The sequence below is a fragment of the Coccinella septempunctata genome, chromosome 9 (assembly GCF_907165205.1).
Source record: "Coccinella septempunctata chromosome 9, icCocSept1.1, whole genome shotgun sequence".
Lineage (NCBI taxonomy): Eukaryota > Metazoa > Arthropoda > Insecta > Coleoptera > Coccinellidae > Coccinella > Coccinella septempunctata.
In genome coordinates, this window is record NC_058197.1 from 6,801,955 (window position 1) to 6,874,043 (window position 72,089).

Here is a 72,089-nt window from a genome sequence, read left to right on the forward strand (position 1 = left end):
TTTCAAAAGAGCAATTTTTTCGATTATAGTTAAATGTGAGCCCTACACAATATCTGAATTCAAAAGTTATTGCCAAACATTGTTGTACTAAAAGTTCTACTGTTAATGTTATCATTTGTAATTTTGACTTGTTTCCTCTTCATTGTATGCCTTGTGACTGACAATGATTTGGGAAATAAAACAGTATTCTATTCTATTCAAAAAGAGCAACTCTTCTAGTAACAAATTTATTTCTAGAAAAAAAATCTTGCATGTAACCATTACAAAAATATAGTAAAGAGAACAGGAAATTCTAATATAAATAGGAACAGAAGTAATTTCCTGTTATGTTCAATAAACGATTACAGTACCTCAATTCCTGTAGCCTATGGCCTAAGTTACGACGAAGAAGAAGTTATAAATTTGAAAACATACTCAAAATGCATTAATATTTTGTGTAGAAACATGGTGTCAAATATGCTTCCAAAAGGTAATTTTTTTCGTTGATAGGAAACATCAACATATGTACATGTGGACATATTTCGTTGAAAATACCCAAATATTAGGTACTTAAATGTTAAATTATGTGAAAAAAACTACCCAGATTCAGATAATATCAATTCGAAAATTTGATACTTATAATTCCCGATAAAGTTCTAATCTTACCTACTTGAAAACTTATTTCGAAAAAATTATTCCAACGATGATTTTTCATTGAAATTTCGAATTTTACGGCAAAGCTAAAGAAGTTCAGAAGTTAAAAATAAAAATCATTCTTTTTATGAGGGTAAACTGATAATACAAAATGCAATGAAAACATTTTATCATAAAATTTTACGGATTTTTCTTCTTCATGTTATGTTAAAATATTGCATGAATATTTTTTTTCTTTTTCAATCTAATGAGAAAAAGCTTCATAAAATATTATTTTTCGTATTATTTGGGGGACTGGCCCTTTTTTATATTGAAATTAATGAAATACGAAAGTAAAACTATTTATTATAATAAATTCTTGAAAAATTACATAGGTGGTTGTAACATAAGATGGTAAAAACATATTATTCAAAGTACTCAAGACTCAAACATAAACATAACTAAACCAGTTCTTTTCATATGATTTTTTCATGTATGAAGCAAAAAAATCGAGTTTATGAGAAATAAAAAGCACTTGTCAATAATTCAGTAAAAAATTAAACTCGAAGTTGAACAAATAGAAAAGTGTATATCGATCGATTCAAAGTTAAATTTGTCGTGGTACACTCACTCAAGATTCATTCTTTTTGTCGCGGACATTCAACGGTTTCGTTTCAAGCAGGATTGTGTAGTTTTTTCGTATGTATCGGCACCATCTTGGGAGTGAACTTCCCGCAGTCTTTCTTCAATTTATCGTGTTTGTTCATGAAGTCCGCTATTTTTTTCCATCTTCGGTTGGTTCCTTGAGGCATAATCTTCAGAGCTTCCTCCAAATATTCAATTTTTTCTTGGTTCCATCCCTCTGTTACTTGATGGGTACCGTTGAAGGTTATATTTTGAGTCTTCCCTGTTTTTGGTCGAATAATCCAGTTTGGCGGCCCTGAAAAACGCAGTTTTACCTTCGTTTTGTATTTGCTCGTTTATTTCTCTCAATTCCTTGATGTTCATCCTTTCGCAGATCGTTTCTACGGCCGTTATGTGTTTCAAGGTCTGCTCTGGATTTTCGACGAAATAGTTGTTGGATTTGCAGATGTCCCTGAGTGTCTTACGCTCTTTCTTCAACGCATTTTTCTGCATTTCTCGTTTTTTTCGATCACCTTCAATTCGGGGCTTTCCTTCAGCCGCCGCTTTTTCCATGGCAAATTTCGCTTCTTTGACAGCTTTTTGTTCGTCCTCTATCTGTTTTTCGAGGGCAGCTTTTTTTGCTTTCTTAGCCTCTATCTTACGATCCTTCTCCTCCTGTTTGAATTGGATGATCCTGGGGTCGTTCTTGTAGGCTAAGTCGACCAAAGTCCTCAACCTCGCCATTTCTTCCCTCTTTTTCCTGGCTCTTTCGGCCTTGTTCAGCTTGTCCGCGTGTCTTTTCCCCTCGCGACCCGAACAGGCGTCTTTATTTTCCAGATTACGAAAACTCCCTCCGTGATTTAAAATCGTACCAGAAGTTATAAAAATTCTCAACTTCTTGGATGATTTATCGAGGACCGCCGATTTTGGGCACGTTCTTCCTCTCCGACCATCTACCGTTAAGCTCGAAATAATACGCGCACGTTCCATAAAAATCATTTTTTATTTCGTGGCTGCTCGGTAGGCCGTCGTCGAACTCTGGATCGACGAAGTCGTACGATTTCCTCCTCTTGGGGTCGCCCAGGGTTTCGTACGCCATCGTAATGCATGCTTTGATTTCAACGCCTTTGGCCTTGCGTTTATCCGGGTGGTGATGCAGGACCCTTTGCCGATGATAAGCAGAGCGGATGGTTTCCTCGGAGGCGTTGAATTTCAAAGTCGGGATGCCCAGGACGCGGTAGTGGTCCTGGTGTTTCCAATCCTTGGGATCCAAACTTCTGAGATACTCCAGGTCGTCTATAAATTCCACTAGGTCGTGTTTCACCTCGTGAACCTAGTGTGGTAAAAACTGTAACACATTCACTCCGGCACTATTACGTTTGAGAACGTATCGATATCTAACAGCGAGGGTTGTTGTGTTAGATTCAGCCATGATGGACCGCACTCAGAAAATTATTATTATTTTTATTATTAACCAATACAATTCGAGTGGAAGTGAATACCTATAAACTCAAATAAGCTTATATATTTATAAAAAAATTCAATTTTCATCAAGTGTACAAAATAAAAAAATTCAATGTACACTTCCCCAGAATAAAGATAAACTAGTGAATGAATATAAAAAAAATATCGAATCATTTCAAATGTGAGTAACACAAACAGGACACAAAAATTCGGCACCAACACAGCGAACATTTCTTCACCATTAAAGTTGTCCCAGTCTGTCTAATCCATTTTTAAAGCTATTGGTGGTAAAGCTATTGACCACGGAACTGGGAAGTCTATTCCAGGATGAAAACACTCTGTTGGGTAGGAACATCTGCCTTGCAATGGTCCGGAAATTCTCCTTCCTCAATTCAAAATCGTGACCTCGAAGATTATTGATATTTTTGCAGAATATGGCTTCCACCTGAGGACCAAAATCTCCATGCATACACTTGTATGTGAATATCAGGTCACCTCTAGTGCGTCTATCCGCAAATGTTGTCATGTTATTCAGACGAAGGCGGGTCTCATAATCAGGTCGGACGATTCCATATGGAATTTTGGTATTCCATCTCTGTATAGACTCGAGAGTATTTATCTCCCCAACAAGGGCAGTACACCATCCCGTGCGATGGTCATCACCTTGTCGTGGTGCAGAATCTCAAGACTCGTTTTGAGGGGAGCAATGAAAACCAAGAATGACCAACAACAACAGGAAGTAACTATGACTTTTTGGCTCCCAGAGCTCATGAATTCATGGACTCGGGGCAGACCCAAAGAGTAATGTTAGTACTTCACTGTTGTATTTCCTTATGCGTTCCCCACTATAAAAGTTTATACGTTACAGGAAACAACGAAAACGACAGAGGGGAAACAAGCCAGAGAGAAGAACAGGAATGACCAACGGGAAGCAACTATGACTCTGCTGGCCCCTCGAATCTACGGATTCGGGGTAGACCCATGTGTAATGTTAGGGCTTCCCACCAAGTCGAAATTGGGTGAGGAGTAACTATGGTTTACTTGGCCCCTGAAGTCTGCGGACTCCGGGTAGACCGAAGGAGCAATGTTAGTGCTCCACACCACAAACCCCGAACCTGAATTCCTTCCGGCTTCGGACGGTTCGCATAAGGAAGCGGCGTGGTCAACTATGGCTGCCTTGGCCCCCCTAATCTACAGATAAGGGGTAGACCCAAGTAGTTACGTTAGTACCACATGACAGAAGTAACTATGACTCTATTGGCCCCCCGAATCCACGGACTCGGGGTAGACCCAAAGAGCAACGTTAGTACTTCGGACCAAGTCGGGTGAGCAGTAACTATGACTCACTTGGCCCCCAGAGTTGCCCGCAGACTCTGGGCAGACCCAAGGAGTAACGTTAGTACTTCACACCACAATATCCCGAACCCACATTCCTTCCAATCCAAGGGCTAAAGTCTAGGCGTTGAATCCGCCGGAGACAGAGCTAGCAAGCAAAGGCTTCGGGAGATTAGCAGGAGCAATTGGCGTGGTAAACTATGGCTATCTTGGCCCCCCAGTCTGCGGACGAGGGTGTAATAAATCGGAATAAGAGAATTCGAATTAATTTGGGATAATTGAAACGAGGTATCGCTGGAACCTTCATACATTGTTGCAGCCGTGCTGCAGAGGCGATTTTTAGTTGGAAATATGACACCTTGAGGCGCTTGAGATCAGGCGGTATCAAGTCGCGGGAATTTAAATAATAACCAGCTCGATAAGAGTTGAAAGAGTTAGTGTCACTCAGTCAGAAATTCTGCAGATATTGATACAATTTACGTTTTCGGAGAGCAACCGGCGATCGCCGGCCTATGTAATTGATTCCAATATCCGGTGATAAGGACTTCAGAACGGGTGAAAACAGTCAGTCATGTAGATTAAGAAAGATTTATTAGTCTGGAGACCCTGAGAGGAAAACAGTTCTCAGAATTCGAAGTAGCCGAAATTTTCTTGTAACCGCCGAGCTTGGGAACGCTGATTTTTCAACCCAGCAAGAATGATCGTCCAATGATTTCGATTTTGGGACTTTTTGGTACCACCCATAGCGTGGGAGAGAAAGACCGGGGAAAAAGTACATCGGAAAAAGTTAGTCAGTCGGTCCGGGTAGCGTGATCAAAAATAATACCCCTTTAAGTCGGTCCGGGGACGTGATCTGAAAAATATCGAAAAATATACCCCTTCGAGTCGGTACGGAAGTTGAGGAATTATAAGTCTTTGTAGAGTCAGTCATTAAAGAAAGAGAAAAGGGACTTAGAATAATCAGGTTTTCACGAAGTAAGAGAAAAGTATAGGTAGATCACGGAATAGAATCGGAGATCGGTCGGCTCATAAATATTTGGAAAAGTTCAGTATAAAGAAAAGTCCAGTCCTTTGTTTTTGTTGGTTTTGTTGAAGTAGGAACGGAATATCGGGAATTAGGTAGTTAAAGAGAACGGGAATAATTTGGAGTTAAAGTCAGTTTTATCCGGAATCAGTAAAGTAGCATTCGAGGAGTGATCGTTTATTTTGATTCGTAGTAAGACCAGATATAAAATTGTGTTGGAATTTTGGATAGGGAAACTTAAAGCGAAAAACGTTTGCGACGGAAAAGTGCGGGAAGTTCGGTTGAGTGTAAAGAATTCGACGATTAGTGCGGGTAAAGTCTGGTGTCGAAAAGTTTTCATCGGCAGCGTCAGACAAACAGCAGTCGCAGAAAAAGGTAGAAAGTTCCAATTTTTTTTCGTCCAGAGTCTTGAAAGCTCCTCTATAATTCATTGATTACGTATTGATTAATATTGCGCGTTAAGTTGGGAAGTTGAATTTTAACCCAAGATTTTTGGTTACGAAAAATATGTTTTATTGTTTTGCGCTCATTTGCTTAGGTTTAAGAAATTGAAGATTTCTTTTTGTTGGTCGTCTTCGACCGAGTACGTATTTGTAGAGAAGTTCCAATTTTTATTTTGCCAATAGATTTATTTGTTAAAGTTTTCATGAGTTTCATTTAAACTTCTCCCCAGAAAGAAATATCAACTTCAAGACCTGTCCTTCGTGCGACGGGCCGGATCCACATTTTTTTTTCCCCTTTCGAGGGCCTTCTTATTGTGTATTTAACATCTAAAAATAATCACCCCATGACCAGTGGAAAGCCGCTCTTCCACTGATCAAGATACGGGGTGCATTATTACAAGGGGTAGACCCAAGGAGTAATGTTAGTACCACCTGCAAGAAGCAACTATGACTTACCTGGCCCCTCGAGTCCAAAGACTCGGGGCTGACCCAGGGAGTAACGATGGGGCTTCGACCATGAGTAACTACGACTTGCCTACCCCCCACCGGGAATCCGAACGCGGCTGCAAGGAGTACGCCTCACTTTTCCCCCTCGGAACCATGGGCTTGGCATAGATCCAAGAGGCACAGATTGTAGTTATGTCAGAGTGACTATGACTCACTTGGCCCTCAAGAATCCCGGATTCAGAGGAGACCCAAGGAGTAACGTTAATGTCTGGCAGACACCGCAACCTCATTGTGTAATCTCCCGAGGGACCAGGGCTAGAACGGCTCACCTAGGATGAGTTCTGCTGACCACCGAAGTGAGCCCAGCCAAGACCTTCCGAGGATCTACCCCTACATGCTGGCGTTCCGTAATCAAGGCTAGGGGGAAACACGGAACGGAGGTCGAGCCAGTCACAGGCCCTCCACGAGGGCAGACCGACTGTGAGACCGATAATTGAGGTGCGAGCTCCCCCTACATCCCCAATATCCAAGTAGGTAAGGAGTGAGCCGCTTCAATGGCACTATACCGTGAAATACCAATCGCCTTGGTGAACCGGTTTGTGCCCAAATCGACCACGCACTTTAGTCAGAATCGGCGTCCTTGGGATTCCGACTTTAGTGTAGAGGAGGGGGTTTTGGTGGGTGAGAGCCCCACACGAATCCGCAGCATTGAACCGCCCGCTGTGGAGAAGCCGGTATCGGTTTCCCCCTAACTCTAGGGCTTAAAAAAAAAGGAGGGCAGTACACCATACTGTACCAGCGTATTCCATGATAGGGCGTATGTAAGACTCATATATCAGTTTACAAACTGATCTTTCAGAGCCTCGAAAGGATCTCTAAACCAAGTAGGTAAGTTGACGGGCCTTAGCTGTAATTGAAGCAACATGGGTGGACCAGGTCAGATCGCCAATTATGTCAAGCCCAAATCACATTGACTGGTGACAGGAGAGAGACAATAATCGTCAATAACATAAGAAATACGCGGATTATTTCTGCCTATGTGCAGCACATAACATTTGTCTAGGTTTAGTGGAAGCAACCATTCCCGACACCAAGCGGACAGTTTGTCAAGATCCCGCTGGAGAGTTGTGGGGTTGAGAAGGGAAAAATTATAAATCTTGTTATCGTCCGCATACATAGAACATGTTGACAAAAACAACCAGGGAGATCAGAAGTATACAGAAGGAAGAGAATGGGACCGACAACCGATCCCTGAGGGACACCACTTCGAACATGCCACTCAGAAGATGAGTAAACATCACCAACCCTCACTCTAAAAGTTCTGTTGGTCAAAAACGCACGAATCCACTCAAGAAGAGCCCCTCTCAGCCCCAGATGGTCCAGGTTATGAAGTAGACGTTTATGTGGGACACGGTCAAATGCTCTAGGAAAATCTAGATAGATCACATCAACTGGAACGTTCTCATCCCATGCCTTAGTCCAATCGTTGAGACAACAGATTAGGTTAGTGAGGACTGAACGATGCGGTAGGAATCCGTGTTGTTGATTGGGAAAAATCTTATGAGTTGAGAAGAAATCAATCACCTGGTCACAAACTATTCTCTCCAAGACCCTAGGCAAGACCGACAGAAGACTTATAGGTCTATAATTCAGTGGAGACAGCTCATCACCCCTCTTATAAATGGGAGTTACAGAGGCGGATAACCAATCGGAGGGTAAAGTGCAGCTGGAGAGAGATTTCCTAAATATAAGAAACACCGGAAACTCCAAGACTTCAGAACAATTCCTCAACAAACGCGGCGAAAAACCGTCTCGGCCAGGGGAACTATCCACCTTCACCCCAGAAAGATATTCCATCACCAAGTGCTCGGACAGACTAACAGTATCCATATAATTACTCGCTCGAGCAGATGTAAGAGTAGGTAAGCTCCCTGAAGGCTCAGGGGTGAAAACTTCAGCAAAGGTATCGGCCAGAACGTCAGCTGTTTCACGAGGACTGCTGCAGGCGTCACCAGACGGCTTCCTCACAATCGGAAAACTGACCTTTGAGTTCATAGTGGTTCTCAAGTACTTAAAAACTGCTTTCTGTTAGATTTGGACGCTAATTTTCTCTCTAAATTAGTTTTGGCGGAATGAATACTAGAAGAAACAAAATTTGAGAAATCCCTGTGGATCCTGTAGTCAGTATCTTTTCGACTGCGTAAATATCTCTGCCAAAGGGACCTTTTGCGTCTCAGAAGTTTCATAATTTGATCGTTTATCCATGGTCTTGTCGGAATGTAAGTAGATGTGACCTGCCTGGTACCAGCAGATATGGCTTTGTTCAACTCAGCCTCGAATAACTTCCACATCTCATCAATCGTCAGATCAGGCGATAAAAGAGAGCTTCAGTTAACTGATGAGAGAGTTTCCGATATGCGTTCGTAGTCGACAATCTTCCTGACTCTTTCTTGCGGAGACTGTAATGAAGTAGGTAGTTGTATCTGGAGTTCCGTAAGTAAAACGTCATTATCCGACCTACCAAAAGGTGGGAAATGTTCATCAGATATCAAGTTTCTGTCAGACACAAAAAACAGGTCAAGCAACAAAGAAGTCTGGCCATGTCTGTGTCTAGTAGGCTCATTCACCACCTGTTGGAGACCCGTGGATGTAACAAGTTCAGCGTTGGGATGAGAGGGGGACCTGACTGACGGAAGATTTATAAGCGGCCAATTTAAGTCTGGACAGTTGCAGTCTCCTGCAATGAAGATATTAGAAGATGATTCAGATATATCCCTGAGATACCGAACCGCATCGACATCATCAGCACAAGAGCGATCCATAAATGCACCCAACCACAATCGAAAATTGGGAATTAGATATTGTTATGAAAATGTTATCGATATTTGGCCAATCTTGGTGAGACACGTCAATCCTGAATTCGTGAAACAGACTATCATGCACATACGCACACACACCACGATAACCCACTGCAGCTTCACTATCATGACGGAACAATGAGTAGTTCGATATAGAATAAGCAGAGTCTGGAACAGAAGGATGCAGCCAGCTTTCAGTAATTAAAACTAGGTATGGCTTATGTGCTCCAACAAAGGAAAGAAGCTCTAAAAATTTTGATCCAAGGGACATTATGTTTGTATACATTAAAGGCCATACATTTAGGGTTTGATGTTTTTTGAGACATATTTAGCGGGTACGGTATTCACTACTTTTGGACTTCCGCTGACATACTTGATAGTCAAATGTGTTTCGCCCGACGCTTGTCTCCTTGCCAGTTCCTCTCGCGTCATCCTCAATTCATCCGCCTGTTTCCTCGTTTCATCATCAAAAATTTTTATACCTCGATATTCCCGGTGTCCAAGAAGCAGAGATTTGTTCCTGAGTAGAGACTTGGCGACAACAGAGCTGGAGAAAGAAACCGCCATGATTGGAAATCGTACCAGAAGTTATAGAAATTCTCGACTTCTTGGATGGTTGATCCGGGACCGCCGATTTTGGGCACGTTCTTCTTCTCCGACCATCTAACGTTGAGCTCGAAACGAAAATTCGAAAAAAACGAAATTCAGGAAAAAATTATAGTCGAAGTTGAACAAATAGAAAAGGGTATATTGATTCAAAGTTAAATTTCTCGTGGTACGCTTACTCAAGATTCATCCTTTTTGTAGCGGACATTCAACGATTTCGTTTCCAATCTGTAATTTTTTCGCTTGAATCGACACCATCTTGGGGGTAAACTTCCCGCAGTCCTTCTTCAATTTATCATGTTGGTTCATGAAGTCCGCTACTTTTTTCCATCTTCGGTTGGTTCCTTGAGGCATAATCTTCAGAGCTTCCTTCAAATATTTGAGTTTTTCTTGGTTCCATCCCCCAGTCTCTTGATGGGTAGAGTTGGTGGTTATATTTTGTTTCCCGTTTTTGATTGAGATTTTTTGGTCGAATACTCCAGTTTGGCGGCTCTTAAAAACGCAGTTTTACCCTCGTTTTTGATTCGCTCGTTTATTTCTTTCAATTCCTCGATGTTCATTCTTTCGCAGATTGTTTCGACGGTCGTTATATATTTCAAGTTCTGCTTTGGATTTTCGACGAAATAGTTATTGGATTTGCAGATATCCCTGAGTGTTTTAAGCTCTTTCTTCAACGCATTTTTCTGCATTTCTCGTTTTTTGCGTTCCGCCTCAATTCTGGCCTTTCCTTCAGCCTCCGCTTTTTCCATGGCCAATTTCGCTTCTTTGGCAGCTTTTTGTTCGTCCTCTATACGTTTCTGGAGGACAGCTTCTTTGGCTTTCTTAGCCTCCAACTTACGATCCTTCTCCTTCTGTTTGAATTGGAAGATCCTGGAGTCGTTCTTGTAAGCTATGTCGACCAATGTCCGCAACCTCACCATTTCTTCTTTCTTCTTCCTGGCTCTTTCGGCCTTGTTCAGCTTATCCGCGTGTCTTTTCCCCTCACGACCCGAACAGGCGTCTTTATTTTCTAGATCCTCGTACGAAAACTCCCGCCATGTTTTGAAATCGTACCAGAAGTTATAGAAATTCTCGACTTCTTGGATGGTTGATCGGGGACCGCCGATTTTGGGCACGTTCTTCTTCTCCGACCATCTACCGCTGAGCTCTAAGTAATACGCGCACGTTCCATAAAAATCTTTTTTTATTTCGTGGCTACTCGGTAGGCCGTCGTCGAACTTCGTCGCTTCTTGGGGTCGCCGTGGGTTTCGTACGCCATCGTAATGCACGTGAAATAGTCGTCGTTCGCTTTGATTTCCGCGCCTTTGGCCTTGCTTTTATCAGGGTGGTGATGCAGGACCTTTTGCCGGTAAGCAGAGCGGATGGTTTCCTCGGAGGCGTTGAATCTCAAAGTCGGGATGCCCAGGACGCGGTAGTGGTCCTGGTGTTTCCAATCCTTGGGATCCAGTCTTCTGAGATACTCTAAGTCGTCTATAAATTCCACTTGGTCGTGTTTCACCTAGAGAAACTAGTGTGGTAAAAACTGTAACACCTTCACTCCGGCACTAATTCGTTTTGGGACGTATCGATATCTAACAGCGAGGGTTGTTCTAATCTTACCTACTTGAAAACTTATTTCGAAAAAATTATGCTAACGATGATTTTTCATTGAAATTTCGAATTTTATGGCAAAGCTAAAGAAGTACAGAAGTTGAAAATAAAAATCGTTCTTTTTATGAGGGTAAACTGATAATACAAAATGCAATGAAAATATTTTTTCATAAAATTTTACGGATTTTTCTTCTTCATGTTATGTTAAAATATTCCATGAATATTTTTTTTTCTGTTTGGATCTGATGAGAAAAATTTTCATAAAATATTATTTTTCGTATTATTTGGGGGACTGGTCCTTTTTTATATTGAAGTTAATAAAATACGAAAGTAAAACTATTTATTATAATAAATTCTTAAAAAACTACATAGGTGGTGGTAACATAAGATGGTAAAAACATATTATTCTAAGTACTCAAACAAAAACATAACTAAACCAGTTATTTTCTTTTTATATGATTTTTTCATGCATGAACCAAAAAAAAATCGAGTTCATGAGAAATAAAGAACATTGGTCCAAAATTCAGGAAAAAATTATGATCGAAGTTGAACAAATAGGAAAGGGTATATTGATTCAAAGTTAAATTTCTCGTGGTACGCTTACTCAAGATTCATCCTTTTTTTCGCTTGAATCGACACCATCTTGGGGATAAACTTCCCGCAGTCCTTCTTCAATTTATCGTGTTTGTTCATGAAGTCCGCTACTTTTTTCCATCTTCGGTTGGTTCCTTGAGGCATAATCTTCAGAGCTTCCTTCAAATATTTCATTTTTTCTTCGTTCCATCCCTCAGTCTCTTGATGGGTACCGTTGGTGCTTATATTTTGTTTCCCCGTTTTTGATTGAGGTTTTTCCGTCGAATAATCCGGTTTGGCGGCTCTAAAAAACGCAGTTTTATCTTCGTTTTTGATTTGCTCGTTTACTTCTTTCAATTCCTCGATGTTCATCGTTTCGCAGATCGTTTCTACGGCCGTTATATGTTTCAAGTTCTGCTCTGGATTTTCGACGAAATAGTTATTGGATTTGCAGGTATCCCTGAGTGTTTTACGCTCTTTCTTCAACGCATTTTTCTGCATTTCTCGTTTTTTACGTTCCGCCTCAATTCTGGCCTTTCCTTCAGCCTCCGCTTTTTCCATGGCCAATTTCGCTTCTTTAGCAGCTTTTTGTTCGTCCTCTATACGTTTCTGGAGGACAGCTTCTTTTGCTTTCTCAGCCTCCAACTTACGATCCTTCCCCTGCTGTTTGAATTGGAATATCCTGGGGTCGTTCTTGTAAGCTATGTCGACCAATGTCCGCAACCTCACCATTTCTTCTTTCTTCTTCCTGGCTCTTTCGGCCTTGTTCAGCTTATCCGCGTGTCTTTTCCCCTCACGACCCGAACAGGCGTCTTTATTTTCTTGATCCTCGTACGAACCCGCCATGATTTGAAATCGTACCAGAAGTTATAGAAATTCCCGACTTCTTCGATGGTTGATCGGGGACCACCGATTTTGGGCACGTTTTTTTTTCTCCGACCATCTACCGTTGAGCTCGGAGTAATACGCGCACGTTCCATAAAAATCTTTTTTTATTTCGTGGCTGCTCGGTAGGCCGTCGTCGAACTCTGGATCGACGGAGTCGTACGATTTCCCCCTCTTTGGGTCGCCCAGGGTTTCGTACGCCATCGTAATGCACGTGAAGTAGTCGTCGTTCGCTTTGATTTCCGGGCCTTTGGCCTTGCGTTTATCCGGGTGGTGATGCAGGACCTTTTGCCGGTAAGCAGAGCGTATGGTTTCTTCGGAGTCGTTGACGCGGTAGTAGTCCTGTTGTCTCCAATCCTTGGGATCCAGACTTCTGTTCGTGTTTCACTTCGTTAACCTCGTGTGGTAAAAACAGTAACACCTTCACTTCGGCACTATTACGTTTTAGAACATATCGATATCTAACATCTACGGTTGTTGTGTCAGATTCAGCCATGATGGACCGCACTTATATTAGAAAATATTCAGACTAGCACTGGTGTAGCTAAATAACTGAGGAACTTTTTTTTTTTTTTGGTGTAGCAGGGGGAAAATCTGCAAGACAGACGGACCACCCTCATCTCCTGAGGGGGCACAGTCTGGGGTTTCTCACTCTCCTGAGCTCGAGACCCACTAAAAACCCTACTGCTTCTTGAATTTTGGTTCCGGGCATTTGCCTATAAACCGTTCATCTCTTGGTCGGTTTTCTTCTCGCACACTATCGTGCTGGGATTTATGTGTTTATCCTCTATTGGATTAACACTTTATTGAATTTTTCAATGAGTTTCTGTTGTTATTTTAATCTCTTTTTAATTGATCTCTTGGTCTCCTTCGGTAAATTCGCATTCTCCTTTTGTCTTCCTCTGGGTCGTAGTCCACTAGTCTCCTGAGTTCTTGATTCGGATGGTTTTTCGCTGTTTCGAATAATTTCTCTGCTTTTCTGTTCATGAATTCCGTTATGGTTTCCCATTTCAGGTCCTTATAAATCTGTCTATTCCTGACAAACCAAGGTGCATCTATTGCACATCGTAGCAGCTCGTTTTCAGTGGCCTGAATTCTTTTGATATGGCTCTTTGCCGCGAAACCCCAGGCAACTGATCCATAAGTAAGTTGAGGCCTAGCAACGGCTTTGATTATCTTCAATTTCGTCTCTTTCGACAGGTGGCTTCTTCTTCCTATCAGAGGATAGAGTCTATTCCAGGTAAGTCCTTTGTCAAGCGTTATTCCTAAATATTTGGCTTCATTTTTCCAGTCGATTTCTTCGCCGTCAACATCCAGTTTTGTTGTGGGTCGCAGTCTTTTCTTCTGTAGTAATATTGCTTGGCTCTTTTGTCCATTGAGCTTGATTTTCCACTTTATGCACCAGTCATTTGTTTCGTCAATCGACTCTTGTAGCACTCGTTCTATTATTTCAGGGTTTCGGTGTCGAGTTGCTATGCCTGTGTCGTCAGCATATAACGTTAGCATGGTTCTTGGATTTTTTGGAATATCGTGGATGTATATGTTGTACAGAAGTGGCCCAAGTACTGATCCTTGGGGTACTCCAGCCTCTATATCTCTTGTTGAGGAGCATTCTCCTCCCACTTTCACGTAAAATCTTCTATTTTTGAGATAATTCCTGATCAACTTGCATATTTTGATCGAATATCCAGCAAATCTCATCTTATATATTAATCCTTCATGCCATACTCTGTCGAATGCTCTGGCGACGTCTAGTAAAACAAGACCTGTAGCTTGTTTATTTTGGAATCCCTCTGTTATGTACTCTGTGAGCCTTAATAATTGTTGTTCTGTTGAATGCTCTCTTCTGAATCCGAACTGTTCTGGTGGAATTAGTTCCAGATTTTCGGTTTCCTCATTTAGCCTCGTGGCGATAATTCTTTCTACTACTTTTCCTAAAGCCGACAGTAGACTTATCGGTCTGTAGTTTTGTGGAAACTTCTTCTCTTTGAATGGTTTATTGAATACTATGACTTCTGCTGTTTTCCATTTTTCTGGGCAGTGTTCTGTCCTCATAATTCCATTCGCGATATTTGTTAGAGCGGCTATACCTTTTCTAGGTAATTTCTTTAACATAACATTCGTTATTTTATCGCTTCCGGGAACTTTCCTCTTCTTCAAACTTCTAATTATTTCCCTGATTTCATTTGGCGATGTTGGCTTGTCTATTTCAGCAGTCGCTGGTAATTCATCCATTTCTTCATCATTTTCTTCAACCAGTTCTTCCAAATCTTCATTATCGTCGTCTATCCTGTAATTTATTCTCGATTCTCGTTCGATCGAGTCCGCCAATGCATCTGCCTTATCAGTATTGGTATAAGCCATTCCCCTTTCTCCGTGTAGGGCTGGAATTTTTGTCTTTTCTCCTCGTAGGCTTTTTTGCATTCTCCATGCAGAATGATCGATTGTATTCAGTTTTCGAACCCTTTTGTTCCATCTGCTTGTTCTTAGATCTTTCAGGGCATTTTTCAGAACTTGGCTATGTCGGTTGAGGTTCCTTCTATTTAGATCATTTTTGTTCATCCTATGTATTCTTCTGAGTCTTCGATTTTCTTGTATAAGATCTTTTACTTCTTTAGGCGTATCGCCATGCGGATGACTTGGAGCTGGTCTCTTCACTCTTCTCGTGCTTTTTTCGTAAGCTTTCAATATAATCTGTTCCAGTTTATCAACCGCAAATTCCAGATCGTCTGGAGTGTTTATTGTTGGAATTTCTGTTATTTCCGATTGTATTAAATGGCTGTATTTAGTCCAATTGGTATATTCTCTTATGTCCAGCAGTTTTTCTCTTGGTTCTTCTCCAATTGTCAATTCCACGGGATTGTGGTTTGAGGTTCCATCTTCCAAAGTTTCAATCGAGAATTCTTGAGTTTTTTTTTTTCAATATCGCGATATCTATTACATCTGGTATTCCTCTTCCAAAAGCAAGATATGTCGGTAGCTCTGGTCCAATAACTATGGCATTTTGTTTTTCGGCGAAATCCTTGAGTTTTTTTGCCATTTCTATTCTCTGTTATGCTATTCCATAATGGGGATTTACAGTTGAAATCTCCGATGGAGATTTTCGGGTTTGATCCTTCCAACATGTTGTTTATCTCTTCTTCCAATAGATTGTTTTGTGGTGGCTTATACGCCGAGGTTATTTCGACTCTTTGCCGATTTAATTCGGCAACAATCGTCACTTTTTCTGTTTTTCCTTGTGTTTCGTCGGATCTACTTTTAAAGTAGTGTTTCAGATCTGTTCTCACCATTATTGCTACTCCTCCTCCGGTGTTTGTAATTCTGTCACATCTATATGTTTCATAATTCATGAGATTCAGTCTTCTGTTCCGGTTTATTGTTGTTTCCTGTAGGGCTATAATATCAGGTTGTCTTTCTGATATTATTTGTTCTATCTCGGCTTTCCGAGTGTGGATCCCGTTTATGTTCCACGAAATTATCTTGAGGGATTTCTTCCTAATATCCGTAAGGTCCATTAATTCAGTTTACTGAATAATGCTTGGAGTTTTTTCTCCATTTCCCTCTCAATTTTCAACATTATCTTGTTGAAAATTTTTTCCGTGAAGATATCTGAATCATCGGCTGATTCAGATATCTTTTTCTTCTCCTGTTGACTGTTCACAGCTTGTTTCATTGTGAGCTTTTTCTGTCCTTCTTTTTTCTGGACGGGTTTTGGAGTCTCCCTCTTCTTTTCCTGCTCTGTAGGTTGGGTCTTCGCTACTTCCTGAATTTTTTGTTCAGAAGTTGGAATATGGAATATGGAATTCAAGGAATATGGACAACGTATTTATGTAAATGGTGACGGATAAGGAGATAAGGGTCCTTCTAAAATACCGGCTTAGGATACGGTTTTGACGACTTGGAAAATAGTTCTGGAGGGAAGATATATTGTAGCTTTGCATATTCAGCGGGAATTCAATGAGTAGGTGCTTGCATTCGCTCTCGTTTATTCGTTTAAAAATGAATGTTACGTTCTTTACACTAGGACATCTATACAACAACTAGAGTACATATGTGAAGAAAATATGTCCCTCCTTTATCTTCATATAGCCATAGCCACAGTTAACAGTAAATTGTTGAAACGTGGAACCATTTCCACTTGAGCGAGTTAAGTTTAATCAATTTCGGATTCATGAATTTTAAACTGAGTAACTAATATTGATGTATCGGTAGATCTTGTATTTCTCTATTTATCACTGGCTTAGCTTGGAATAAAGGTGCCTTTTTATGCGGGAAACCCAAATGGAGTGTAAAAATTCCATAAAAGATGAGAAGATTTATTTTCGTTCATATATTCGTCGGTAAAATTGAAATATTAAGGTGATTGTAATTATATTCCATGAGGACAAGCAAAATAAGTACTGATTGGAGAGAATAAGTACTGATTGGAGAAAACAATCATCGTAGCCTATTTTAAATACTGGGTAAATAAAAAGTAACGCGCACAAATCGCATATTCTCGCTATTTACTATCTTATAGGAAAATGATCCGATAGATACAAGTCAATTTTTTTTAATTAGCTACGCAATTTTTCCTTTTCAATTGAGGGAGGATAGTTTGTTAACAGGCTTTGTGCCCAGAAATGAGAGACCTTTTGTTGCTGATTTGGCCATTGATGCATATTCAAAAAGAGCAACTCTTCTAGTAATAAATTTATTTCTAGAAAAATAATCTTGTAACCATTACAAAAATAGAGTAAAGACAACAGGAAATTTTTATATGAATAGGAACAGAAGTAATTTCCTGTTATGTTCAATAAACGATTACAGTACCTCAATTCCTGTAGCCTATAGCCTAAGCTACCACGAAGAAGAAGTTATAAATTTGAAAACATACTCACTCAAAATGCATTAATAGTTTGTGTAGAAACGTGGTGTCAAATATGCTTCCAAAAATGTAATTTTTTTCGTTGATAGGTAAACATCAACATATGTACATGCGGACATATTTCGTTGAAACTACCCAAATATTAGGTATTTAAATGTTAAATAATGTGAAAAAACTACCCAGAGTCAGATAATATCAATTTGAAAATTTGATACTTATAATTCCCGACAAAGTTCTAATCTTACCTACTTGAAAACTTATTTCGAAGAAATTATATATTGACATTAATAAAATACGAAAGTTAAACAATTCATTTTAATAAATTCTTAAGAAACTACATAGGTGGTTGTAACATAAGATGGTAAAAACATATTATTCAAAGTACTCAAACAAAACCAATATTCATTGTAACGTGCGTTTCTCGGAGAAGCCTTAATCTCGAGCGCCAGCTATTCTTTTCAATAGGAAGAATAGCAAACCTACCAGAGTAGCTGCTAGCCGGAGACAGAGCTCGATGTTGTCTAGGGCGGTAGCGACAACGAAGAAGTCAAAATCGAATTATGTAAAAGTTTATTCACACCTTCGGAAACTAATTATATGTACAAGGGAGATATGTGTGATATAAAATATGAGTGATTCTATCAGTGAAAATACATTCGGGAAATCTTATCCGGTCACGAGCACTTTATGAAATTTATACCGGGTGTAGTGAAAAATTAACGGTTCAATAAAAATGCGCCAACCAGAACTGACGAATGCTAAGGACTTGCTATACGGTATCGGTGTGTAGTTGTATTTCTCCGGGAATGAAACACAATAAGGGCGGGTCTGTTCGAGACTTTTATTCGCTGCCCCAAGGGTTTTAGCACGCCATGACTGACAGCGAAGAAAATGTCTATTTTTAACGCAACTACGGGATTTCACTGACTACGTGCGGTATCTCTTATTCTCTGCCCCAAGGGTTATAGCACGCCATGATTGACAGAAAAGAAGAGATTTCGGATCTAACACTTATGACGCGGAACGCGGACAGGGGGGTTGACGGAACTTTCCCTTCAGTACCCCAAGGGCTAGGGCGGACCTGTTCGAGACTTTTATTCGCTGCCCCAAGGGTTGTAGCACACCATGATTGACAGCGAAGAAAATGTCTATGTTTAACGCAACTACGGGATCTCACTGACTACGTGCGGTATCTCTTATTCTCTGCCCCAAGAGTTATAGCACACCATGATTGACAGAAAAGAAGAGATTTCGGATTTAACACTTATGACGCGGAACGCGGACAGGGTAAAGAACGATAAAATACAACAGGAAACGATACAGTACAGCAGTGTCAAAGTTAAAGAAGTAACGGCGTAGGTCTAACAAAGAAACTGAACGGTACAGACGGGGACCTACCTCCTTTGTTTCAAGCACTCGAAACTCAAAGGATTTAAAAGAAAAACTAAAAAAATTAACTCTAAGCACTGATGCAAATAACACAAAATGATTATTCTTCAACGGCGAAAGAATACCGAAAATTAACTGAATTTATAACAGAAGTTAGAAACCACGTTAGAAAGCGGAATGTACTCAAGCGAAAGGAAAGCACTGAAGTAAAATTCAAAAGTGACCGTCGCGGGGGAAAATTTGCTCTTATAGGCATATCCCCTCTCACGGTAAAAATCTGAAAATTCCAGAATGCGACAAGAATGAAAAACGTCGTCAGCTCCGGTTTATCGCATATCAACAGATGAAAAACGTCGAAATCTTCAGCGGCATGTAAGAAAAACAACGTGAAATACAGATAAGCGGTTTTTTACATTTACTCTGCCTGTCGGAATGAACGTACGGAATATTCGAGAATTAAAATATTTTCAAAGACGGAAATTCAAAACGAAAAAAATGCACTAAGATGAACTCCAATTTTCCTCAGAAAACTGGGGTTCATCACACCCCCTCCATCTCGGAAGAAATTAACTTACGATGAAATAGTGAGTTTAATTTCACGACTCTATCTACCCCTAGAAATAGTGACCTTACTTTCGCGCGCGCCACTGATATACTCGTGACCAGTTTACACAACTCGATCAAGTACTTATCTTCTCTATGGTTGGAATGGTAGTTCCAATGCGCACGCAGAAACGTCAGCGTCAGTCATTTCGGCGCAGGTCTCCGCCATCTTGTCAAAGAATTTTGTTCAGCGTTCCGTGGATAAATGGTGTATAATAGTGGAAAATCTTCTTTCTCTATGTGGAAATCCATCTTTATCGCTGGTCGGAAACGTGCCATGTTTCATCCCTCCGGTGAGTACCTAATTTAACTGTGTTTGGCGGGTGTTTGAATTCCATCGTGGTTTTGTAGGTTACCCAGGATTCGTGGGAGCTGCAACAGGTGGAAGACCTCCGGTACGTGGGGCTCAATGGACTGAATGGACCGGTTCACCCCTTTCTATACGGACGTTGGGACTCTCGGAGCCGGCAGGAGACTCGCAGGTGGGTAATTTCTAACAATAAACTCTCCAATCTTCATCGTTCCTCGTGGTCCACTTTTCTTCTTGGAACGCTTTTTCTCTGCTTTCTGTTTTCAGGTAGACGGTGTTTTCTTCAGGTAAACAGTGTTAAATTGACGGTACAATAATTTCGATTCGGTTCAGGACAGAAATTGGTTAGATCTATTGGATTAATAGACGGATATACTCAGTTGTAATGTGAAACAGTATCCTTTATTGGTATTCCTTACATAAGTAACAGATTTTTCGGACAGTTTTAACAGGTTTGATTTATAATTGCATGCTGAACGGATGAAAATCTGTAGATACAGTATTTCGGTCAACGGTGGTGCCTGTACCGAATTTGAACGGAATTGTTACGGTGTAGTCGGTTATAATTATGTTTGATAATGGGCATCCTATTAACGAGATTTCTCCTTGTAGGTAGCTTCGGCTTCTTGGACAGGCACGGAGGGCTAACTCCCTACTGGTTCTACCGGCTGATTCTTGGTGACAGATTGTCCGGATGCACTAGTGGTATCACACTGTACGGCAGCCTCTCTATGACGGTGATGAGAATGACAAGGACAGTTTCTAGTCAGTGTACCTAGCAGTTATTCAGATCAACAGGTAAACGGAAAATAATGATATAATCGGTAACGGAAAAAAATAACGGATTTCCTCCTTTTAGAGGTTATTTCTATAGAACGGTTAACGGATCATGACAATAATATATATTATGCATGAAATGGTTTTAAATCTTTAATGTGTATGTTAGTGATTTTTCTACCCTCTGTATCTTTCAGGTCATAGACGACAGGTGAAACTACTTTAACGACGGTAAACGGTCCGGAAAACTTCGGAGCCAACTTGGCGGCGAAACTGTCAACGGCCGAGGATAAAGGACGGTTCCGGCGTAGAACTTTATCTCCCACATGGTATCGGATTTCTCTTCGTCGAAGATTGTAGTGGTGAGCCTGTTGCTGGAAGGCACGGTACAGTTTAGTACGGACGAACTCATAAGCCTCCTGGAGATGTTTGATCTGTTGAGTACGGTAAGTCATGTCTCTATTTTCTTCTTCTGTACGGTTGGATTCTCCGCTCATTTCCTTATTGTGGGGGTTTGTCGAATAAATCGCCCTCGGGACTTCTAGTTCCCTTCCATAATTTAAAAATGCCGGTGTAAATCCAGTAGACTCCTGTTTAGCGGTATTGATGGCAAACGTTAACTCTCCTATCTTTTCATCCCAGGTGCGTTGATCGGCTTCACAAAACTGTGCTATGGTCTTCAGGGTACGGTTAGCTCTTTCTACAGGATTGCACTGAGGAGTATACGGTGGTGTGAAACGGTGAGCGATGTTCAGCTCTCGGAGACTGTTCTTGAATAGTCTGCTGTCAAATTGTACTCCATTGTCGGATATTACTAGTTTTGGGCAACCGTATTTCAGGATGACTTGTTCGTAGAGGGCCGAATAAACAGTTTTGGCGGTAGCTTTCCGCAACGGACGACACTCTACCCACTTTGTGAACCGGTCTTGCATTACCACGATGTAGGAGTTTCCCTTTTTTGACCGTGGCAATGGTCCAACTATGTCCGTGGATACTTCCTTGAACGGCGCATCCGCCATTCGGTGTGGTTGCATCTTACCAGGGGTTTTCTGTTGCGAAACTTTGTACTTTTGGCACGATGTGCAGTTCCTCACGTATTTCGCAATGTCTCTAAACATCCCTGGCCAGTAATAATTTCTGGCTATCCGTGCAATCGTCTTAGCAATCCCCATGTGACCTGCTAGTTCTGAGTCGTGGTTTTCCTTCAGTACTTCTGTTCGCTGTTCGGTCGGTACACAGAGTTTCCAGGGTTGGCCGGTTCCATCTTCGGTGAAGTCGGATGAGTCCCAGAAATGTCGTAACAGTTTTCCATTTTCAACGGCGTAGTCAGGAAAATTTGCTGGGTCTTTTTCCACCTCCTGTAACTTTTTGTTGTACCATTTGCACTGGGTTGTTTCTATCTCGGACAAACATACGGAATCTAGGGACGGCAACGGGTTTCGGGACAGGCTGTCGGCTACTTTGTTCATCGATCCTTTACGGTACTGGACTTCGAAGTCGAATTGCTGAAGGAAGACGGCCCATCGAGCAATTCTTCCGGACGGTGACTTGATGGAGTTAAGCCATTTCAGACTCATGTGATCGGAAATTACTGTGAAATGGAATCCTTCTAGGTACGGTCGCAGTTTCTCTATGGAAAATACTATGGCGAGACATTCCTTTTCTGACACGGAGTAATTTTTCTCTGCGGGGTTTAGTGTTCGGCTCACATAGGCGATTACTCTCTCCTCTCCATCGATCACTTGTGTTAGGGCACCTCCAAGGCCCATGTCACTGGCGTCAGTTTGCAGAACGAACGGTTGGGTGAAGTCTGGACAAGCCAGTATCGGAGATTCTGTGAGTTTTTGTTTCAGAAGTTCGAAGGCCTTCTGCTGGTCTTCTCCCCATTTCCAACGGTGTTTCTTCTGCAGTAATCGAGTCAACGGAGAAACTAAATCGGAGAAGTTCTCTATGAAACGACGGTACCAGCTGGCAACTCCAAGAAATCGACGCAGTTCTCGGACGGTTTTCGGTATTGGCAAAGACACTATTGAAGAAACTTTGTCGGGATCGGTACAGATGCCATCGGAGGTGACGACGTGTCCAAGGTATTTTAGGGATTTCCGCACAAAGTCACACTTGTCGGGGTTGAGACGAAGATTGGCTTCTCTCAACCGTCGGAATACTTCTCTCAAGTTCTCCAGGTGCTCCTCAAAAGTTTCCCCCAGGACAACTATATCGTCCAGGTAAGCGAACGCTTCCGGTTCCATCTCTGGGCCAATGACGGTGTCTAGGAACCTCTGGAAGGTGGCTGGGCTTGCATGTAAACCGAACGGCATCACGGTGAATTGGAACAGACCTCTTCCGGGGACGGTAAATGCAGTAATCGGACGGCTCTCCTTTGCTAATGGTATCTGCCAGTATCCTTGTTTCAGGTCCAGTGTGGAGATGTACTTCGCTTTTCGGAGTTTGTCCAGAATCCCAGAAATGTACGGCAACGGGTATGCATCTTTCACAGACACTTGGTTAACAGCACGGAAGTCGATGCAGAAACGGTACTTTCCGTCTTTCTTCCTGACCAATACAACAGGTGAACTCCACGGTGACTTGGAGGGTTCAATCACTCCCTCAGCCAGCATACGGTCCACTTCCTGATTGAAGATCTCCTGCATTTTCGGATTTAGGGGTCGGTACCGTTGTTTGATCGGTTCGGTGCCCGGTTTCAGTTTGATCTTGTGTTCAATCAGGTCGGTTGTACCATACAGGTCTTCGAACTTCTTTAATTCCTCGGTCAGAAATGCCTCCAGTTCTTGTTTCTGAGATTCTGTCAGTTCCAACAGGTGTTCTTCGGCGGTGTGAACTTCTGCGGTGGTTTCGACGGGAGTCATCGGTTTCGAGATCAGTCGGCCTTCCAGAAAGCACTCGGCGGTACTGAGATTTACGGAAAACTTGAAAGTCGACAGAACATCCATCCCCAGAATAATGTCTACCGGTAAGCTTGGTACCAGTAAGAATTTCAAATCAGGCAGTGTGTAGTTGGAAATTTGCACGGTGGTGGTGTACAGTTTCGGCGTGACGGTGGTTTTTCCGTTCGCTATTACTGCAAAACTGTTGTGCATTGTTTGTCCTGTGATTCCTTTACTTTCACAATGATCGGATACGGCCTGACTGCAAAAACTCCTGGTCGCTCCTGTATCTATCAGTGCTCGGAAGTGTTCGCCGGCTATTTTGACCTCTATTAACGGTCGGTTATCATTACAGGTGGTCGGTGTCAGTGGAGTCAAGATTCCGGGAGATGTGGTCGACTCCGTCTCCAATCTCCCCTTCAGTTTTCCGAACACGGGCAGTCCCGTGATAGAATGTTCTCCCTCTGACATCGAGAACAGAAGATTTTCGGTGGCCTGCGACATTCTCGACGCATGTGGCCATACCCACCACATCGGAAACACTGTGTCTGGAAGGATACTCTCCTCCCTGATGATGATTGGGTCCGGTCAGCGTGGTTATTTTCGGCTCGACGACGGGGTGGCGGTGTTGAATTTCCGGATCTACCTTCGGACCTGTCTCCAGAAGTTGGACGGTGTGATTCCTGTTGCTGGCCTATTGATTCTCTGGACCTGGGTGGCCTTGGACGGCTTTCCCCCGGCGGAGAAAGTCGTGTCTGGTTGGCTGGTGTCGGCGGGATTGATTTCCTATGATCAGTTGTTTGTACCTGTTCTCCGGTATCCACAGAAAAACTCGCCTGGTATCGGTTCAGTTGGCGGGGAGTGTACGTTAGGTGAGGTTCCTCCACGAAACCTGGTTTTGAGGGTGGCCGGGTGTACTGGCTCATCTGCCATTGGACCAGTTCAAAAACTTTTCCTTTACGGAGAAGTTCATCATACGTCTTGGTCTCCTGGAAGGCCAAGGCCTGCTGTAAGGGCGGAATCAACCTCTGTCGGATGAGTCGGATCTGCTCCACCTCGGATGGTTTTGTATAGGTGAGTTTCTGGAATAAGTTCTGCATCCGGGTAACATACAGAAGCAGCTTTTCTTCAGGACCTTGTGTTCGTCTTTTTATTTCCTCCAACAGATTCTCCTCATAGTTTACAGGCAGAAACGCTTCTTTCAGTTGGTTGCTGAAATCCTCCCAGTCCTCGAAAGTACCTCTCCTGGGAATAAACCAATCCCTCGCATCCTTTCGTAGTAATTCATAAACTGATTCGAAAACTTGTTCCAGGGACACTTTACGGGATTCAGCCAGCCTCTCCACTTCCTCAAAGAATCCGGTCACACTTCCAGTGCCATCAAAGGAAATGTTCCATTTGTGTACTGGGACAGTCGGTATTGTTGATCGGGACTCCGGTTCTGATCTGGCAGGTGTTGTGATGACTGGTCGGTCAGAACTTATCCAAGGTGCAGGTAAGTGTGGAAAAGACACCCTTCGTGTAGAATTAATCCATCTACCCTGTGTCGGACGGTCAGGTGTTGTTGTCCCACAGTCCTGTGACTGTGTGAGAGGTATCGCTGGTAACTGTCGTAGTAATGCTGTACATGTCTGTCTTGTCTCATTCATGACCTGTTCTAATGTTGGATTTCTTACAGGTGTACCAGTACGTGAGACATCGACCGCTACAGGAGGATCGACACCATCTCCCAAGTCGATAAGCGATGGCTCTCGGAGCCCTGAAATCCGTTCCGGTTGGATCGGTGACACACCAGGTGAACTGGGCACCTCCACATCTAAGAGAGACCTCTGATGTCGGTTAGATGGCTGCGGCTGTTCACGATTACTCTTCTGACGTAGCTCCTCTAGTGTTTCCAACGCCTTAGCTGTAGTCGCCTTCATTTGTCCAACTAGTTGTAACTGTGTTGTGTCTGCAGTAACAATAAAGTCCAGCCTTCCTTGTATGTGTATTAATCGGGTGTAAATTCGCGAAAATTCGTTAGCCGCATTCTCATGATTGAAGTTCTGAAGGGATTCCACTAAATCGGTGAGTTTATTTTGACAAATCTCAATCTCCGAGGCGGGATTCAATGATGTTGGGGGTAATAGAGGTTCATTAGACTGAAGTACTTGTCGTAGTAGACTCCGTTTAGTCATCACAGTACCCGGTATCGATTGTCCTCTCAGTTGTAATTCGTATGTAAGTTCATCACTGAGTAACCGGTTCACATCCATGTTCGACATATTATATTTAACTAAGTCCGATTCAGAACGCACCAATACTTCACACTCGGTATGTCTTTCACAATCCGTTTAAGTTCTAAGTCCAACCCGGTGAGTTAATCGTTAGCTAACCTACTCACTTAAGTTCGAAGTGGGTATCGGTGTAACCCCAAAAAAAAATAAAGTCTAAGTCCCGGTGTATCAGAAGAAAAAAAAAAAATCTAAGTTCAAGTCCCGGCGCACTAAAATAATCTAAGTCCCGATGTATCACACTAAAAATTTTACAAGTCCGACGTTACTCGAAAAAAAATTTCAATCAGTCCCACTAAAGTCCGAAAATATTCGCGAAATACCGCACACACTCGCAAGTCGTTTCGTATAGTCCGGAAAATTTCCCGAAATTCGAATCGCACCAGAACGCACAGGTTAATTTCCAAACAGTTTTTCAAGTTCAATATTCGGAAAATAAATCGCAATAATCGAATTTCAGCTTTCAGAAAAATCAGAAATAATTGGTAAGTTTCAACAGTACAGGTCAAAAGAAAATAAAAGCAGGTAGACAAGTTATCAATAGGGTAATAGGTGATTCACTATTAAACTGATAGGTAAATCAAACCTATTAAATTTTACCAATTGTGACAATAAATTTTCAATGTTTCAAAGTCCGGAAATTCACTCACCTTCAATACGAAATTAAAACAGTTCAATTCAATAAATCAGAAATAATGAGAAATCGGAAATAATTTTCACTGATATTAAGGCGCAACAACAGTTCAGTTTTCAATAACTCAATAAAGTAATCGGCAAAAGGAATAATCACAAATTAATTAAATTATTTCCAATAGGTTTCAACAATAGGAAAATTTTCAGAATATAGTCCAATTCAATTCACAGTATAACAGTTCAATACAGAGTGGCAGGTAATAAAACACAGTTTTATTATTTTTCACAGTTCTCGGTTCAAGAAATAGTTACTCACTGTTCTTAGGTTTTACTCACTGTTTCGGGAATTCACTCACTGTCCGGTTAATGTTTCTCACCTCTGTTGTTTCCTACTGGATTTTGCACAGTCCCTGCTCGTTGCGCCATTTTTGTAACGTACGTTTCTCGGAGAAGCCTTAATCTCGAGCGCCAGCTATTCTTTTCAATAGGAAGAATAGCAAACCTACCAGAGTAGCTGCTAGCCGGAGACAGAGCTCGATGTTGTCTAGGGCGGTAGCGACAACGAAGAAGTCAAAATCGAATTATGTAAAAGTTTATTCACACCTTCGGAAACTAATTATATGTACAAGGGAGATATGTGTGATATAAAATATGAGTGATTCTATCAGTGAAAATACATTCGGGAAATCTTATCCGGTCACGAGCACTTTATGAAATTTATACCGGGTGTAGTGAAAAATTAACGGTTCAATAAAAATGCGCCAACCAGAACTGACGAATGCTAAGGACTTGCTATACGGTATCGGTGTGTAGTTGTATTTCTCCGGGAATGAAACACAATAAGGGCGGGTCTGTTCGAGACTTTTATTCGCTGCCCCAAGGGTTTTAGCACGCCATGACTGACAGCGAAGAAAATGTCTATTTTTAACGCAACTACGGGATTTCACTGACTACGTGCGGTATCTCTTATTCTCTGCCCCAAGGGTTATAGCACGCCATGATTGACAGAAAAGAAGAGATTTCGGATCTAACACTTATGACGCGGAACGCGGACAGGGGGGTTGACGGAACTTTCCCTTCAGTACCCCAAGGGCTAGGGCGGACCTGTTCGAGACTTTTATTCGCTGCCCCAAGGGTTGTAGCACACCATGATTGACAGCGAAGAAAATGTCTATGTTTAACGCAACTACGGGATCTCACTGACTACGTGCGGTATCTCTTATTCTCTGCCCCAAGGGTTATAGCACACCATGATTGACAGAAAAGAAGAGATTTCGGATTTAACACTTATGACGCGGAACGCGGACAGGGTAAAGAACGATAAAATACAACAGGAAACGATACAGTACAGCAGTGTCAAAGTTAAAGAAGTAACGGCGTAGGTCTAACAAAGAAACTGAACGGTACAGACGGGGACCTACCTCCTTTGTTTCAAGCACTCGAAACTCAAAAGATTTAAAAGAAAAACTAAAAAAATTAACTCTAAGCACTGATGCAAATAACACAAAATGATTATTCTTCAACGGCGAAAGAATACCGAAAATTAACTGAATTTATAACAGAAGTTAGAAACCACGTTAGAAAGCGAAATGTACTCAAGCGAAAGGAAAGCACTGAAGTAAAATTCAAAAGTGACCGTCGCGGGGGAAAATTTGCTCTTATAGGCATATCCCCTCTCACGGTAAAAATCTGAAAATTCCAGAATGCGACAAGAATGAAAAACGTCGTCAGCTCCGGTTTATCGCATATCAACAGATGAAAAACGTCGAAATCTTCAGCGGCATGTAAGAAAAACAACGTGAAATACAGATAAGCGGTTTTTTACATTTACTCTGCCTGTCGGAATGAACGTACGGAATATTCGAGAATTAAAATATTTTCAAAGACGGAAATTCAAAACGAAAAAAATGCACTAAGATGAACTCCAATTTTCCTCAGAAAACTGGGGTTCATCACATCATGTGTGACAGCTGTGAAGTCAGGTCGTGGATTGGTTGCTGTGCAAACTTTGTGTTGTGCTTCAGATCGATACTTGAAATTTGGACACTGTGTGCACAGATAAGTCAAGACAGTATTGAACAGCAATTTGAATTTTGAAATTTTCTCAATTTGTGTTTTACACTTCTAATTATTGCAGTTCGATGTTATAATTCTACCTACATTTCGTGCACATATGCATATCTAATATCTGATACGGATGCTTATCATATCACATTACAAGAAGTTGAACTGATAAGATAGAAAGGGAATTCCCTCTGTTTTTACCCTTTGTTTACATTTTTTCCGCGGCCTACCTGTGTTTGTGTTTAAAAAGTCTCTTACATCGGCCCGTAGGAGTGAAGCGAGTTTTTCTTGTCTGATATAATATCCTTCTGTTACACTGGGTAGTAAGATAACGATTGGCAACAAAAGCGTTGTATTGTTTTCCTTCTTTTGTTTTCCCTAGATTGAAGTAATGTTTAATTCTAATGATTTAACAGCGGTCCTCAGGGAGGAAATTTCAAAACAGACCGCACTCGTGAGGGAAGATTTAGATACGGTGAGAAAAGAGATCCGAGAGGTGGGGGAGGATACCAGACGTTATATTGCCTCTTTGGATGGTCGTTTGTTGAAATTGGAGGAGGAAATAGTTGATATTAAAAGAATAATAATAAAGAATAATATAATTGTGAGTGGTTTGGTGGTCGATGATGCGGATTTGTTGAATTCTTGCATTTCGCGAATTAACGAATTACTCGAAATTAATCTGAGTCCAAATAATATCAATAACATTTACAAACTCGGCAGGGACCAGCATTCTCCAATAAAAATTGAATTTTCTTCGTATCTCACGAAAAATCTTGTTCTGAAAAATTCAAGAAAACTTAAAGGTAAGAAAATATATATCAACAACGACCTGTGCCCGGAGGACAGACGTAAGGATGAATTGCTCAGATCGAATTTGAAGCAGGCTCGATCTAAAAACTTGAATGCTTATATACATAGGGCCAATAAAAGCGAGAAATGGAACAACCATATTGGAGAGCAGAGATGGATTCGTCAAGTACCTTGGGATCACCGTAGATAGACATATGAGATGGGAGTACCACTGCGAACAACTAGCAAAGAAACTGCGCGGCTTATTACATAGATTCAAACGTCTCAAAAAACAACTCAATCTGAAATATCTAAGGATGGTTTATTTTGGCTTGGTGCAGTCGCTGTTGACATATGGTATTTCGGGCTGGGGGGCAGCATATGATGTGCATATAGAAAAATTGAATATCATTCAAAAATGTATACTGAAGATAATTTGCGGTCATAGCATGCTGTTTCCTAGTGACGAGATATACAGAGTCGCACATGTGCTGGATTTGAGGCAACTGTATTTCATGAAGATTGCAGCACTCATAAAGAGACGAAAAATTGAACTTAGGCCAATCGATCATAACTACTCCACTAGACGCAAACTCGACCACTATAAAGAGAGTAAAACGATGAAAATGATAGGTCAGAGATCATGCATATATTTGGCTCCCAAAATATATGGAACAATCCCAATTACGTTGAGAGCTTTGAGAGACCCTGTGACATTCAAGAAGGAAGTGATTCGGTGGCTACTCGGTTTGAACAGAACAACTATACATAACGTTATTAATAACAAAATATGACGAAGATAAAATACACATTCCCTAAAGTGACAATTATTACCAGATTTGACTTAAGTGCGTTTGTTGAGCAGTTCCACATGGTGTATCCTGATATATTTAACTTTCGATGTATATAATGTCCATTTGGGCCAGAGAATTTTTTTTATTTTGTTTCCATTTTTTGTAGTGGCTGTCTTTGAATCGTATTTCTGTTGTGAGACTAACAATAATAATAATAATAATTTTATTTAATCCTTTGAGACATGGTTCATGTATAGGACAAGTCATTTTACAACCAAAAGAAAAGAAAAACAATATATTTCATTCAATAACAGAGCTCAAAAATTCACTTTTGCTGTAGAAACATTTCTCCAGCAGAAGCTCCTTGAGTTCCCTCTTAAATCTATAGTATTCTAAATTTTTTAGCCTATTTGGCAGATTGTTATAAAGTTTAATTCCACTATACATAGGTGAATTCTCAAATTTTGATGTTCTATGCACAGGGATTGAGATAGTGTTCTTATGCCTTGTATTATATTCATGATATTGAGAGCATTTCATGAGAGACTGAGTATTGTTGTGAATATGTAATAAAGATCTTAAGATATAAATACATGGAAAGCTCATTATTCTATGTTCCAAAAACATTGGCTTGCAGGACTCCTGGGGTTTGAGACCGAAGATCAGTCGAATTATTCTCTTCTGAGCAATAAAAACCTCCCTACCGCCTGCTGACCCTCCCCATAGAATGACGTTGTAATTCATATGTGAGAATGCCATTGAGTAATAAATACTAATCAACACACCTGGCGGAAATATATTTTTTAAACGTTTCAGTGCAAAAAAGGCACTGCTGAGCTTTTTGCAGACAGACTCGGTATGACTCTGCCAATTTAAATTTTTGTCAACCTTCAGGCCCAAAAACTTCACACACTCAGAAGATTCTAATCTTCCCAGAGGAAGATCAAGAACCAACTTTTCAACAGATTCGCGTATCTGAAAGTGAACTAGATTTGTCTTATCAACGTTCAGTATCAGAGAATTTTTCCGGCACCAGTCCGAAAAATACTCTACCAACATCTCGCATCTACTCTTTAGTTCCCGTAAGCTTGATGCTGTTATCAAGAAGGACGTGTCGTCCGCAAACAACAAGATTCTAAAATCAAACAGGATGATGAAGTAAATTTTAATAGAGTCCGGTAAATCATTTACAAATAAAATAAACAAAAGTGGCCCCAACACAGATCCATGTGGTACACCCATTTGAATAGGATAATCTTTAGAACTTTTTTGATTACTGTAGACAAACATTTTTCTATCCGCAGGATAACTTTTAACCCATTCGAGAAAAATTCCCCTGAATCCTAGATGGTATAGTTTTTCCAAGATGAATTCAAAATTCAGACAATCGAACGCCCGAGATTCGTCGAAAAACAACCCTGCCACAAAAAGTCCACTATCCAGGCAGCCATGTACATAGTCTACCAGTTGACATGCCGCGGTCTCAGTTGACCTACCAACTCGAAATCCATGCTGGCAACTTGTTATTGTTGAGAACTTATTGAGGTAATTCATCATCCTTTCATACACTAGCCTCTCCATCACCTTCGCCAAAGAGCTCAATATAGATATCGGACGATAATTAGCTACATCGTCAATTGCATTTTTCTTTTTATAAATAGGGATAACCTTAGCCGTCTTAAGAACAGAAGGAAACCTTCCGGATGTTATTGAAGCATTGACGAGGTGGGCAAGATGCTCAGAGATCTGAGGAGCTATCGCCTTTAAGGCTCTCATTGAAATTATATCTCTTGCGCAACTAACTTTGTTCTTTAAAATTCTGATGACGCTCACAACATCATCGGGCAAAACTGGTAAGAAAAAAAAGGTGTTATCTGATAGAACCTGTGTCCTACAGGATGTGGACCTGTTGTTACCATAGTGCTCGCTGAGGCTGATAACACTGATACTGGAGAAATACTCACCGAAACACTCAGCCACCTCTGATGGGTCGGAGATGATCATACCATTTCTTTTTAGAACAATTTTTCGAGAGGAGTGATCAGTGCCCAATTCACCTCGGACTAAATTCCAGATGGTCCTATTTTTATTGTTCGAGTGATCCAGAACTCCCTCAAAATAGTTGGACTCAGTGAGTTTCAAAAGACTTGTGTATTGCCTTTTGGCTTTCCTATATTGTTGTTTGGACTCATCAGTTTTCAGATTCTGGCACAACCAATGAAGATTTTTTAGGTTACTACTCGCTTGCCTGACCTCAGCCGTAATCCAATCAGGCTGTCCCCTCGAAACAGAACGAGTTCTCTTGAGCGGAAAAGCAGAGTCGATCAGAGATGTCAAAATATCACAAAAACGATCAAACATGATGTCAACATCATGGGACTCATAGACTGCATCAAAGTTAGAACATGAGAGAAAAGTGAGCTTCTAGAAGTGAGCCTCTGTCTCTTTATTTCAGTTTGTTTACACAATATTATTCGAAGTGTTCATTTTGTTTTTATGGTCAAATAAACTTTATTATTATTATTATTATTATTATTATTATAAACATGACTTAACCAGTTCTTTTCTTCTTATATGTTTTTCTCATGCATGAACCAAAAAAAATCGACTTCATGAGAAATAAAGAACATTGGTCCAAAATTCAGGAAAAAATTATAGTCGAAGTTGAACAAATAGAAAAGGGTATATTGATACAAAGTTAAATTTCTCGTCGTACGCTTACTCAAGATTCATCCTTTTTGTCGCGGACATTCAACGATTACGTTTCCAATCTGTAATTTTTTCGCTTGAATCGACACCATCTTGGGAGTAAACTTCCCGCAGTCCTTCTTCAATTTATCATGTTTGTTCATGAAGTCCGCTATTTTTTTCCAAAGTCGGTTGGTTCCCTGAGGCATAATCTTCAGAGCTTCCTTCAAATATTTGATTTTTTCTCCGTTCCATCCCTCTGTCTCTTGATGGGTGCCGTTGGAGGTTATATTTTGAGTCTTCCCTGTTTTTGATTCAGGTTTTTCCGTCGAATAATACAGTTTGGCGGCTCTTAAAAACGCAGTTTTACCCTCGTTTTTCATTTGTTCGTTTACTTCTTTCAATTCCTCGACGTTCATTGTTTCGCAGATTGTTTCGACGGCCGTTATATATTTCAAGTTCTGCTTTGGATTTTCGACGAAATAGTTATTGGATTTGCAGATATCCCTGAGTGTCTTACGCTCTTTCTTCAACGCATTTTTCTGCATTTCCCGTTTTTTGCGTTCCGCCTCAATTCTGGCCTTTCCCTCAGCCTCCGCTTTTCCCATGGCCAATTTCGCTTCTTTGGCAGCTTTTTGTTCGTTTTCTATACGTTTCTGGAGGACAGCTTCTTTGGCTTTCTTAGCCTCCAACTTACGATCCTTCTCCTCCTGTTTGAATTGGAAGATCCTGGGGTCGTTCTTGTAAGCTAAGTCGACCAAAGTCCGCAATTTCATTATTTCTTCCTTCTTCTTCCTGGCTCGTTCAGCCTTGTTCAGCTTGTCAGCGTGTCTTTTTCCCTCGCGACCCGAACAGGCGTCTTTATTTTCTAGATCCTCGTACGAAAACTCCCGCCATGATTTGAAATCGTACCAGAAGTTATAGAAATTCTCGACTTCTTCGATGGTTGATCCGGAACCGCCGATTTTGGGCATGTTCTTCTGCTCCGACCATCTACCGCTGAGCTCGAAGTAATACGCGCACGTTCCATAAAAATCATTTTTTATTTCGTGGCTGCTCGGTAGGCCGTTGTCGAACTCTGGATCGACGGAGTCGTACGATTTCCCTCTCTTGGGGTCGCCCAAGGTTTCGTACGCCATCGTGATGCAGGTGAAGTAATCGTGCTTCACTTTGATATCGGCGCCTTTGGCCTTGCGTTTATCTGGGTGGTGATACAGGACTTTTTGCCGATAAGCAGAGCGGATGGTTTCCTCGGAGACGTTGAATCTCAAAGTCGGGATGCCCAGGACGCGGTAGTGGCTGCTCGGTAGGCCGTCGTCGAACTCTGGATCGACGGAGTCTTACGATTTCCGCTTCTTGGGGTCGCCTAGGGTTTCGTACGCCATCGTGATGCAGGTGAAGTAGTCGTGCTTCACTTTGATATCGGCGCCTTTGGCCTGGCGTTTATCCAGGTGGTGATGCAGGACCTTTGGCCGGTAAGCAGAGCGGATGGTTTCCTCGGAGGCGTCGAATCTCAAAGTCGGGATGCCCAGGACGCGGTTGTGGTCCTGGAGTTTCCAATCCTTGGGATCCAGACTTCTGAGATACTCCAAGTCGTCTATAAATTCCACTTGGTCGTGTTTCACCTCGTTAACCTTGTGTGGTAAAAACGGCAACACCTTCACTCCGGCACTATAATGTTTTAGAACGTATCGATATCTAACAGCGAGGGTTGTTGTGTTAGATTCAGCCATGATGGACCGCACAAATATTTAGACTAGCACTGGTGTGGCTAAATAACTGAAGAAATGTACAAGGATTCCGAGGTGAATTTTGAACAATGAGTCCCCTCACCGAACTTTTTCAAATAGTCCAGTAAACACAGCTCTGAAATCACTTTTCTCGAAATAAGCTGCATTTTTGATATAATGTTTGTAACGGTGAAAGAAATATATGGTCGAAAATGCAGGTGTCAGAATTATCAGGAACTTTGAAAAATTCGAGCAAATGTAAGGAAAGTCGAGTTTTTCTCGAAATTTTCGAAAATGAGGAGGTTTATCAAAAAAAGTTTCGAACAGAAGTTGTAGAGCGGAAATATGATGCAGTTCAGGATCATTCACATGATACCTCTGAGTTTCGTCATCAGAGTGCTAATTTATTCGATTCATTAAATAGTTCGCAGTTTCAAAATTCAGAAGGAAAATACACCAGAAATTTCACATAAAGTTCACTAACATGTGAGACAAATTATAAGGGATTTCAAAAAATCCACCAATTGATCGTAATTCCACCAATTGATATTAGTAATATTTGATACATAATAATTGTATCTTTCAAGTATTTTTACAATAATGTATGTGCATTTAACATTCAATAATTAAATGATTTATCAATTGTGACGAACCAGATTTTGTTCCGCCACAAAAAAATTAAATTTTTCCACCGATACTTGCATAATAATGCCTGATAACCGAGATATTTTTGAAGGAGACCGAAATACTGTCATAGGGGGTGTACCGATAACAATAGTGGTGTGTTAGATTGAAAGGAGCCTTACCGATAATTGTTAGTTCATAGTTTTCCACCGGTCAGTTCATGTTAGTAGGAAAGACCGTATCTCTTATGTTTTCAGAAATAACTTATTTTAATAATTCTTTCCGTTCTACCATTTTTTTGTTTGCTCTGAAAAAGTTCTCATAACTTTTTCTACTTTCCTTCTCATCCGTTGCCTCTGTCTTTTTCTGGGCCAATTGAATAACCGTATCATTTTTGCTTTATCCAATGGATTGGTGAGTTTCCCATAGGGGGGAGAGTTTTTCCGAGTAGAGAGGGGATATTTCTTCGCGGCCCTGGAAGGTGAAGAGAAAAAAGGGACAATCGTTGTTGAGAGGTGAACGAGTGGAGTGTGTGTAAAGTTAGTAAAACCGTACTTACGAAGCAAAGGAAAATCTAAGGCAAGTGATTGTTGAAATTATTACCGCTTCATTGCACCTTATGGAATAATATTCTCTCTAGACTTTTGCTTGGCTGAAAATCCGAATTAACCGTAGATTGACCATTTCCTGCTGTATATAGTGTTTTCCGTTACCGCAGGGTGGCATTTGGGTCCCAGGAGGACGTTGGGCCCCCCTGATTTCTCCGATTCCTGAATATTTGACCGTTTCATCCCGATTTCCAACCGTTTGAATTATAGTTATAGGTTAGATTCGCCGAGCATATAGTTGGGATTTCATAACCGTCAAATACCCTCACCGCCGGACTCTGTGGCCGCTGTTTGACAGCCAGCCCGCTTGAGGTCACCGAGAGAGAGAGAGAGAGACCGAAGGACACCGGATCATAGACAAACCACCGAGGCAGAGATAGAGGGCGTACCCCGGTGAACTGGTGTTTTCAAATTTCGACCTGACTGAATTCCTTTGATTATTTTTAAAACCGTTCGTACTTTTCATTCAATTGTGTCTTGCCTTAGTTGAAATATTTTTCCGAAACCGTGCATGTTTCTTTGCACTTAGTTTAATTGAAACTTGACTTACTTCCGTATATTTTACCGAAACCGTGCATGTTTCTTTGCACTCAGTTTAATTGAAACTTGACTTACTTCCGTATATTTTTCCGAAACCGTTCTTTGCACTTAGTTTAATAGAGACTTGACTTACTTCCGTATATTTTTCCGAAACCGTCCATTTTCCTGAAGTGAAGTTTTGCCAGCCGTCCTGCGCCGACCAGACACAGCCGTTGACGTCCACGATTTAGTGTACCTGTCTATTTTCTTTTGTGTACAGTTTATTTTAATAGAAATAAATAGTTGAACATTTATTTTTGTTGCCAATTATTTTGCCAGTGAGAGTCTATTTCTTAAATCAGTTTCATCTAAGAGTTTAGTTAGAAGAGGTAAGTACTCTTTCTGACGCCTAAATACCGTTGAAAAGCAGACACTTAGAAGACGCTACCGCCCTAGTCTTCATCGATACCCTTCTCCACTGATACACAAGTCTACCTGGGCTCTCCAATTCTTTGGGGATTCTGTGAGAGACGTGGGGTTTGACTGATTGCCCCACTGGCGCCCGAGCAACCGTAAGGAGCTGCCAGAGTACGAAAAGTCTATCACACAATATTTCATGATTTTATACCACAAATAATAGAACACTTATTATGAGAACCCACAGGTTAATCAGTTGCCAGTTTCCGCTTGGAAAAGTGATTAATCATCAAATTCATCACAACTGAGAAATAGCCCTTGTGCGCGACCTCTTATTCAAATCTATATAAGCAAGACAGATTTAAATTCGATTTGAATTTTTCCGCCTTCCCCCACTTCTCAGACACCTAAGATGGAGGTCAATACTGTTGCCAATGGGAGTTAACACTTCTAATCATTTGTGTTCTGAGCTGAAGACTGTGGTTGAATATTGACATACTATTCTCGTATTATTTATTGTTATGAAGTCTTTGCAGTTGAATTACTTTGTCTTTGTCTGTGGTACTTTCACTTCTTCTTCTTCAAGTGTTCCAGTCCTTGTACTTAACTGAACACAATATATGACGTTAAGATGTTTTCTTCTTTTTCTTCAGTGCCGATTCACAATGGACGTAACCGTAAAAGTCCTGTCGAAGTTCGTACACATAACAATGTTTATACAATTTCAAAGTATTAAATTTATGAGTTCAATTTCAATTTCTAATCCTGGCTACCACAGTTCACGTTAGTTTACATCCAGTACTCTAAAATTATGAACATATAGTTATGTGTACAAACTTTGACAGGAGTTTTACGACTACGTCTATTGTGAATCCCCACTTACTTCTGCGCTAAGATCTTAGAATTCCAAGGCTAAGATGTTTAGGCAACTCAAAATACACAGTTATTGTTCACATCGCCATCTAATGGCGATAATAGTAGAATGGGGATTTGTTCAAAACCTTTCGTTAGAAAATTTTTCGTAGGCTTCGATAGAAAGACAGGTGTAATAACACCTGGACTCAGATGCGATAATACATTAGAAAATGTGGTTCACCGAATTAATATCAAATATAATACTTTCACGAAAACACTATTAACCATAGCGAAACCTACTGTCGTTAGTCGCTAGAAGGAAAATTATTTCCTTCATAACAAACAGTTCATCCAATCTTGAGTTATAAATGGTGTAACCCACAAAATGGCGACTTAATATCGTTTTATATATCAGATTGAAAAATGAATAAAAATCAGGAGGAAATTAGAAAATCTACTGACAGCTATATCGACATGAGTCAATTGATTTGATTATTCAGAAAGCCTAAAAAAATATCTCGAAAACCAATCTGATATTCTTTGTAATATCATTGAGTATTAACACTGAATACTGAAAGATGATATCCAAATTGAAACTGAAATTTCTATTAGGCGGGATAGCATTGTCTCGCCCCGAAAAAATATAGGAAAAAAAATAATCTTCTTGATTTTTATTGCAAACAATCAAGTAACATTACAACCTGAACTGCAAGGAAAGATGGAAGGCTAATGGGGCCCTGCTAGACGATAAAAGACGTGATTCAGGAATATCAGGTAGTGTAGTCACTCACGAGGAAAGCACAAAACGGACACTGAGTTCAGATGTCATTGCCAACATTAACTGGAAGACAGCGACTTAAGAAGGGGATCGCAAGTATTTCAAGGTCATTTGTCGAAGAAGGCTAAATATTTTATATCATTTTATTAGTTTTAAACGTAACATTTCCTCTTTCAAAACTCTTCCCATTGTGGCGGGTGAATCAGACATAACCACATTAGCTTTTTTCAGAGCTTCAATTTTTGAGGATGCTTTTCCTTTTCCCCCAGAAATTATAGCACCTGCATGACCCATTCTACGACCTGGTGGTGCAGATTTCCCAGCGATAAAAGCAACTACCGGCTTGAAATTCACTCCGATATTCTTTTCAGATAAATATTGTGCTGTTTTTTCTTCGTCCTCACCACCTATTTCTCCGATCAATATTACTGCTTTTGTTTTCTTGTCTTGAAGGAAGACTTCGATACAGTCTATGAAACTTGTACCATTGAATGGATCTCCGCCAATCCCAACTACCAAAGATTGTCCTAATCCTTCTTTAGTCGTCTGATTCACTGCTTCATAGGTAAGAGTTCCAGATCTGAAACAATCGAATCGATGTGAAAGCTTCAGAAAGTTTCAAAGGAAACAATGTGACTGTGGAGTCACTGGTTGTCGTATGGCGGAGGTTGGAAAAATAGTTTATTATGTTCAACAATGCCTACGATGTGAAAAAATCTAAAATTTTCTTCAGATGCTGTGATATATTTATTGTTATACTAGCTGACCCACTTCAGCTAATGTGGGGACACAACATGGTCTAGTGCTCTGTGAGTACCGCTTAAAACAAACAAAAATTAGAAAGAAATCACCCATCTACATCACTAAGTTCAACACGGAGTCACTAAAAGAAGATAGCACAAGAGATTTGTACCAGCGCAGATTGAACGAGAAAATTTCTCAGAACATTATAACTTTGGAGGACAGTGTAGACATGGCTTGGAATAAAATCAAACAAAACATAATACACAGCGCGAAGGAAGCAATAGGGCAAAGAAAAATCAATATAAACGGCAGAAAAAATACCAAACCTTGGTTTACTGAGGAAGTGAAAGTCCTGTCAAAGGAAAAGAAGATGGCATACATTAGGTATATAAATAATAGGTCACCCGAAGAGTACCAGAAATATAAGGTAATAAGAAATAGAAAGAATGATGGGATTAAACAACTAAAAAAAAGAGTATTGGGAGCGGTATTCTGTCGAGATGGAACATGATCTATACGGATGCCAGAAGAGAATATGGAACATGCTTAGAAAAAGGAAGAAGAATGTAACAGAGGAAGTACAGATGAACAATATAACAACAGAAACCTGGACAACATACTATCAGAATCTATATAGCAATTGCACGGACAATAGAGAGGAACAACGACAAGAGTATCAGGAAACATATGACGAGGAAGACACTATAACTATGGAAAAAGTTCAGGCAGCCGTACAACAACTCAAAAATCGGAAATCACCCGGAATGGATAACATCACAAATGAAATGATCAAATACGGAGGAAGAGAAATACATCAAGAAATAACAAAACTTTTCCAAAATATCATCAGAACCGGTGAAGTGCCTCGTGAATGGAAAACCAGCTTATCCGTACCAATATACAAGAAGGGCAAAAGAAAGGACCCTGATAATTATAGAAACATAACTCTGTTGAACTCCACACACAAACTGTTCACTAAGATATTGACTAATAAAATCTCCAGCCAAGTTAACATATCCGAGGAACAACAAGGATTCAGACGCAACAGGTCAACGGTGGACGCGATTTTTATTTTGCGGCAAATGATAGAGAAATCAATCGAGTTCAACAAACCAATGTTCACATGCTTTCTCGACTTAACAAAGGCTTTCGACAGAATTAGACTCCACGACGTTCTTGAAACCCTTCAAGCTAAGAATATCTCTGAAAAATACATCAGAATTATTAAACATCTCAATACCCACAACACCACCAGGATAAAAACACAATGTGGATTATCTGAGGAGATCAGCATATCCACTGGCATACGACAAGGGGACAGCCTGAGTCCACTACTTTTCAATCTTGTAATGGACCGAATTGTTGAAAGAGTGAAGACGATACGGGCAGGCTATAAGATGGGACGCCGCTCCTTCAATATCATGTGCTATGCTGACGACGTCTTTCTAACAGCTGAAGATGAAGATGACCTCCAGCGCCTTGCATACGAATTCACAAAAGCTGCAGAAGAGCTGAATATGATTATCTCATGCGAGAAATCCAAGACCATGGTTTTCGCCAAAGAGCCTATCCGATGCAAGATAGTAATTAACGGAAAAATCCTAGAGCAAGTGTCAAGATTTATCTACCTAGGAGTGACAGTATCCAGTGAACGACGCATCGTAGAAGAAGTCCGAACACAGGCGCACAAAGCAGCTAAGATCGGAGGCTGCCTCAGAGATATAGTCTGGAACAACAAAACCATGAGTCACAAAGCGAAAACACGCATATACAAAGCGTGTGTGAGACCAGTGTTCACATACGCCGCCGAAACGAGGGCAGAAACGTCGACAACGAAGAGAATGGCGAGAACGACCGAAATGAGGATACTAAGATCAATCAAAGGGATAACACTCAGAGACCATGTGAGGAGTTCAGACATAAGGAAAGAACTGGAGGTGCAGGATGTCGTCAGATGGGTGAGAGCACGCAGGAGGTTCTGGAGAGACCACGTGTAGAGGATGCTGGATGAGAGACTAGCCAAATGGGCGGAAACACAAAAACCCAGCACACGCAGACCATTAGGACGCCCTCCAAAGCGTTGGAAAGAGAGCTGGAACTCGTTGTCCCAGGAAACACAATAACAGGCAGAAATCAGAAAACACAGGACATAGTCCTATTCAAAAGTGGAAGAAGAAGAAGAAGAAGACTAGCTGACCCGGCGATCTTCTTTTCGCCTTAGAGATACATGAAGTTGTACTATTGGTATTTTTTCAAACAGAAGATATATTAGGTGAAATTAAAGTACAATATATACAAAAAATTTAATTACATTGAAATAAGTATGTACATTGTTTTCTACATTGAAAGAATTATCTTTATTTAAGAGGTAGGTACCGAATTGTGGTACATATTATAACTTTTTGTTTTGAATATTGTACAATTCCTTCATTGTAGTACCTTCCCGTACAACCAACTGATATTTATGTGTTACCCATGTGATAGTTGGCTATCACTCTGTGATACACGGGTGATGCCACAGTGTTATAAAGATTCGGCTATCACATACATATCGATCTCTGATATCAATGTAGTATAATTTTTTTTTTATATCAAATAGATACCGATAAATTATAACACATCGGTGTCGGAAAGTTCTATCACGCAGATATCGAAAATCGACATTCAGGTGATATCGAAAAAGTATCTACTTGATATCAGAAATCGACGTCCTATGTGTTATTCAACACTTTAGTTTTTTTTTTTGAACAAAATCGGAATTAAAAAATTAAATAGATCTGATGATGCAGAATCTTGATGTAATATCTTGATATCGATTGAAATTCATTCTGGGAGGATTCTGCATTTCTTAATAAACTTCTTGGGGTTTTCACTCCCAATCTCTGAAACAAAATCAATTGAAAATGAAATAAACGATTTGCTCCTGCTTAAATTCTTGCACTAATTTCTCAGGAGCAAATCAACTAGAAAAATTGTTGCCTGATAATGAACTGAAAATGAAGAACGTTGATTTTATAATTTTATGTTGTAACGTTTCGGAGTCTATATCAGACTCCTTCATCAGACGAAAAATCAATTTTCGAAAATCTTGTGAATTGTATCTTTTATTTGACATTAATTGGCAATACATAGAAACAGAGACTGCATAGAATCGTTGATTCATTTAATTTTGAAATTACCACATGACAGTTCCTTCTTCAGTAAATTGATCCAAATATGATCTATTCCTACCGAACATTTTGCCAAATTACTATCTTGATCCAATAGAATACACGTAGACTCTTTAATCTTTCGTTTATAATGGTCTGGCTCCGTCATTAAAATTTTAGTGTTATTCCAATCCATCATTTAAGGTAAGCGCACATACATCGGCATCGGACGGACGGCATGGAAGGAACGGCACGGCAGCGGCGGAATTTTTATGAAGGTATCGCACCAAAGATTATAGAGATATATACTCTATAATCTTTGGTATCCCACATATAACATCGGAATCGCCGGAGGAATAGATTAGTTGCGAATATGACTTCAAGCGGTGAGGAACTAGCGTTTGTTCTGGAGGAAGAAGAGTTTCAAAAGCGAAGGAATCGTAGACGAATGTGGATACATGACATATGTAAAAAAGGAAGGATTTTGGAGAATATGTTCATTTATTTCCGGACTTGATGAAGGACGAAAAAAAAAATGGTTGCTATAATTTCTGTCACTTAAATTGTACAATTCATTATAATTTTGTACGCGCAGTATTAAGTTCTCCTGAAAACTCATGCCTTTGCCGTGAATTCCTATTTCGTATGACTACCTGTACAGGGTGGGCAAATTTCGATGTTTTAGCACTACAGTTTTTAAACCAGAGGAGATACATAAATTCTGATACCCCATTCTCGTTCTCTTTTTCTGAGAAACTAACAATAGTAGTAGTCATTTTTCGCCACTATCTTTTGTTTTCGAGTTATAAGCAAAAATTGGAAAAGTGGCGATATCGAAATTAATTTATATCTCCGCTAATACTGATGATAGAGCTCTGAAATTGAAACATTATACAGGCACTTTTTTACGTAGAATCCAGTGGCGTGCTCGACTTTTTAGCAGGATTTTTAATTACGAAGCTATGACCCAAAGTTATGTTTTTTTAAATGGGAACACTACTTTTCTGTGCAATTTCTTGAAAGCTTAATTTTCACTGATTTCCAAAATATAAAACATCATGTGGTTTGTATCAATATAAATAATAGAAAATGGTCAAAAACCTTTTTTCTGAATATTTCTAGGGTTTCAACTTTTGATGAGCATAGAAAAATATAGCATCGTATGATTACCACTGTTTCCTTCTATAAGTCCTTTCATTATTATGAAAATTCATGAAAAATATCTTGATTCAAATTTTGTGAATATTGGTAACTTTTTACCAATATTCATAGAAAGAATGACATTGCCGGAAGGGGACTGCTTTTGTTATAGGAAACTCTATTTCTGTGCTCGTCAAAAGTTGAAACCATAGAAATATTGGGAAAAAGTGGATTTGACCATTTTCTATTATTTATATTGATACAAACCACATGATGTTTTATATTTTTGAAATCAGTAAAAATTAAGCTTTCAAGAAATTGCACAGAAAAGTAGTGTTCTCATTTGAAAAAACATAACTTTGGGTCATAGCTTCGTAATTTAAAATCCTGCTAAAAAGGCGAGCACGCCACTGGATTCTACGTAAAAAAGTGCCTGTATTATGTTTCAATTTCAGAGCTCTATCAGTATTAGCAGAGATATAAATTTATTTCGAAATCGCCATTTTTCCAATTTTTGCTTATAACTCGAAAACAAAAGAAAGTGGCCAAAAATCACTACTACTATTGTAAGTTTCTCGGAAAAAGAGAACGAGAATGGTGTATCAGATTTTGTCTATCTCCTCTGGTTTAAAAGCTGTAGTGCTAAAACATCGAAATTTACTCACCCTGTACAAGCCCCTGCATGTAGAGACTTGTAAATTGACGCAGATGCCGCGGCAATCTCCGATTGGTATCGCACATATGTCGGGATCGGCCGGCACAGCACGCATCGGTCGGAATTTAATTCTCGTTCCTCAATTCCGTCGGATGCGATGCGATGCGATGCCTGCCGTCCGCACATATGTGCGTTGCTCCATTCCGTTCCATTGAAAGTAATTTATTCCGATCCGTACCGTCCGTCCGATGCCGTTGTATGTGCGCTTACCTTTAGTCTCCCGTATTAGAACAAATATGCCGTCTGTTCCGATATTCCTGAACAGTACTGTCAGTATTTCAGAGACGATGCCTATTGGCCCAGTCGTACGAGTTCTATTGTTATTCGATTGCGGGCCAGTAAAACCAGCAATATCGGAACAGGCCCATGATCTGCGATCTGTAATCGATTAATTTCTCTATTTTTAATATTATTTTTATGTTGGCGTTTTCTTATTTCTAGAGGTCTGGACGTTTCACCTGTATAAGTTTTACCACAAATACAGGGTATGTTGTAAATACAATTTTTTGATTTTTGTTTTTCGTTCAAAGGTTTAGTTTTTGTTAATATAGATCTTAAATCATTTTGCGTTTTAAAAACATTTCTTATGTTGAATTTCGAACCGATTCTTCTTATTTTTTCTGAAAAGCCATTAACATAAGGAATTACCTTCAATAAATTTGGTTGTTCTTGACGGTTTGTTGGTTGTTCCCGATCATTATTATGATTTTGGTAAGTCATTTTTCTCTCTAAATTTAATATTGTTTTTTCAATAAAATTTTTCGGGTATTGATTCCCTAAGAAAATGTTAAATGAAGTCAACTTCATTATTTCTAATTTCGGGTGTAGATGACATTAAATTAGCTCTATCATAAAGTGTTTTAATAATACCTCTTTTGACACTTACTTGATGATTGGAATAAAAATTCAAATATGTATGTATGTATGTGTCTTTTTTCGGTATATGCTCGTTTCGAAATAAGGCGGTGAACACATATGAGCGGCCGCGGCCACGATCACGATCACGATCGAGAAGCGTCCCATGCAAATGTCATATTCCGCACGCAATATCACGGTCTGTTCAGCGATAGAGCGGGGTTCAGTCGCGATGTCTCACGATCGTGATCGTGATCGCGGCCGCGGCCGCGGCCGCTCATATGTGTTCACCGCTTAATTCGAAAACTTTTTTATTGAAACATCTAGGAATGAAATTTTGTTATCCTGCTCTAATTCCATTGTGAATTTTATTGTAGGTTCTTTGTTGTTAATATGATCAAAAAAATTCTTTAGTTCATCTTGATGTCACTCTTTGATGCTTTGAAGTCAGAAAGTTTATTACTATTTCAGAATGATGTTTATAGCTGCACAGCAGTATTGCCATTGTATGGTATTGCTGTGATATATTCTTTTTAGGTTAGGTTGTTTTGTTGGGGGTAAGTACTGATACAGATTAAAAAAAAATGCATAGATTAGATGAAATAAAACAATGCGAAGATATTGTAGATTGGATTTTGAGTAATAATCTCAGCCAACCTTTACAAGACTTCGATCAAATTTAATTACACAAAGTCGACCGTCAATCGTCAAAATAGAGGTTTCAGTGTTGTTTGGTACGATAAATGTAATTGGTTAACTGAATTGATCAAACAAGAAAAATTATTTTGCTGGCCATGTTTACTATTTTTTCATCAAACAGAATATACTTCATGGTCTAGAACGGGGTTCTCAGATTTGAAAAATTCACCGCGTTCTAACGAAAGGCATAACAAGCCAAAAGTGCATATAGCATCCTCTTGCATTATTGAAGAAATATACTTTATTGACTGATAAGAAATTGTTCCAACACTCCTCGAAAACTTTTAGCCTCTTCAGCTCTCATGACCACGAGCCGCCTCTGGTCCGATAAATATCACTGTGTTTCAACAGAAATTTTTCCGCCTTCACTGCTTTCTCCCATAAATCTGAGAATAAGCATTTTGAATAAATTATATGGAAAATAGTTATTTATAGTAATAAAAAGCAGTATAGTAATTTTTATGACTTACCAAAAACTCTAGTGGACACCTCATTCACTGCATAAACTGGCTACTTTTTGTAAGGCATTTTTTGTTTCTTAACATGTTGACTATACCATGCATCACATGATGCATAGATTTTCGACAGGAGTCCATGAGTCGTAATCATAAAGAATTTTACGTTATTCGAGAAACGTCAGCATCAAGTCTTCCATTGGAATTGAAAATTTTGAACATGAACACTTCCAAATGGATGGAGAATTAATTAATGTGTTGGAAGTGGAGGGAGAGGAAAAAATTAGAATGGGGAAGGTCAACGTGTTAATGTAATCCAGTGCATATTTCGCATGGTATTTCACCCTTCCATTCACCACCCATGAAACCGGTAATGCAGAAATATCTTTATTTTTGAATTCGTACACTTTGTACTCCTCCATTTTTCAAATTCAGTCACAAAATCAATCACACTGGCTGATTACCGAAAATAATTTGATCGTCGAAATAATAAACTGCACAGTCACGTGTACCCTCCTCTCTATATCTATCTTATATTAATAAAAGAGGATCTACGGTTTACTTCATAATTTATTGTTCAAACGATCGCACCAAATTGGGCAATTCTTTTTTTGTTGTGTTTATTATTGTTAGGGCAAGGTTTATATAACAAAATATTCCCAAAAAAAATTGTACAGAACAGAAAAAAAGGCATTCCTTTTTCTTACGACCAATCGAGCAATCATAGAGTACCTATAGGTTTTCGACATTTGGACAAAAAATTGAGTTATATCGAGTAAATCGAAAATTTAAAATTTTCGATCAGAAGTTATTATTATCTACCCTAGAAATAATTTAAATGGCAAAACTAGGTTTGCCGGGTCAGCTAGTACTCTATACTCTAACAAATCAAACCAAAAATTTGATAAAATAACTGACTCCAAAATTCCGATTCCGATTGTACAAAAATCTGCTGAGCGATGAGCGTGATATGGATATAAACAAAGGAAACTTGAAAAAGTGAAATCATCGATTGTTAAAACCGTAACTTCTGGGAAGTTACCTATGGAGGATACCCAATACCTATGGAGGGTACCCAATACGCACTCCAGGCTGAAGTGCCATCTATAAATTAAGCAGAATACTTCAAGTTTTCTACTCAACTCGTCAAGCCATGTGGTCGGTCGTTTTCTACGGTGACTTTGAATTCATAATTTCATATAGCCAACGGTGGTATGGCGGTATTTCTATTCTAGATTGCTGCTGGATTTCTTACAATTCTTAAAATGACTGAAATGAGCTAATAACTCTTTAAAATATAGGCATAATACCTCATCTCATAACTTAATTTTAATAATAATAATAAAAAAATGAATATATCAAGTTTACTATATCAAGAGAATAAGACATGAGTGGCCCATTTCTCGATACAAGGGTCATCAGAACTTTTTCTCCTTGATTGGTACCGGAAGCCAAGTAGTTCAGGTAGATACCTCCACTATTATTATTCAGTGAACAATACTTAAATAAAAAAAAACAGGAGCAAATAAGAAAAACTTCTAAATCTGGCGAAAAATCTCCCATAGAAGTACGGTATTATTCAGTGAGAAATAAATAAAATAATCTGGAGCCAATTTAGAAAAACCTCTGAATGTGTAGGGTCCACAAGAAGAACCAAAACCGGGTCGAAACTTCGACTAATGAAATAAATAGAGAGAAGTTTACCCACACCACTTATCCAGCTTTGCCATTGAATTCAAAATGTTAAAACTGATTATTTTAGATAATCTCTGAATGTGAGAGATATGGCTTCACGGACTCTTCATAGAACTTTTCTAGGTTTTCAAAGTTTAAGTTCTAAGTCACAACTTCGGGAATCAGAATTGAATGCTAATCGATTTGATGGGTGAATCTTTTTCACATGAATAGTCATACTGAGGATAGGTTTCTAAATTTTTCTGAATTGAATCTTACTTTTCAATTTATTGGAATCGTATTTTATTTCTAACCATTATATACTGAATAAATATTTTCAAAAGTACCATATAAATATATACCTACATATTATAAAGAGTTCCTACCTGGAAACAATTCCAACTATTCCCGTCCTATGAATGAATCCTGGCATAATTCCAATTTTGCATGCTCCTGGAGCAATTATGCCTGGACAATTAGGTCCAATCAATCTGGATTTACTCTGCCTGATAAGTTTGTGTTTCACACGGACCATATCTTGCTGAGGAATACCTTCAGTGATACATGTAATCAGTGGTATTTCTTGTTCCATCGCTTCCAAAATTGCCTTTGCAGCAGTTGGAGGTGGTACAAAAATAACAGTGCAATCTATTTCCTTCAAAGCTTGTTTGGCTTCTTTAAGGTTGTTGAATACTGGTACCCCAAGATGCATTTGCCCACCCTTTTTGGGTGTTACCCCACCAATTATTTTAGTTCCATAACTTATAGCTTGTTCAGTATGAAACGTGCCATGCTTTCCAGTTATGCCTTGCACCACAACTGTACTGTTTTTCGTAAGAATGATGTTATTTCTAGTAGAGTCGTAGGGTTTTGTACAGTATTTCGATATATTTAATTTCAAAGTTCCAATGGAATAGAAAAAAAATATCTCTTTTATTCGTTTATTCATTGTCCTACTTGTCAAATTGACACGATATTATTGACAATACATTGAATGTTTTGTGGTTCCTGAAAGTGTTAGGGTACGTTCATACCGAAGATGCATGGATGAGCGCGGTGGAGGTCGCGGTCGCGGTCGAGGTTTACATCGATGCCTGGCAGTACATGTCGAAGATGCTTTCCTTTCAGTCAAAGCTCATAAACGAACTGAAAAATGAATACGTTACCCTGGTCAATGTCACGTGATTTGAAGAGCGCCAATAAGCGTGCAAGGTACCTCGCGGCAAATGCCCGATCGCCATATAAAATCAAACTATTTTGTTCTGCTATCGACATCGCTGAAAACCGCGATGATGAGCGGCGAGGCTGAACGGGTGAAACATCCTTGGTATGTACGGTCTCATTAGAATATGAAGGTTTGTGTTGAGATAAATTCATCAGAGTAAAGCAAAATCAAATCCCTTACTCATTCAGAATTCTCGACAAATATAAATATGTCAAATGCGATTGGTTTATTAGTCAACAATATTAGTGCTGGCGGTCGAAGTGTTGAATAACATACCCCAGCAGTTTTCGACTGTGATAACCATATTATGTACTTTGCTATTGGAACCTATATACTGCATATAAGCATCTTTTAGGAATAAGATATTTCTCTCCGTTTGAGTTAGTTCTTGTTCGATATTCATTGAGAGTATAGATCGCCCTCCGTTAAATCGATTGAATCAATATACAGATTGTTTCACAAAGTGCGTTTCATTGAAGAAGAATTTATCCTAAACCAACCTAATTTCCAACAGGTTATCGGCCCAGCTTGCTCTGTTGAAAAATAAATTTGCCGCTGTTAATTGCAAATATAACTTTCGTTTATAAAGTTACTCAGTGAAATAATAAGAAGTTTCCTTCTACTATTGAGCATGAAAAATTTGGTAGTGAGTGAAGTGAAGTGAACTCGGTTGAAAAGCAATATGTGCGTAGTTAGCTGATGATCAGCGATGAGTCCTACGAAAGACCACGAAGTCTTTTCAGTCAGTAGCAGTGTTGGATCAAGATGCAACAATCCATCACAAGGGAAATTAAGGAGCTAGAGAATGGGCGTCTTCTCTTTTATATTGATCAACAGCCTGTAAGGTTTTTCAGATAAGTAAAACGAAAGCTCGTTGAAACTAGACAAAATCAATTTGTCTGTGACTGTTATAAAATTTCGTAAAAAGGAATTTTCTCAATGATAGTTATCATTGAAGGGCATTATTATTGAATTTTGATTTGAAATTTCCTAATTAAAATTCAATTGAAAAGGATTTGAATTTTGAAATTGAATTAGGTACTCAAGCGAAATATAAATCGGACTCAACCAACTTAGAAGACATTACATCAAAAAAAAAAAAAAAATCCGTTCGAATATATCTCAAGAGTAGTTTATGAACTATCTGGATATAAAATATAATATCGAATTTGCCTTAAAAATCAAAACACAGTAAAGATGACATTTAAGGAATATTAAATTTTTCTTTTCGAGGTCAGTTACATTTATATAATGTGACTGATTAAAAAGAATAATAAAAAATTCAATTCTTGTATTCTTGAAATGAAGAGCCTGAACCATAATTTATAATTTCATAAGTAAAAATTGATAGTTTTCCGAAATCGGGACATTTCTTGTATATTTGAATTAAATGTTTTGAATGCATACATCGTTGCCAATATTAGATTTCGAACCAAAAAAAAAAAATAGTGAAATTGAGATTGAGTATCATTCAATATAGGAACCAGCTTCCGCATTTGCCTAAGCAAAAACATCATTTCAGGAGAAGCTGACATAAGTTGAAGTTATTTTCTTTGATTGGTGAAAGTAAAAAGTAGAAGTTCTGTTCAAAGGCATAAAAATAGGAGTTCATGATCATTATCGGAAATATAGCTTGAAAATGAATTGAGTATTCAATTTATTTTGAAATGTTCTAAAGGCTTCATAAAAAAAAATATTTCAATTGAGTCTTCAATTATCTGAATAAGAATTGAAATATATAACTTTCATGACCTAATCTTCATATTATTCACACTATGTTATGCTACTGTAGAAGTTCGAAAGCCAATCTCTTTAATGGTGAAAATATAGATTGCTGGAATAGCAAAATACCTGAATATGTCTGTCTTCCAAATTGGTTGTTGAAGTCTGATTGTTGAGTAATTTGATTTATATTCCATTACTTGGATGTTTCGAAGAATCTGATTCTCGATAAAAAAAAAAAAAAATTCATAAATCACTTTAAACGACTGCATATCTTGATAGAAGCTTTTCTTACAAAAAAGGGATTCAATTGAGTCTAGAGTCTTGCTTAAATTATGATTCGAAATAATTTTAATCATTTCAATACCCTGAAGAATAATGAAGTTGTTGAATGAAAAAAAAAAACATTTGAATAATAAAGATACTTTTTGAATGAACTAAAATCACAGCTGATAAAAATGTGATGATGATTATAAGTACTGAATTTATGAAAAAGGTGGAGTGACTCATTTCGTATCCAAATATAAATTAGAGATGTCATGATTATAAATTAGTAAATTACAATATCCTATTCACATTGACGATTCTCTCTAATATTCTATTGAATTTGAATTTTATTAAACTTTGGATAATTGCTAGTCAAAAGCTGAAAAAAAAAAAAAAATCAGTTATCTACCTTTCTGAAGTATGAAAAAAAAAATCTGATAGTGAACTAAAATCAGAAATTCAATACAATAACAAACCGGTATGAACTCTATTGAATTGAAACCAGTAGGTGGTTTAAAAGAAAATATACAGCAGTCATGGAAAGTCATATATTTAATGCAATAAGACGCAGGTACGGACTTTAATGAGTTGATAGCATGGCTTCATGTAGAAATCTGATAGTGATTGAAAATCAGATATTTGGTGAAGTGAGAAACTGGTGTGTTTGATTTTGCATCAAAACCAGTAGGTAAACCTGATAACGATAAATCAGGTAACTCGAAGGTAATTGAGAATGAAACTGGTGAGTTTGATTTCGTATCAAATCCAGTAAGAAAATCTGATAACGATAAAAAAAAAAAAAAATTCATAAATCACTTTAAACGACTGCATATCTTGATAGAAGCTTTTCTTACAAAAAAGGGATTCAATTGAGTCTAGAGTCTTGCTTAAATTATGATTCGAAATAATTTTAATCATTTCAATACCCTGAAGAATAATGAAGTTGTTGAATGAAAAAAAAAAACATTTGAATAATAAAGATACTTTTTGAATGAACTAAAATCACAGCTGATAAAAATGTGATGATGATTATAAGTACTGAATTTATGAAAAAGGTGGAGTGAGTCATTTCGTATCCAAATATAAATTAGAGATGTCATGATTATAAATTAGTAAATTACAATATCATATTCACATTGACGATTCTCTCTAATATTCTATTGAATTTGAATTTTATTAAACTTTGGATAATTGCTAGTCAAAAGCTGAAAAAAAAAAAAAATCAGTTATCTACCTTTCTGAAGTATGAAAAAAAAAATCTGATAGTGAACTAAAATCAGAAATTCAATACAATAACAAACCGGTATGAACTCTATTGAATTGAAACCAGTAGGTGGTTTAAAAGAAAATATACAGCAGTCATGGAAAGTCATATATTTAATGCAATAAGACGCAGGTACGGACTTTAATGAGTTGATAGCATGGCTTCATGTAGAAATCTGATAGTGATTGAAAATCAGATATTTGTTGAAGTGAGAAACTGGTGTGTTTGATTTTGCATCAAAACCAGTAGGTAAACCTGATAACGATAAATCAGGTAACTCGAAGGTAATTGAGAATGAAACTGGTGAGTTTGATTTCGTATCAAATCCAGTAAGAAAATCTGATAACGATAAATCAGGTAACTCGAAGGTAATTGAGAATGAAACTGGTGAGTTTGATTTTGTATCAAATCCAGTAAAAAAATCTGATAACGATAAATCAGGTAACTCAAAGGTGATTGATAATGAAACTGGTGAATCTGATTTTGTATCAAAACCAGTAAGTAAATCTGATAATGGTAAATCAGGTGAATGAATCAATAATAATTGAGAAAGAAACTAGTGAATCAAAATCAGTAGGTAAATCTGATATCAACTCTTTGTCGAAAGCGAAAGAACGTAAAAATTTATGAAAAGAAATTGGCACAGTTAGTATATGAGAACAAAGTGATTGAATGAATTCGAAATTTAAGGTGGAGGTTATAATGAATCTCACAAGAGTGAATTGGGTTGAATTTACCCAAAATAAGGACAAATTGAAAGAATGTCCAGAGTGTCGATCATGAAAATTACTAAGTTATACTTTCTTAATATAATATAACATTCCAAAATATTTCTATGAAATGAATGAAATGTTGAATAGATATCATTGGTATAAATCAATTATTATTATTGTTGATGAATAAATAATGGTCTTTATTGAAGAGAATGAAAATATTGTTAATTGCAAATGGATAACAAGAATTAAAAATGATGCAATTTTTGGAAATCCATTTAAATATAAAAGCGATTTGTTTCCTGGGGCTTCAAGCAGCGATAGTTGATTAGATAATGCTCAAACTTTTGAATCGGTAGTCAGAATTTCAAGCTTCAGATACATAGTAACACTTTCCATCGATTTAATTCATTGATACATCATAAAATATATAGATGTCTAAACTTTCCTTTTCAAATAGCTGATAAGTTAAATAGTTTTCTTAGAGCAAGAAATTCTTAGGAAGGTTCCTTGAGGAAACGATTGTCAATTTCGTCAATTGAGTAAAGCCCTATACGTAGGAGTTCAAACAAACAAAAAATTAGAAAAGGATCTAAAATGATTTCGGTTTTCGAAATTCATACTCATCGCTGTATATCTTATAGGTAGACAAAATATATCGCAAAATATATAATTATGGGGTACTTTATCCGGATGATATATTGTAGTAGTTATACAACGAATGATGAAACATTGATAAGTTCTAATTGATGGATTTTCTATGACAAAAGCAATCAAGTTTTTTTTAGGAATCAAAGTTGATAGAAAACAAAATGAAATTATTCCTGATGAAAAAAAAAATTATTACATTATATAAGTGTTTTCAAAAGAATATTATGAAGCACTGTGTATAAAAAAATCTCATATTATAATTAGAATGGATCTATATATTTTAAGTAGAATTTTTAATAAAAGAAGAATAAAGAACTTTGGATGTTCTTACAGAGTTATCAATTAATTCAAGATTATAAAATATGTTCGAATTATTTGAATTCAAATTTTTGGAAAATAATAAGTACAATTCATTAAAAAAAAAAAAGATGCAAACTTTAATCGCTGCCTCATCCACGGAAAGGTTATATACATGGCTATATAAAAGGCCGTCATAAAATGTACGTTAAGACTTAAAAAAAAAGGAGGGTTTAATTTGATTATTATGAAATCTATCATGATTATTATGAAGATAGAAATAATGGTTATACTAACTTGTATTAGTTTTGGGAATAGTACGTACTGCAATCCATACGAGATCAGAACATATTGAATATATGTTATAAAACTCAAATAAAATCGCAGAGGTTATCAGCTCTCTGTTATTTCAACCAAACTATTACCAGACTAATGTCTGTTAACTCATAGCAGGTTTAGGAAATTTAAGTTTTAAATGTTTATTTACTAGGTATTACTATTTAATACTAAAAGTTTTATAAAATGTATGTACATATACAATTTCTAATAGCAATGGTCTGGTGTGGTTTTTCTGGGTTTCCCACATCCTTGCAATGAATATTGGACCATACTTATATTGCCCCAGATAACAAATGGAGGGTCTTTCTATACTCAGGAATATTTTATTTTTGCATGCAATTTTGATATGTAATGATATGTATAGGTAATTGAGCATTGTGTTATAAAAGATAAGAGATTTGATTTTGAGGCGGCGTGTTGAGATAAATTCATCAGAGTAAAGCAAAATCAAATCCCTTACTCATTCAGAATTCCTGACAAATATAAATATGTCAAATGCGATTGGTTTATTAGTCAACAATATTAGTGCTGGCGGTCGAAGTGTTGAATAACATACCCCAGCAGTTTTCGACTGTGATAACCATATTATGTACTTTGCTATTGGAACCTATATACTGCATATAAGCATCTTTTAGGAATAAGATATTTCTCTCCGTTTGAGTTAGTTCTTGTTCGATATTCATTGAGAGTATAGATCGTCCTCCGTTAAATCGATTGAATCAATATACAGATTGTTTCACAAAGTGCGTTTCATTGAAGAAGAATTTATCCTAAACCAACCTAATTTCCAACAGTTTGTTTTGAAATCGATGTGAAGATCGCGACCGCGACCTCCACCGCGCTCATCCAGGCATCTTCGGTATGAACGTACCCTTACTTCAACCATAACTTTATACTCAGAAAAAAATGAAGCTTGATTTTAATTTTCCTGAAATATTGCAACTTATATTTTCAAGAATAAATATAGGTACCTACCTGTATTGAAAAATTAGTTAACAGAAACGACATTAATGACAGAGAAATGCATCATTTTGTTTAGTCACGGCCAACTAAAAACTTAAAGACGGATTGTCGTAGTGCTGAAACAATAAAGCTGTACATCAGAAAAGGCTTTTTTTCGAACAAAGTGCATTGAAGACAAGATGTAGGTAGGTATTTATAATTTTTTGCAAATGGTTTTTGAATTCAACCTCATCACCCTGAAAATATCGGAACGTAGCCTTTAAAGTCTATTATTAATAATTATTTTTGCGATTTTGAATCTATGCGGTGGTTTGCCGTCGGGACACCTCGTAAAAAAAGGAATCGACTTCTGCGCATGTGTAAAAATATTAAGAATAAAAATGTCTGATTAGCTCTGTCTCTTTCTTATATATGGTTTTATGACCTGACTCGGGTTTGCACTATGTAGTACTTTACTCGTATATTCCATCGTTGATTTCTTATAGTCAAAATTCATGAAACTTCATACTTTCCAACAGTAGAGGCTCGGGTTCATAACAAAATTGAAATATTATGTGTTTTTTACAGAAAACCTGCGGAGATTAACAAAATTGTAGGACTGTGAAAACATTTTTCTATATAATATACTGTCGTATATTATCTGCATTGTATCTAAATGAGTCTGTTATGCTTTTGAAATACAATTTGCAGTTGAGGTAATAAATCTAGTTATTTTATGATGGTTATATACCAGTTTCTCATCTTCTGAATATTCTTATTGCCAAATTGATTACTAATGAAGCATACTCTTTTAATGAGCACTCGCTACTTTTATTCATAATAGAATTATTATATTACATTAAATGTTTACCCAAAAATATTTTTTATTGATTATATTATTTAGTAGATTTACAAGAGGAGAAATTCAGGTGATGAGTTAAGCATGATGTTTACACGTATATTGAAACAATAATATAAACTGAACTTGTTATTATGTCACTCTTGAGTTTACTGAGTATGGCCAAAACCATTCCTATGCAAACTAATTATTTCACAAATCATTATATTGGGGGAATAGTTTTTATGCACTTATTTGGTTTGATCTCTTTTTGTTGAGTCATCGGAAAATGAAAGAAAAAAAAAACGGATACGTTCTCGATATATTCAATATTCATAAAATTTCGCTTCGTATAAAATTCGTCTCAGAATTTGTACTTAAGAATTTGAAATAATTCATCATTCGCATCCATTCAATCATTCAACGTTAAATATGAAAACAAACTAACCAATATCATGATTGTCATTTTCGAATTTCTAATTCGCGCATGCGTGTTAGACAATTCCTGCCAGCAATTTGGCTCCACTTTTTCCCGTAACTTAGAACGCTTGTTATCAATATTGGTATAATAGATACAAAGAGTAACAGCTTGTTACTCTTTGATAGATATATGCGGTAGTGATAGGCATGGTGAGTAGAGAGAACGAGAACGATCTCTGCTTTGGGACCATAGATTATTTGTCCCCTAAAATATGTACCAATAGGTAGTTCATGTTTTCGCCAATAGCGGCGCTGGTGATCACGGGAGTTGGCTCAGTGAACTGTCTTCCCGATGACAGATGATTAGAATATTATTATTTTCGATGAGAGAAAAACATATGACCAGAGACAAACGAGACTTTCAACTGCCTGCTAAAATGAAGTCACATCCTAATTCTCCATCTCTCTCATTTGTAGAGGCGCTGCATGCAGTATCTCGCAAAAGCGCGGGAAATTTGAAGTGACGCATTGCCGATTTTATTCACTTCGAAGAGCTAACATTTATGAGAAATTTTGCATTTTTGACGAACGAAAAATTTATTTTCTGATAAATATCGCCTTCAAGGACATCAAGAATTTTCAGATATCAAAAATGTAAAGTTTCTCATTTATTCACTAAGGAAATAGGAAATGTAAAACTACATCAGTAAGATTCATAACTATAATTCAACTCCAAACATAAAAAGTCCCAGCACAAATTTAGTAAGAAACAATTCAATAATTAACTGATTTAGGTATAGGTATTTATAAAATAGGTAAATTTTATTTTACAAATGAAATATAAAATAAATGGAACTTGGAAAAAAAAAGAGGGAAATTAATGAATTTGAAATTTATCAACGTTGAAATATATTTATTTTTCTCTCCATTGATCTTTTCTCTTTTTTAATTTCATTAATTTCACAATTTTACGTACCACACTAGTCTCACACACATTTGTGAGAGCTTTTAGATCTTGGGTTTTTCCCTACATAAGGTTTTAATCTTTCTCAGATTGTTCTCCATTCTATGAATGATTTTTATTAATTGCTTCTTTCCTGGTGTACTGTCCATTATTGAGAGATCATCAAAATTTCTGAATATATTCTTCCTTGATACTGTAATCGGTGTAGCCAAATGTAGGGTTTTTGAGCTAGGGCTTCGATCATCCAAAGCTGACTCAGTCACTTCAGTCATAATTTCTGAAACAATTTATGTTTATAACTATTTTTCAACAACTACAAGAAACAAAACTTTTGCGAAATGAGTTGAGATGTTATGTGTTATTATATTTTCAAATACCTTTTTCAGATTCTACAGATGAAATTCCTGAACAACTAGCTTCCATATGTACTTCATGTGTCTTAATAGTTCTTGCAGAGGTTTGCCAAGGATTAGGAACTGCGGACCTGTGAAGCTCAAATCTGTTCAGATCCATATATGAATCTGGAGAAAAATGCTTATTGCAGAGAGTTACCCGTGAATTCCATTCCTAGTATTTCTTGCCATTCCTTAGATCTGAAAGTTTGATAATATTAGCACATTGCAAAAAATAATAAGGATAAATTCAGATGCATACCACCGCCGATATGAATATCGACAAGTGTTACGATCTGAATTGAGCTAGCAAATTTGCCATCGTCAAAGTCCCAAATGGAGTACGCTCCACCGAAGAAAAGCAGATGCTGACCATTCAGATCGTAACACTTGTCGATATTCATATCGGCGGTGGTATGCATCTGAATTTATCCTTATTATTGTATTCATTGCCATTTAGGCGTTATCATTCTTTCATTATTGCAAAAAATATTCCGAATCATTTGTAGCTACATTCATAGATCGACCATGCTTATAATGACTATTTTACATATCATTCTATAAGATTTACGGAAGACATTAATAGTTCTTTGGTTTAAGAAACAGAGAAACCCTTGCAATCCCAGCAAACCAACATGTTACATGCATGAGGGTGCTACATAACATAAACAGCACACTTGAAACACAACTGTGGATTTATAAATACATAAATGTTCCATATACATATCGTTCTCATTTCGCATGATACATATCAAACATAATATAATATTTAGGTATCATATACATTAATTTGTTATGTTTTTCATGAAAAGTATAGGGTATGTCAATTTCATATTATCTGTGATATTTATCATTGTGAATGAGAATGTTATGTATATGGTATATTTATTTACAAATGCACAATTTTCTTTCAAATGTTCTGTTAATGTTATGTAGCCATCAGATCATTAAATCCATATTATTCTGATATGAGAGTATATATACTCCATTCACTTTTATTTTAGCACTCGGTTGGCCATGGAAATTTGACACATTTCACTCTGTATAGTACGAAAATGTGGGGTTATGAAGCTTGTCAAAACATTTTTTTTTTTAAATCAACGCCCGTTCTACTTAAGAGTTTCTATTATTAGGTATTTTATCACAATGTCGAATCTCTTCGGAAAATATGTGACGAACATAATTGTTTATACAAACTGATTGAAGGCATACCAAATCCAGTTATTTGTATGGAAAATATAAGAGATCAGTATAATATAATAGTATGCGCTAGCTTGATGAGAGTTAATGTTCGTTATCTTTTTTGGCCAAAGCTCGAATACGTTACATCAGTTTTAGATTTCAAAAATATTAACCCGAAGATGAATTGCATATGATGCAGTGGTTGGGAATGGGTATCTCCCGAAGGAATTAACAGATAATTACAAGAAAATTCTTCAACAAAAATCATCTTGCATCAATATAAATAGAAGGAATTAAAGGAAGTTTCACGTCAAGATGAACTTCACCTTTGAACAGAAATTTCACATGAATAAACAAATTAACAGGACAACTGGCGCGTATTTGTGGCTGTTTTGCATTGATATAATAATAATGATTAGGTATTTATTGGTACCTTAAGACATTTACAATGTATAGGACAAGTCAAATGAAAAATAGAAAAATCAATTTTCAAGAACTTATTCTACGATGATATTTATCGAAAATCCTATAGTAAACTTTTCGCATTAATTCACCCAAACATAAAATTCTCAAATGCCACTACTTTTTTGGGGATGACAGTTCCTTCTTCAGTAAATGAATCCAAATATGATCTATTCTTATTGAACAATTTGCCAAATTATTATTTTTATCCAACGAAATACACGTTGACTCTAAGAATTTTTCGTTTATAATGATCATATAATATATCAATCTGACACTCTCCAGTATGTACAGGCTGGTCGAAATTCTTTGTCTACTGAGAGAAGAACTATAGAACCTAGAAGAAAACGAATGACACATACTCGAGCTCTTTTTTCTGAGTAATCCAAATATTGAAACAGAACTGGCCTATCATTAATTTTGAGTTATGATCAAAAATTGAGAAATCGCCATTTTCATTAACCGAACTAGAAATAAATGTGTAAGAAAACTGATTCGACAATCGGTAATTCCAATCGTAAATTATTGAGTCCACGAATCAAAAATGCATATTTAACAGTCGCTATGATAACGCCTACCTACTATTGTTTCATCATTCAATAGTGAAACAGAAAGCAGAAAATAGTTAGGTGAATAGTAAAATATGATACACTTTTGAAATCCACAAAAAAATTTCAGCAAGATGAAGGAACATTTGAAAATCAGAATCTTAAAAATGGCTAGATCATAAAATTTAATTAAATCATGTCCGAATTACTCTAGAATATCATAATGATTTTCAAGTACGAGTTTTACCAAACGAATGATTCAGCATTATTGAAAATGATAATTTGTCAATTTTCGTTAATATCTCAAAATCTAAAAACAATAATCCCATTCGGTTTTCAGATTTGGATTAGTCAGGAAAAACCAGCTAGAGGAGCATGTGTTTTCTTTTAACTCTTGTAGTTCTCAAGATCTCTTCAGTAGACAACGATCGTTTTATTTCTACTATTCTGACAGGCTGTTCCATCATCAGATCTCCTAAGAAATACCGGAGGTATGTTATTGGTCACCTGTACAGTAAAAACTGTCTGCGCGAAAATTCAAAGCACACGCCTGAGTTAAGTTTTTTGTGGTCTTTTCAAATATTGAAACAGATTTTAAAAATTTCGAGTTACAGGGTGTTGTTTCGAGGATTAAAACGATTCATGATTTTTTGTTAACCCGGACCTGGATTTTCCTTGCGGTTATTGCATGATACATTTGAGCCATTGAACTAAAGAAAGAAATGGAAGGGACCCTCGGGTCAGCAAAAGTGAGGCCGACTGAAATAGACAATTGGCTGTATATCCCTTTCACTCTATACTTGCGCAAGGAGAGATAACCTATTATAGTTTGAATTTAAATTTTTGACGTTTCGTTTTTCTGATGGGATTCGTGTTTTTAAAAATCAGGACGTTTTCTGAGTTGATTATGCGATCATAGATAACCTATTTGCGATGTGAATTATATTTTTCAGAGTAGTGTAGAAAGAGTTTAATAATTTTTTTGCCAAGTAACTGCAACAATGATATGGGGATGTCTGAAATTTTGGACCCGTTTCTCGAGCTGTGATGATTGGAATCATATTTTTCATCAATTCAGGACGTTTTCTATGTTAATTTTGCGATGTTGATCATATTTTTCAGAGCAGTGCAAAGGAATTTAATAAGTCTCTCGTTGTACGAAAAGAACAGAAATTTGTTCATTCTAACTAGATTGGTATATTATGAAAGAATGTAATCATGTGAAATTCAACTTTGTTCTAATCTATATGTTGAACCTTTTCATAAATTTTTTAAAATTGATGTTTTTGCTGATTTTTATCTACATTATGTTTCTTTTTGAGATCTAGCGCAACTCTTATATTCGGTATGTTGCTTTATGTGATGATTGCCTGTTTTTTTATTGTATCAATTTATTGTACAGGGTGTCCCAAATTGCTTGATTTTGGCTGTTTCTGGTACTTCTAGACAAGATAGGCAAAAACGTTGAAAGGAGTCCTGGGCTCGATTTTCGTGAAAAGTCCATTAGTGAAAACCGTTTCACGATATCTTCATTTGTTTTGAAGATATAATCTAATTTTGATATTTCATCGATTTCGAAAATTAGCCTTAACTTTTTCATTTCCGAAAATATCTGAAACCGAATTAAACACTATATTCAATAATGAAGAATGATCACGCCTAAACGGGGAGGCAATGAATAAAATAATAGGATAAATTCAGATACATACCACCCGACGATATGAGTATCGACAAGTGTTACGATCTGAATTGAGCTAGCCAATTTGCCATCGTCAAGGCCCCAAATGGAGTACGTCCCACCGAAGAAAAGCAGATGCTGACCATGGTTTCGGCCTCATTTGGCCTGGGTATTATTTACCCAGAGCGCCATCCAACATGAAACGGTATCCGATTCAATCCCCTCCAGATAGAAACCAAGACGAAGACAATAGCATATGTCCCATATACGGTACCGCTGGCATCGTATCTGCCGCGACCTGAACGCGTCTCAGACTTCCCAATTCATCATATGTCCGACGTTCGCAAAGGCGAATCGGCGTACTGAATTAGGGAAAATATGGGACATATGCTATTGTCTTCGTCTTGGTTTCTATCTGGAGGGGATTGAATCGGATACCGTTTCATGTTGGATGGCTCTCTGGGTAAATAATACCCGGTAGAACATGACAACATTGAATAAAGTTCCATCAATTCCAAACGTTCTCCACCGTGGAAAAATGCTATGTTGCTCTGATGAGGCCAAATGAGGCCGAAACCATGGTCAGCATCTGCTTTTCTTCGGTGGGACGTACTCCATTTGGGGTCTTGACGATGGCAAATTGGCTAGCTCAATTCAGATCGTAACACTTGTCGATATTCATATCGTCGGGTGTTATGTATCTGAATTTATCCTTATTACTATATTCGATTTTTTTTTATCTTTTGTACTAAGGGTGGAAAAAAAACAACTTCGTTATTTCAAATACGAATGCTTTTTTTTATTTAATAGTATTCGAAAAAAAATTAGCTTTCAAAAATATATATATATATATGTCGATAGTTTTGCTCTAGATTATTTACGAAAAGAAACGTTGCCATAGATATAGTCAATCTTTCATAGCAAAATGATATAAAGTCGCAAAATAAATCATTTATCAATATTTTGATGTTTGCTGACTACGTGGTTTATGATTTCATAGAATTCTATCGACTAATGTATTGAAGTATTCGATGTCTGTTCATAGAAAAATGTATGAGATACTCAACAGTTAGTGATTATTTCACTTTTATGCTGATTCTTCCTAGAAGATGTGAGTAATATATCAACATATATATATTTTTGAAAAGCTATTTTTTTTCCAAATACTATAAAATCAAAAAAAAGATGCATTCCTATTTGAAATAACGATGTTGTTTTTTTTTCCTCCCTTAGTACAAAAGATAAAAAGAATTAAATACAGTGTCTGATTCCTTGTGAAAAAGTGCCTAGAGAAAGTTCAATTCGTTTTCAGATATTTCCGAAAATGAAAAAGTTATGACACACTTTCGAAATCGATGAAATACAGGGTTGGGATAAAGTTTGGCACCAAATTAATATCTTTAAAACAAAACGGGCGATATTTTCGACATTTGGCAGCTGAGTGTAATGGACCACAATGCATCTGATGAGCAATATTTCATTAATGAGATACTTCCGGTTTAACCGGAAATGACAAAACTTTTTTTCATTTAAATGGGACACCCTGTATATTTCTGCAGATTCTGAAAGTGCACCTTGTTTCGGATCTGTCCATATCGGGTTCCATGTAAAAATTATCTGTAAAAAGAAGAAATTCAAGCTTTTTGTACATATGAGTAAAAATCCATTCAAATAAATAAATCGTTGTTATTTGTATCAATAGTGAGGAATAAAACGAAATACTTAGTATTAGATAACTCTTTCTGCTTTTTATGACGTATTTTTTATGAAAATCTATAAAAAGAAGAAATACAGGGCTTTTACTAGTAGAAAAAATTTATTGAGAATAATTAAAAAAAAAAACTTTTTAAATGTTCGAAGTGCTTGCCATTCACCTCCTGACAATAAATTTCAAAATTACCGTCCGTTCCGTTTTAAATATATTAATTTGGTGCCAAACTTTATACCAACCCTGTATAAAAATTTGGTTATATCTTCAAAACAAATGAAGATATCGTGAAACGGTTTTCACTAATGGACTTTTCTAGAAAATCGAGTCCGGGACTCCTTTCAAGGTTTTTGCTTATCTAGTCTAGAAGTACCAGAAACAGCCAAAATCAAGCAATTAAAGCAAGATGAATATAGAGAGTTCATAAGCTAGTGTTTCCCACACCTATTATACACAAATTAGGATTTCTGGGAATTATAGCCCTTGATTTAATATTTTCCTTCTTCTTCAAATCAATACTGAATTTTAAGTTAATTACGGAGCGTTGTCCAAAAAAAAAACAAGTATCAATTCTTTTTATATTTTTATTATATACAATATACATACATATAATACAATATACAAAATACATTACTAAAATAATACTACATGTCAACAATTTTTAAATAATATCAGTTTCGTCATTTTTTGTCTGATTGATGCTGACCTTCCATGAAGTTCATTATTGATCAATTCAGACTCGTGATGCATTCTACATCTCAAAAATATATTACAAATGTTTCTAATAATTTGAGCTTCATGGAGTTCCTCACAAAGGTATTCATTTGTTATGGGGTGTACTGGCAAAAAAAGGTCAATTTTTTGTGAAAAAAATAGGATAGCCCTATTCACCAAAATCCTTTTTATATTTCCTTTTTTTTTTTCAATAAGTCCCCTTCATTAATTAGGGTCCTTATTTGTGTTTCTAAAAAGTTAACAATTTGATAAACGATATTGGAAGCTCCCCGATTTACAAAAGCAGTGAATTTTTTATGAGCAACATCAGATGCACAGTAGTTGTGCTCCCTATCGGGATTGCTGTTGAATAGTAATATCTCCACACAGTTAATAATATTTTCTACTAAAATCCGAACTATATACCCAGAAATATAATAAATAATATTTTCTTGAAATTCAGACAGATTAATTTGTTGTAAATAGTTCGAGATTTGTTCGATATCCTCAATGTTATCAATGTTTTCATCATTTTTTTCTCTACTGTGATCCTCGTATCTCAATTCGAATGCGGGGCTGCAATATTCACCAAACTCACAACAATTAGCACCAAGGCTTGCCTTAATAGAATTTCTGAACAATAATTCTCTTAATGGCCATTTCAACTGCTGTGAATTTGGATTGTTATTTCAATGACCCTTGACCGAATACAAGAAAAATATAACTCGAGTTGATCTTGTGAAAATTTATATGGCAGAAAATATTTTAATGGATCATTACTATTCAACAACTCTTTGGCCAAGCCAATAGTGCTCTTCATATTGACACTATAAAACCTAGACAAAATGTCTTAGTACTGTGTTGAATTACATCCATGCCATCGATTATCAAAGTTTTCAAATAATCAATGCTCTGTTCGAAAACTTCCTCAAAATATTTAAGTGTGTTACTAGAAAAAAAATTTTTTTGATCGATATAACAAAAAGGTGGCCAGCCAGCTCACTCAGGGAGGGGTAACCTTTTGAGCATGGGGAAAATTTTATGAGTTTGTGGGCGCCAGGTAATTTGAGTATCTGGCCACCTGTATTTAAAAATTACCAAAACTATTGGTCAACAACAAAAAAAGAAACCCCAGTGTTCACACCTATATTCTAAATTTAACTATCCTACAATAATCTTATACTACTTACGTTCCTATCCTTATCCCTAATCTAATCTAAGTTAACATTTCTATGCCCTAAATTCCTATATACTATCCTACTATATACTTAACCTACTCCTATTTTCCTAACTATCCTTAACTATTCTACTTCCTAATCAACTACTTTTCAATTCAGGTATAATACGGGTCCCCTGTGGGGTACTTATCCATAAGTGGGTACTTGATGAATATAATGATGATCCTCAACGTCCATTCAGCAATATTCAAACAGCAAGAATTCAGCAATATTCAAACAGCAAGAATTCAGCAATATTCAAAATTTGCAGTGTAAAACAAAAACCCTAAAAATACAATAAGAAAAAAAACAATTAGAATATTCCTTCTGAAGAGCGATCTTTATCTTACCCTTGTTGGTGATTGGGGTTGAAGTGAGGTAACGGGAAAATTACTTCAAAAATACTCGATAAACGAGTTCAGTCATAAAAAAGAATCGAAGCTGTATACACATAAATTTCCCTTTAAGGTGGGGGTGTTAAATCCCCGAAGGAAACCTCAAACGGTATTTCTAATACTCCTTGCATTGTATTGCTACCTTAATAATCAATTTCTTTCAATCGTGACCCCAGAAGGAAATTCATACAAAAAAAGAACAATAACATACGAATTATGAAAAACCTGATTTGTTCGAACTCCGGCTTCGAGGGAGTTAAGCGAATATAGATAAACAAAATTAAACATACACTGCTCATCAATAAATCGAATCGGAGATTTGAGCGTAACAACCAAAGTTGGTCTTTATAACCTCTCTCAAAATGGATTCCTTGCATTTAGCATATCGAATATTCTATTAATAGTTCAGATGAATTGAACCGTAGCAGAACTATCTTTGAATTGCGACACTTTACATTTGCTATCTAAAAATTCTATTGCATCTGCTACTCCACCGCTCATAGTTTGTGTCGCTAGTTTTACATTCATGACTTTATTTTTATAATTCACATGCTGTGAAGAGAGGGAATAAGCTAGCTTCAGACCTTCACTGCTTTGTAACTTTTCTAATTTCTTTCTTTAGTTCAATGATTTGAGCATTGATATGGCCTCAGGAAGAAAGGAGCAAAGTTCATAAAACATCCTGTATCTTGGCTACGAAGACAGTAAGAGCCAATAAATGTTGTATATATAGCACCACCTCGGTGCCACGTATCCGCCTGCTAAGTATTTCCGTTTCTCAATGAAACACCTTGTATACAGGGGGTTCCTGAATTGAAGGTTCAAACAAAGAGGGGAGATTCCTGGGGTAATTTTAAGAAAAAAAGGTCTCATAAATATGGGTTCGCAAACGTCTCGTTATCGTGATACTGGGTGTTAAAGTTAGAATTTTTGGATCAGTTTTCAAAACAAGATGTGTGAAAACACATCCATTATTAGAAATACCGAGTTTGATTCGATGTGTCAAAACTAACAATGAATTCATCCACCACAATATATTAACTGAATTTTCACGACAATTTGGATTTTTCTGGAGAAAAATAGGGGACAGTGTTCCAAAAAAATATTAACGTGTGGATTTGCTATCGAAATTCGCATGTCACTATGGTGTGAACTATGAATTATAATGTTTATGCTAAACTTAGGTTGAATATCTTGTGGTATGTAGATAATGCAGGGTGTTCTACAAGCTCTATGACAAACTTTGACAGATGGTAGCTGTGCTTATTCTGAACATTTTTTTCCCTTTGAACATATGTCCGATTCGTTTTTGTTCAGAAGATACAAGCATTTGAAAAATCATATTTTTATGTTCAAATCTTAATAACAAATGGAAATTTTGAGACTATAGACAGTGGCGGATTATCCCAGAAGCGCACTAAGCGAGCGCTTAGGGCCCCCAACTAAAAAGGGGCCCCCCAGCTCTCCGAAAAATATCCGTTTTTGTCGGACCAAAAAAAAAGTTGTCAGAATTTCATTACAGATCATAAGAATTGCACTCCACCCGACCCTGCTTTCTTATCCGTTTGGGGCCTCCAACTATAGGGCCCCTCCCGGCTCGCCGAAAATTCCCCGAACTTTTTCTCATATTTTTTAACATTTTTAAGTGTGTGAGTGAGAGTGAATATGAATAGAAAGTATGAATCAGGGGCTGAAAAGCGAAGAAAACGGAGACTACGAGAGGATCAATGCGCAAAACAAAAGAATTTCTTATCTTCATTTTTAGTGGCTGTTGAATCTAACTCTGCTTCAAAACAGGGAAATGAAAATTTGAACCCAGGGAGTACCAAAACGCAGTTGAAGGAGAAGGAAGGATAAAATGAAAATTCTGTACGTGTCAACCCCAGCACGATTATTGTTATTAAGAAGGAAATTTTTTGTCCTCCATTGAATACTTATCTGAATTAGGTCCAACAGCCTATTACATACCTTGTGTCAGGCACTCTCTCAATTTAGTTAGGAACTCAGAAGTCGAATCATGTCGAGGTTCCATACATTTTTTCTGTTTCGTTCAGAATTTATATGTTTATTTCTCTGCCTCAACAAGACGATGGAATATTCTGCAAAACAGCTTGACTGACAAAGCTAAACATATCAAGAGAATCTGCGATACTAGATGGTCATCAAGAGCTGATGCAGTTTGTGCCTTAGCTGATAGCTACAAAGATATTAGAGAGGTCCTATTGCAATTGAGTGTGAGTGATCACGAGAAACCTATGTTTATTTATTTTTCTTATTAATTAAATCCCGACTCTTTATTTTGTTCGTATTGAAATAAAGATAAAAGTTAAACGTAGCCTAACTCACTTCATAGGCAATTGGAAAAAAAAGCCCTTGGTATGTATTTACATAAGATATTTCTGTGTCCTACATTGTATTTTTAGTAGGGGCCCCAGATTTGTCTTGCGCTTAGGGCCCCCAGTTAGGTTAATCCGCCACTGACTATAGAAATTGTTCAAATTGTCCGCATTCGACTTGAATGCAAACTTCACATTGACGAACTAAAGATGCCGTTACTCAGCGGATCAGATTTGGGTCGTTTCGTATTTGGTTCGCTGAATCTTGAAATCTATCAAGTAATTGTTGATGAGAGTGGATTTCAACATGATAAACAAGCTGCTTCTTATGTCCCCATAAATAAAAATCTAAGGGATTTAGATCAGGCGAACGAAGTGGCCATATATTGGTCCTCCTTGACCTATCCATTTATTCAGTCAACTGACTACTTGCCTCCCTCTATTTCGTAGTGCACCATCGTGCTGATTCCACATATTTCAAACAATGTTGAGCTCTAAGTCATCAATGAAGTCAAAAAGGTTGTGCTCCAGAAAATGTTTATACAAATCTGCATTCAAAGGATCATTTAAAACATGTACTGGCATCAAATCATTTTTAAAAATCCCACCCCAAACATTTACACTGAAACGTTGCTGAAATTTTCTTTGTCTAATGCTAAATGGATTCTGAAGTGCCCATACATGTTCATTATGGTTATTGTTAATACCATCCTTAGTGGAACAAGTGTCAAATGAATAATTGAAAAACCGATATCTACTACTCAATCAAAACATGAAAAAAAAAATTCAAATGCTTGTAACTCCTAAACGAAAACGAATCGTACCTAATTTCATAGGAAAAAAAATGTTCGAAAGAATAAGCACATCTACCTTCTGTCAAAGTTTGTTATAGAGCATAGAGCTTGTAGAACACCCTGTATAAGGAAAAAACTTCAATACCTTCAATATCCCGAAAACAAATCGAGACTTTTTTTCTTAAAATTACTCAAGGAATATGCTCTTATTGTTTGTATTCACAATTTAGGTACAGCCTGTATTTAGCTCTGACACAGTTCATTTCCGTATGCATAATATTCATTGTTCCATAGCGATAATTATCATCAGTCAACATGGTTTTTTTCGGTTTGTTCTTACTCTTTATCAAATTATACGATTGAAATAGATCGGTAACTATAAGTGCAAACCCAAATCAACAACATTGGCTCTACATGTTCACCTCGTCTTACTTATAGTGATTTAGGTAATTCCTGGGTAATTATAAATGTTACACTGATTGAATCGAAAATTCATTATTATTAAGTAAAATCGGAGTGAAGAAATTTATTTCTGCAGTTCTTTATCGTGTCCACTGTGCTAGAATGATAATTATTAAACTATTTCTACTAAGTCTCTTTGCGGGTTCGGTTGTCAGTTTAAGATTACGTGAGTACCCTTAAATGTGATCGCATTCTATTATTCATCAATGAAACAATATCTTATGTAGAGAACTTCGATCAGAAATTCAGCGGAAAACCCATAATTTAAAAATTCCTCGTGTCGCGAATATAGTACCTAGTAGATGAGAATTAATTATGTGATTTCTAACACATTCTAAATCTCTTGATTTTTCGAAGGATCTATTGAACACCCATTTCATAGAACAAATGAAAAAGGATCCAATTGAAACTTAGAATACATCAACTCACCCACATACATGAGAGAGTTATAATTTTCAAATGTATATCTTCTTCATCCAGCGTTCAAATATGCACAAGTCTTGTTCTTCACTGTAACTCCCTTTTGTAGCTTAGCGATCTTAACTATTCTTTGCTATTCGAGTGATGATTATTCCACTGAACATTTCTGCCCAGTGCACAATAGTTGATGTTGTTGATCTGGCATATTCTGTTGAAGGCTTCGCTTCTCTGCCTATCGTATAGATATTTTCCTGTTATTCTTCGAACTATTCTCAGTTCTGCTGCCTCCATCATCTGGCGAGAAAAAAAAGGTTATGTTACGAAACGTTGGCATTAGCTAAGATTTGCTGATTTTTACACCTTCCTAGTTCTTTTTAATGTACACTCACACGATGTTGAGAGGAAGTGACCCTTGTTGTTGTTGACCCAAGTTTTGAACCGAATAATTATCTGCAATCAAGAACAACGATAAAAAAATCGATAATTTATATTGATGGAACCAATAATTATATGAGGAATTTTTTGTCGGTCTGTAAAAATATGGATTTTTTTTACAGAATCGATAGATCGAATTCTATATTGTTATATCGAAAAATTAAATATTGCCAAAAAATATCGGTCTATCGAACTGAAGATATCGATGTATCGATATTGGCTCAACAACTCTAAGCACAATGGCGCAGGGGTATGCTTACCGAAATGATCTTGACCAATTTTAATACTCAATGCTAGTACTGAAAACCGACTACACTTTGGGCCTGTGTTTCACATACTGAGAAATTAGATGGCGCTGAAATCGTAATGTCAAACAGTTGAATTACAGTTGTCTGCTTTATAATTGAAGGGCGCGAAATTCGAATTTTATTCCTTATATTGAATTCGAATATCGACTTAGTCGAAATCAGGAAAAAACATCCTGAGCGACAAAACAAAACCAGGGCTTTGTTTTGTTATCAGGATAATTTTTTCATGTAAACATTGTTTTCAATCAATTAATATTAATGAAATATGTACTTTGTTAGATTTGTTATATTTTTATTCGAAATTTATAAAAAATATGACAGAATTGAAGATTTCACAGGGTATATTTAAAGGTGAGGTTTTTTTGATAGGTACAACTTGTGAGTAGAATTTTGTCGAAATTCTCACCTTTGAAAACACCTGTATACAAATAATACAGCTTTGAATAACGGATACAAAAGAACATATTGAACTATTATATATCAAAGTTGTTCGATAGATTCAGTGGACTGTATTTTTTAATATTTTTAGATCTTTAGGGGGCTGAACTCACCAGTCTTCTGTTCGCCACGAGTCCAAAAACAGCCGACACTCCCGGTCACCTCAAACGTCCTCTTTGCGGCGCACCAATTTCTCAAGAGCGAAAATAACAGTTTTCTAGAGTATATACGCGAATTAGCAATATTTGCGACGAGAATTTGTATTCAAAGTTTAAGCGGCGATTTCTGTATGTATCTTTTCACTTCGAGTTTTTAATCGCGATTGTCCTCTTCTGTCCAGCCCCATATGTTGCATATGACCCGTGCAGAGATGCGCGAAAAATAATATAAAAAATATCTACCGGGGCTTCGCATGAAGTAACTCCCTCATACGAGAGCTCAGGACGAAACGAAAGTTGATATTTCCATGCAATACATTTTTTTGAATCAATAGAATTTGTACAATTTTTAGCAGAAATATATATGAACAAATATTCAATATACCATATATTTTGTATCGCAAGGAGTTGATTGTTGTTTTCAGTTTTTTGATCTTTCTATCACTTCTGGGGAAAGACATGGAAGTACTCTGCTTGGTGTGAGATCTTCTTTCAGGTACTCTCGAAAAAATATCTGAAACAGGGGAAGTACTTGTAATCTAATTTCATAACAAAACAATTAATTCAATATATTGAATAAGGGATGAATTACCATCAGTATTTGTCATAACACTTTCAATCTGCTCGCTTTCCATCTCATGTGGCCCCTCCATGAAAGGAATGCTTTCTGCATATGAAAAAGATATTCATTCAATATATGATGAATGAGTAATGCATTCAGTAATGCATTGCAGATATCTAGGAAGACTTACCATCAGTATTCGATGTATCAGTTTCAAACTGCTCGTCCTCCATCGCATGTGGTTCCTTTGGTAGCCCATTATTGCATGGGATGCTTCCTGCATACAGCAACTTACGTGGATGAAAAGCTTCAAATTGACTTAAAGTAAAATACAAAGATTATAGTGCCTAACTCTATAATCTTCAATAAAATGTTCACTGTACGTGGTGTAGCTTTTACTGAAGTTAATGTCTTGACGCCCACAAAATTCTATCCACTTCAGAGCACTGAAAATAAAAATCAATCAACATCCGAGTCACATTGTACGAGTTTCAATACTTACGTTTCCATTTTCTTCGGTAAATTTAAAAAAACTTATATTTGGAGAATCCCAAACAGCAGTTTCCACAGTTCTTCGCCATACCATGTTTTCCATACGACAATTTGAGCAAAGTCTTCGATTTTGAAGTTTTCACTAAATAAAATACACAAATAATATGGAAATTAGGTAAACGAACGGTACGAAAATCAAAACATAAACAAAACGGCCATGTGCAAATATCTCCATGAAATGTCAAATG

General features: G+C 37.5%; 3 protein-coding genes, 1 long non-coding RNA gene and 1 pseudogene across 4 annotated transcripts; all 5 read right to left on the reverse strand.

Annotated features, from left to right (window-relative positions):
* Window positions 1–9,599: 9,599 nt before the first annotated feature.
* On the reverse strand, window positions 9,600–12,422 carry LOC123321064 (annotated as a pseudogene).
* Window positions 12,423–12,443: 21 nt separating this feature from the next.
* LOC123321065 (dnaJ homolog subfamily C member 2-like) lies at window positions 12,444–12,957 on the reverse strand. The gene is made up of 2 exons (XM_044908569.1): window positions 12,881–12,957; window positions 12,444–12,834 (listed from the first exon to the last, which is right to left on the reverse strand). The coding sequence occupies exons 1-2, from the start codon at window positions 12,955–12,957 to the stop codon at window positions 12,444–12,446; spliced, it is 468 nt and encodes a 155-aa protein (XP_044764504.1).
* A 19,620-nt stretch (window positions 12,958–32,577) lies between these two features.
* LOC123321066 (dnaJ homolog subfamily C member 2-like) lies at window positions 32,578–34,269 on the reverse strand. Its single transcript, XM_044908571.1, has 2 exons — window positions 33,881–34,269; window positions 32,578–33,835 (listed from the first exon to the last, which is right to left on the reverse strand). The coding sequence occupies exons 1-2, from the start codon at window positions 34,267–34,269 to the stop codon at window positions 32,578–32,580; spliced, it is 1,647 nt and encodes a 548-aa protein (XP_044764506.1).
* A 3,727-nt stretch (window positions 34,270–37,996) lies between these two features.
* On the reverse strand, window positions 37,997–48,467 carry LOC123320836 (succinate--CoA ligase [ADP/GDP-forming] subunit alpha, mitochondrial-like). The gene is made up of 2 exons (XM_044908289.1): window positions 47,885–48,467; window positions 37,997–38,647 (listed from the first exon to the last, which is right to left on the reverse strand). Exons 1-2 carry the CDS (start codon window positions 48,445–48,447, stop codon window positions 38,206–38,208), a joined length of 1,005 nt encoding a protein of 334 aa, XP_044764224.1. The 5' UTR covers window positions 48,448–48,467; the 3' UTR covers window positions 37,997–38,205.
* Window positions 48,468–69,209: 20,742 nt separating this feature from the next.
* On the reverse strand, window positions 69,210–71,331 carry LOC123320685. Its single transcript, XR_006538786.1, has 3 exons — window positions 70,743–71,331; window positions 69,838–69,898; window positions 69,210–69,742 (listed from the first exon to the last, which is right to left on the reverse strand). It is a non-coding gene; the product is annotated as an uncharacterized LOC123320685 (long non-coding RNA).
* Between the last annotated feature and the right edge of the window lie 758 nt (window positions 71,332–72,089).

Bases quoted from the DNA above. Each gene is read 5' to 3' on its own strand.
- LOC123320836 (XM_044908289.1), bottom strand. From the start codon at position 48,447: ATGAATAAACGAATAAAAGAGATATTTTTTTTCTATTCCATTGGAACT. The intron at 38,648-47,884 runs GTAGGAACTCTT...CGATTGTTTCAG, and splicing joins ATAGTTGGAATTGTTTCCAG to ATCTGGAACTCTTACCTATG.
- LOC123321066 (XM_044908571.1), bottom strand. From the start codon at position 34,269: ATGGCTGAATCTAACACAACAACCCTCGCTGTTAGATATCGATACGTT. The intron at 33,836-33,880 runs GTAAGACTCCGT...CCTACCGAGCAG, and splicing joins GACCCCAAGAAGCGGAAATC to CCACTACCGCGTCCTGGGCA.
- LOC123321065 (XM_044908569.1), bottom strand. From the start codon at position 12,957: ATGGCTGAATCTGACACAACAACCGTAGATGTTAGATATCGATATGTT. The intron at 12,835-12,880 runs GTTACTGTTTTT...AAACACGAACAG, and splicing joins AATAGTGCCGAAGTGAAGGT to AAGTCTGGATCCCAAGGATT.